Genomic DNA, 72,089 nt, shown 5'->3' with positions numbered 1-72,089 from the left:
TTCACCTTCCAGCAGGACAATAACCTAAAACACAAGGCCAAATCTACACTGGAGTTACTTACCAAGAAGACAGTGAATGTTCCTGAGTGGCTGTTACAGTTAAATCTACTTGAAAATCTATGGCAAGACCTGAAAATGGTTGTTGAGCAATGATCAACAACCAATGTGACAGACCTTGAAGAATTTATAAAAGAATAAATGGGCAAATGTTGCACACTCCAGGTGTGGAAAGCTCTTAGAGACTTACCCAGAAATACTCACAGCTGTAATCACTACCCAAGGTGCTTATACAAAGTATTGACTCAGGGTTTGTGAATACTTATGTAAATGATATATTTCTGTATCGCATTGTCACTAAATTAGCAAAACTGTCTAAAAACATGTTTTCACTTTGTCCTTATTTTAAGGGGCATTATGTGAATTGAATTCAGGCTGTAACATAACAAAATGTGGAATAAGTCAAGGGGTATGAATACTTTCTGAAGGCACTGTACCTGACCATAATTTTATTGAAAACTCAATGCCCCCCTTGCTAAAACTATTTTCAGAATACTCTAAAATCTCAGGACAAAAACTGTAAATTGAAAAAAACGAAATAAGTGCAATAGGAAAAAGACTCATGATCTACAGCAATGTACCAGAAAAAATATGAAATACTGATACTAATAAGTGACAACAAACAACACATATATTTGGTCATAACAGACTTTATATGGGAAAATAAACTAATAGAACAAAAAGGAAAGTTGTACATTTTCATATCTCTGGGGGTGGTTTTAACCTTCCAGACTTGGAATTGTATCCACTCACTTTTATTTGAGACATATAGTTAAATGCACTAAAACGGAACAATGTTCCGTTTTGTCACACAACACAAAGCCACAGATGTCTCAAGTTTTGCGGGAGCATGCTGACTGCAGGAATGTCCACCAGAGCTGTTGCCAGAGAATTTAATGTTAATTTCTCTACAATAAGCTGCCTCCAACATTGTTTTAGAGTATTTTCCAGTACGTCCAGCCGTCCTCACAACCGCAGACCACGTGTAAACATGCCAGCCCAGGACCTCCACATCCATCTTCTTCACCTGTGGGATCATCTGAGACCAGCCACCTGGACAGATGATGAAGCAGTGGGTTTGCACAACCGAAGAATTTCTGCACAAACTGTCAGAAACCGTCTCAGGCATGCTCATCTGCGTGATCGTCATCCTCACCAGGGTCTTGACCTAATTGCAGTTCCGCGTCATAACTGACTTCAGTGGGCAATGTTCACCTTCAATGGCCACTGGCAGGCTGGAGATTTCTGCTCTTCATGGATGAATGATTAATCCCGGTTTCAACTGTACCGAGCAGATGGCAAACGGCGTGTATGCAGTCATATGGGCAAGCGGTTTGCTGATGTCAACGTTGTGAACAGAGTGCCCCGTGGTGGCGGTGGGGTTATGGTATGGGCAGGCATAAGCTACGGTTAATGAACACAACTGCATTTTATCGATGGCAATTTGAATGCACAGAGATAGCATGACGAGATTCTGAGGCCCATTGTCATACCATTCATCCGCCGCCATCACCTCATGTTTCAGCATGATAATACACGGCCCCATGTCGCAAGGATCTGTACACATTCATGGAAGCTGAAAATGTCCCAGTTCTTCCATGTCCTGCATACTCACCAGACATGTTACCCATTGAAAATGTTTGGGATGCCCTGAATCGACGTGTACGACAGCATGTTCCAGTTCCCGCCAATATCCAGCAATATCACACAGGCATTAAAGAGGAGTGGGACAACATTCCACAGGCCACAATCACCAGCCTGATCAACTCAATGCAAAATGTGTTGCTCTGCATGAGGCAAATGGTGGTCACACCAGATACTGATTGGTTTTCTGATCCATGCTCCTACCTTTTTTTTAAGGTATCTGTGACCAACGGATGCATATCTGTATTCTCAGTCATGTGAAATCCATAGATTAGGGCCTAATTAATTTATTTCAATTGATTTCCTTATATGATCTGTAACTCTTTGAAATTGTTGCATGTTGGGTTTATATGAGAAGAAAAAGTTAGAAGAACAATAGACTAAGAAAGAGTTATTTTGTAACTTAACAAGTACTTTATACAAAACTTTATTGTATTTGGTGGTCATCCCCCAAATTGGACTATTTAAAGCCTTGAGAGTTACATCCTTCCTCTGGGAAATGTCTGCTGACATCTGACAACAGTGGCAGGTTTTTTGATGTGCTGCTCTAGAGTTACGTGGCTCAGCAGACTCACCTGGGAATAGGGAGATGAACACATGATTTTTTTTATAAATGTCTGGGAGACTTTTAGAGCACAAGTCAAACACATCCACAGAGGGCAGAGTGTCTGCAGGTTTTCGCTCCTTCCTTGTACTTGATTGAGGAATTAAGGTCACGGATTAGTAAGAAATTCCCCTCACCTGGTCATCTAGGTCTTAATTGAAAGGAGAAACCAAAAACCAGCAGACACTAGGCCCACCATGGAATGAGTTTGACACCCCTGGCCTATAGGTTAGCATGCTTCTCTCTATATTCAGCTATTAATAGGCTACATTCAGTTATTATGGTATGTATTAAAAAGCTGTGTAATATAATTTAGCAATGCAAGTCATTACTCTATTCTTCAGAATTGCATTATATTAATTTATTACATTTTTATGTAATTTTTTCTACATTTCAAAATAGGACGCTGCCTCTTTCAAATGTCAAAGACATACAGAGAAATCTTAATATCGATACATTTTTGTTCCAGCGCTTCACTAACACCTCATTCAACTAATTGTGTTTGAAATTGAACTAAAACACTTGCACACAGTTCAATCCCCTGGGACAGAAATCACCCACGTCTGTATTATTGAATGAGCTTCCCAAGTTACATGCTTAGCTACAATTCTGCATGATATAGAATATCGTGTGGATTGATTTCTATCTAACCTTGTGAATAAGCTCCTTTCTGTCTGGGTGTTAGGGATGTGCTTCAACATGAGGGAAAGGGCAGAGGGGGAAGAAATTAATTACACTGCTCAAAATTCAGTGCTGGTTCAAGTTGTTGAGAACACAACTACCTTTAATGTGCCATCATTTTGTAAACCTTTTTACATATCAATTAGCTTGATCAAGTTTTATTTGATCTTTACTTTTAGCTAGCTTGCCTATTTCCAGTGAACTTGAGAGTGGCATTTTTCTTTCCAATTTTTCCAGTCACCAATGAATCAATATACAGGCAGTGGAACGAAGTAGTTTGACAAAAAGTGTTCAAATGTCAGTATCAAGTCTTTAAAATATAGCTAGCAAATACAGCACCGTTCAAAAGTTTGGGGTCACTTAGAAATGTCCTTGTTTTCCATGAAAACATACATGAAATGAGTTGCAAAATGAATAGAAAATATAGTCAAGACGTTGACAAGGTTATAAATAATGATTTTTAATTGAAATAATAATTGTGTCCTTCAAGCTTTGCTTTCGTCAAAGAATCCTACATTTGCAGCAATTACAGCCTTGCAGACCTTTGGCATTCTAGTTGTCAATTTGTTGAGGTAATCTCAAGAGATTTCACCCCATGCTTCCTGAAGCACCTCCCACAAGTTGGATTGGCTTGATGAGTGCTTCTTACGTACCATACGGTCAAGCTGCACCCACAGCAGCTCAATAGGGTTGAGATCTGGTGACTGTGCTGGCCACTCCATTATACAGTCGTGGCCAAAAGTTTTGAGAATGACACAAATATTAATTTTCACAAAGTTTGCTGCCTCAGTGTCTTTAGATATTTTTGTCAGATGTTACTATGGAATACTGAAGTATAATTACAAGCATTTCATAAGTGTCAAAGGCTTTTATTGACAATTACATGAAGTTGATGCAAAGAGTCAATATTTGCAGTGTTAACCCTTCTTTTTCAAGACCTCTGCAATCCACCCTGGCATGCTGTCAATTAACTTCTGGGCCACATCCTGACTGATGGCAGCCCATTATTGCATAATCAATGCTTGGAGTTTGTCAGAATTTGTGGGTTTTTGTTTGTCCACCCACCTTTTGAGGATTGACCACAAGTTCTCAATGGGATTAAGGTCTGGGGAGTTTCCTGGCCATGGACCCAAAATATCGATGTTTTGTTCCCCGAGCCACTCAGTTATCACTTTTGCCTTATGGCAAGGTGCTCCATCATGCTGGAAAGGGCATTGTTCATCACCAAATTGTTCCTGGATGGTTGGGAGAAGTTGCTCTCGGAGGATGTGTTGGTACCATTCTTTATTCATGGGTGTGTTCTTAGGCAGAATTGTGAGTGAGCCCACTCCCTTGGCTGAGAAGCAAACCCACACATGAATGGTCTCAGGATGCTTTACTGTTGGCATGACACAGGACTGATGGTAGCTCTCACCTTGTCTTCTCCAGACAAGCTTTTTTCCGGATGCCCCAAACAATCGGAAAGGGGATTCATCAGAGAAAATGACTTTACCCCAGTCCTGTACCTTTTGCAGAATATCAGTCTGTCCCAGATGTTTTTCCTGGAGAGAAGTGGCTTCTTTGCTGCTATTCTTGACACCGGGCCATCCTCCAAAAGTCTTCGCTTCACTGTGCGTGTAGATGCACTCACACCTGCCTGCTGCCATTCCTGAGCAAGCTCTGTACTGGTGGTGCCCCGATCCCGCAGCTGAATCAACTTTAGGAGACAGTCCTGGCGCTTGCTGGACTTTCTTGGGCGCCCTGAAGCCTTCTTCACAACAATTGAACCGCTCTCCTTGAAGTTCTTGATGATCCGATAAAATGGTTGACTTAGGTGCAATCTTACTGGCAGCAATATCCTTGCCTGTGAAGCCCTTTTTGTGCAACGCAATGATGACGGCACGTGTTTCCTTGCAGGTAACCATGATTGACAGAGGAAGAACAATGATTCCAAGCACCACCCTCCTTTTGAAGCTTCCAGTCTGTTATTCAAACTCAATCAGCATGACAGAGTGATCTCCAGCCTTGTCCTCGTCAACCCTCACACCTGTGTTAACGAGAGAATCACTGACATGATGTCACCTGGTCCTTTTGTGGCAGGGCTGAAATGCAGTGGAAATATTTTTTGGGGAATCAGTTAATTTGCATGGCAAAGAGGGACTTTGCAATTAATTGCAATTCATCTGAACACTATTCATAACATTCTGGAGTATATGCAAATTGCCATTATACAAACTGAGGCAGCAGACTTTGTGAAAATTCATATTTGTGTCATTCTCAAAACTTTTGGCCACGACTGCAGACAGAATACCAGCTGACTGCTTCTTCCCTAAATAGTTCTTGCATAGTTTGGAGTTGTGCTTTGGGTCACTGTCCTGTTGTAGGTGGAAATTGGCTCCAATTAAGCGCTGTCCACAGGGTATGGCATGGAGTGATAGCCTTCCTTCTTCAAGACCCCTTTTACCCTGTACTTAACTCCCACTTTACCACCACCAAAGCACCCCCAGACCATCACATTGCCTCCACCATGCTTGACAGATGGCATCAAGCACTCCTCCAGAATCTTTTCATTTTTTTTGCATCTCACGAATGTTCTTCTTTGTGATCCGAACACAAATTTAGATTAGTCTGTCCATAACACTTTTTTCCAATCTTTCTCTGTCCAGTGTCTGTGTTCTTTTGCCCATCTTAATCTTTAATTTTTATTGGCCAGTCTGAGATATGGATTTTTCTTTGCAATTACGCCTAAAAGGCCAGCATCCTGGAGTCGCCTCTTCAATGTTAACGTTGAGACTGGTGTTTTGCGGGTAATAATTAATGAAGCTGCCAGTTGAGGACCTGTCAGGCATCTGTTTCTCAAACTAAACACTCTAATGTACTTGTCCTCTTGCTCAGTTGTGCACTGGGGCCTCCCACTCCTCTTTCTATTCTGGTTAGAGCCAGTTTGCACTGTTCTGTGAAGGGAGTAGTATACAGCGTTGTACGAGATCTTCAGTTTCTTGGCAATTTCTCGCTTGGAATAGCCTTCATTTCTCAGAACAAGAATAGACTGATGAGTTTCAAAAGAAAGATCTTTGTTTCTGGCCATTTTGAGCCTGTAATCGAACCCACAAATGCTGATCCTCCAGATGCTCAACTAGTCTAAATAAGGCCAGTTGTATTGCTTCTTTAATCAGGACAACAGTTTTCAGCTGTGCTAACATAATTGCAAAAGGGGTTTCTAATGATCAATTAGCCTTTTAAAATGCTAAACTTGGATTAGCTAACACAACGTGCCATTGGAACACAGGAGTGATGGTTGCTGATAATAGGCCTCTGTATGCCTATGTAGATATTCCATTGAAAATCAGCCATTTCCAGCAACAATAGTCATTCACAACATTAACAATGTCTACACTGTATTTCTGATCAATTTGATGTTATTTTAATGGACAAAAAAGTTATTTTCTTTCAAAAACAAGGACATTTCTAAGTGAACCCAAACTTTTCAACGGTAGTGTATGTAGTTTTTATTTTAGCTACACTGCAATGATGATGGTGGGAGTTAGGTAACAAGCTAACTTTCCACCAGCAACTTCAATGTAGCTAGAAAGCTAGCTAAGTAATGGCATTTACATCAACTTTATCAATCAGATGGTTAACTAGTAAATATATTTGCATCTAAATCTGCTTGATAAAGTTAGCCAGTTGATAGTAAATCTAGGATGAATGTCAGAGACCATTTAGCTAACGCAATAGCAGCAGTCAATACAATGGCTGGTCTGGAGTTAATCTGAAATGTACCATTATACACTGCTCAAAAAAATAAAGGGAACACTTAAACAACACAATGTAACTCCAAGTCAATCACACTTCTGTGAAATCAAACTGTGCAGAAAATAACCCCAAACGTTTTTTGCCCTTCTCGTCAAGACCAATTGTGTAGGGGATCAGAGTTTCCATGCAATTTGTTTAGCTTTTTTGGATTAGCACGCTAGCTAGCTAGTTATCTCGATAACCTTTGCTAACTAAGTCCCTAGCTATGTAGCTAGCTAGAGTCCTTTGTCAGCACACTAACATGAGTTGTTCCTTTTCAATTTTAAGACTACTGGCTAGCTAGCTAGCAAAGATTATGATAACTAGCTAACCCTTTCATCTATGGTAGCTATTAGTGTTAGCAAGTAAGCAATAGCTAATATTATTATCATTAATAGTTAGCAATGGATAACATAACTAGCTATCTAGGCATAAAACTAAATTAGAGAAATAATGAAAATAATGATAGGACAGTCTATGCTAAATTGTCATAAATGCTTCTTCGCTCCCACAGATTCCCATAAGGTATCAGACTCCAGAATCACGAGAAATGCTAACAAGAAAGAAACAGTTGAAGACACAGAAGCGTACCATGTTATATTCTAAATATTTAATCTGTTGTAAAAAAAAAAATCTGACTTGTAATGTTAAAAAGGGGAGAAAAACACAACCCCTGTTTATCACCATACCAATGAGAGGCTACATATTTGAATCACTGCAAATACAATTGTTTTCCCAATGTATCATTCCTTCTATTAATAATACATTCACAGTAGGTTTCCACTTTTTTTAAAGGTATATTTTCAGCAGGTATAAACATGTTCAGTCAATGAATGGTTGTGAGAGCATACTGTACTTCCACTGTTTACCACCAAATGTGTTACAGTTACCATTTCACAAGAGAGCGTTCACCATACATGGAGTATGCCTATCACAGAGTAGTGGTAAGTGTGTTGATATACACTGCTCAAAAAAATTAAGGGAACACTTAAACAACACAATGTAACTCCAAGTCAATCACACTTCTGTGAAATCAAACTGTCCACTTAGGAAGCAACACTGATTGACAATAAATTTCACATGCTGTTGTGCAAATGTAATAGACAACAGGTGGAAATTATAGGCAATTAGCAAAACACCCCCAATAAAGGAGTGGTTCTGCAGGTGGTGACCACAGACCACTTCTCAGTTCCTATGCTTCCTGGCTGATGTTTTGGTCACTTTTGAATGCTGGCGGTGCTTTCACTCTAGTGGTAGCATGAGACGGAGTCTACAACCCACACAAGTGGCTCAGGTAGTGCAGCTCATCCAGGATGGCACATCAATGCGAGCTGTGGCAAGAAGGTTTGCTGTGTCTGTCAGCGTAGTGTCCAGAGCATGGAGGCGCTATCAGGAGACAGGCCAGTACATCAGGAGACGTGGAGGAGGCCGTAGGAGGGCAACAACCCAGCAGCAGGACGGCTACCTCCGCCTTTGTGCAAGGAGGAGCAGGAGGAGCACTGCCAGAGCCCTGCAAAATGACCTCCAGCAGGCCACAAATGTGCATGTGTCTGCTCAAACGGTCAGAAACAGACTCCATGAGGGTGGTATGAGGGCTCGACGTCCACAGGTGGGGGTTGTGCTTACAGCCCAACACCGTGCAGGACGTTTGGCATTTGCCAGAGAACACCAAGATTGGCAAATTCACCACTGGCGCCCTGTGCTCTTCACAGATGAAAGCAGGTTCACACTGAGCACATGTGACAGACGTGACAGAGTCTGGAGACGCCGTGGAGAACGTTCTGCTGCCTGCAACATCCTCCAGCATGACCGGTTTGGCGGTGGGTCAGTCATGGTGTGGGGTGGCATTTCTTTGGGGGGCCGCACAGCCCTCCATGTGCTCGCCAGAGGTAGCCTGACTGCCATTAGGTACCGAGATGAGATCCTCAGACCCCTTGTGAGACCATATGCTGGTGCGGTTGGCCCTGGGTTCCTCCTAATGCAAGACAATGCTAGACCTCATGTGGCTGGAGTGTGTCAGCAGTTCCTGCAAGAGGAAGGCATTGATGCTATGGACTGGCCCGCCCGTTCCCCAGACCTGAATCCAATTGAGCACATCTGGGACATCATGTCTCGCTCCATCCACCAACGCCACGTTGCACCACAGACTGTCCAGGAGTTGGCGGATGCTTTAGTCCAGGTCTGGGAGGAGATCCCTCAGGAGACCATCCGCCACCTCATCAGGTGCATGCCCAGGCGTTGTAGGGAGGTCATACAGGCACGTGGAGGCCACACACACTACTGAGCCTCATTTTGACTTGTTTTAAGGACATTACATCAACGTTGGATCAGCCTGTAGTGTGGTTTTCCACTTTAATTTTGAGTGTGACTCCAAATTCAGACCTCCATGGGTTGATAAATTGGATTTCCATTGATTATTTTTGTGTGATTTTGTTGTCAGCACATTCAACTATGTAAAGAAAAAGTATTTAATAAGATTATTCCATTCATTCAGATCTAGGATGTGTTATTTTAGTGTTCCCTTTATTTTTTGGAGCAGTATATAATCCGGTAAGGGGTAATATGTTAGGAAAAATGCAACTGAATTTGGCCAGTGCATCAGGGTTTCAAAGGTGGGTCAAGACATCATGAAAACCTACTTTTTTTGTTGCATTGGACAGCACCAATGCATCACACCCAAAAGTGAGAAAATAACTATAGTCCCAGTCCGTATTTACGTAATAATAAGGAATTCCCCTCGACCACGCCTCAAATTGGGGAAAACCATGCAACATTCTTTCCTATTGACCCCCATTGTAAAAGAGGCAACTTCGTTGTAGATTTTTGTTATACAGAAATAACAAAACATGCTGAAAAGCTGCTGTGTTATTCAATGTGCATGTAACCAAGTCAAAAATCAAAGAATGGCGCCGGAGGGGATGGCTGATGTTTTAAGGCTCCTAACGAATTGCGCTATTTTATGCATTTTTTTCGCATGGTTTGTAACTTATTTTGTACATAATTTTGATGTTACCGTCTCTTATGACCGAAAAGAGCTTCTGAATATCAGCACAGAACTCACCTCGAACTGGATCAGAACTCACCTCGAACTGGATTTTTTAAAAAAGTATTTAAAGAGTTGGACGCAAAGGATATAATGTTGCGCCCAGACAAGGCCCAAATCCCCGTCATTTGCATGAAGAAAATAAGGAAATACAGGGGGCGGAGATCAGGTTGCCCCTGGTGAGAATTCGTTGGCAAGTGGGTAACCCGTCTCAACCATCTGTTCTATTAGCAAACATGCAATCATTGGAAAATAAACTGGAGGAGCTCCGTTCAAGACAATCCTACCAACGTGACATTAAAAACTGTAATATCTGATGTTTCACCAAGTTGTTGGTGAACGACGATACGGATAATATACAGTTGGCTGGGTTTTCCGTGCGTAGGCAGCTATGTCCGGTAAAACAAGGGGTAGGGGTGTCTATTTGTCAATAACAGCTGGTGCGCAATGTCTAATATGAAGGTAGTCTCGAGGTATTGCTCGCCTTAGGTAGAGTACCTCATGATAAACTGTAGACCACACTATCTACCAAGAGAGCTTTGATCTATATTTTTCGTAGCCATCTATTTACCACCACAAACTGACACTGGCATTAAGACCGCACTCAACGAGCTGTATAAGGCCATAAGCAAACAACAAAATGCTCATCCAGATGCGGCGCTCCTAGTGGCAAGGGACTTTAATGCAGACAAAATAACTCCACACACAGAGACGCCTACAAAGCCCACCCATGCCTTTCATTTGGAAAATCTGACCATAATTCTATCCTCCTGATTCTTGCTTACAAGCTAAACCTAAAGCAAGAAGTACTAGTGACTCGCTCAATACGGAAGTGGTCAGATGACACGGATGCAATGCTACAGGATTGTTTTTCTAACACAGACTGGAATATGTATTTTATTTTTATTGAACCTTTATATAACCAGGAAAAGCCCATTGAGACCCAGTCTCTTTTTCAAGGGAGACCTGGCCAAGAAGGCAGCACCAATCAACACATTTCATATTAAAACATACAACACGATCCAGCCTAAAAAAAACATTTACACTCCTCTGTAACAGAGTCTCCCATCAATATTTTAAATTCATTCAGTGGCACTAACATATCTAGATGAAGCATGGATTGTAGACTATTCCATGCCTCTGGTGCCCAAGAAGAGAATGCAGCCTTGCCTAATACTGTGAATGTCCTGGGGACTTTAAGTAGCAACCACCTAGCAGACCGGGTATAGTAATTGCTGGTGGTGAAGGAGACCAGACTACAGAGGTAATGAGGGAGTTTACCCAAAAGGGCTTTGTAGATGAACACAAACAAACATCTTTCTGCGCATATAAAGTGAGGTCCAACCTACCATTTTGTACAAGGTGCAATGGTGGGTGAGTGACCTGGCATTTGTAATAAAGCACAAGGATGCATGATAAACAGAGTCCAGTCTCTGTAAGACAGAGGAGGCTGCATGCACATACAACAAGTCACCATAATCAATTACAGAGAGAAAAGTTGCCTGAACAAGATTCTTTCTAGCCATAAGCAGGAAGCAAGTCTTATTACGAAAATAAAAACCCAATTTCAGTTTAAGCTTTGTCACAAGATTATCCACATGAACTTTAAAGGACAACTTGTCATCCAACCAAATACCTAGGTATTTTTAGGATGACACTTTTTCAATAGATAAGCCACCAGATGTGACAACGCTAACCTTCTCTGGCAGAGTTCTAGCTCTGGTAAAGGTCATGAATTGAGTTTTTTTGTACATTCAAGACCAGTTTGAGACCATAAAAGGAGGCCTGTAGTGACTGAAAAGCAGTCTGGAGCTCTTCAACAGCCTGAACCAGAGAAGAAGCACATGAATATATGACTGTATCATCTGCATATAGATGTATCTTTGCCGGTTGCATCCAATATTCCAAATCATTAATACAAATTGAGAACAACACTGGAGCTAAAATGGAACCCTGGGGCACACCTATATTAATCTCAAGAAAACTACACTTGTGATTGTCAGTATACACTGTGTTCTGTCAGAAAGATAATTCCTAAACCAATTTACTGCGCCTTCACGGAGACCAATGTTTCTGAGTCTAGCTCGCAACAATTCATGGTCAACTGAATCAAAGGCCTTTGATAAATACACAAACAGAGCAGCACAATGTTTCTTTTTATCAAGTGCATTAATGATGTCATTTGCCACTGCCATAGCTGCAGTTGTGGTGCTGTGCCCCAATCTAAAGCCAGACTGAACCCTGCTCAGTATGTTCTTTTCAATTAAGAAGTTTTTTAATTCTGAGTTGACTAGGGATTCATAGACTTTGGCCAGGATAGGGAGTTTGGAGATAGGACGATAGTTATTAGCATCTGAGGGATCTCCACCCTTTAGCAGTGGGAGGACATAAGCTGATTTCCAAATGCTGGGTATGGAATTGGTCAAGAGACTCAAGTTGAAAATGTGAGCCACAGGTTCAGTAATAATACCAGCTGCTATCTCTAAGAGGTAGGGGTCCAGGTTGTCTGGACCTGCAGACTTGAAATGATCAGTCTATAATTTTAATGGTAGGTTTATTTGAACAGTGAGAGACAGAATAACAACAAAAAAATCCAGCAAAATGCATGTCAAAAAGGTTATAAAATGATTTGCATTATAATGAGGGAAATAAGTATTACAAGAATAAGTATAATAAGACCCTGGGACTAAATACCTCCCTTTGCAACTGGATCCTGGACTTCCTGACGAGCTGCCCCCAGGGGGTAAGGGTAGGCAAAAACACATATGCCACGCTGAACATAGGGGCCCCTCAGGGGTGCGTGCTTAGTCCCCTCCTGTGCTCCTTGTTTACCCACGACTGCGGGCCAAGCGCAACTGCAACACCATCATTAAGTTCGCTGACGACACAATGTTTGGTAGGCCTGATCACCGACAACGATAAGACAGCCTATAGGGAGGAGGTCAGAGACCTGCCTGTGTGGTGCTAGGACAGCATCCTCTCCCTCAACGTGAGCAAGAGAAAGGAGATGATTGTGGACTTCACAAAACAGCAGAGGGAGCATGCCCGTATCCACATTGATGGGACCGCAGTGGAAAGCTTCAATTTTCTTTGCATACAACACTGACTATCTGAAATAGTCCACCCTCACAGACAGTGTGGTGAAGAAGGTGCAACAGTGCCTCTTCAACCTCAGGAGGTTGAAAAAATGTGTCTTGGCCCCTAAAACCCTACCAAACTTCTACCGATGCTCAATTGAGAGCATCCTAGCAGGCTCTATTACTGCCTGGTATGGCAACTGGACCGCCCAGAACCGCAGGGCTCTCTAGGTGGTGGTGTGGTCTGCCCAATGCATCACCGGGGGCAAACTACCTGCCCTCCAGGACACCTACAGCACCCGATGTCACATGAAGGCCAAAAAGATCATCAAGGACATCAACCACCCGAGCCACGGCCTGTTCAGCCCGTTATCATCCAGAAGACGAGGTCAGTACAGGTGCATCAAAGCTGGGACAGAGAGACTGAAAACAGCTTCTATCTCAAGGCCATCAGACTGTTAAGTAGCCATCACTAGCCGGCTTCCACCCGGTTACGCAAACCTGCACCTTAGAGGCTGCTGGCCTATATACATAAACTTGAATATTGGAACACTAGTAACTTTAATAATGTTTAGATAATGCTTTACTCATCTACTATGTACAGTTGAAGTTGGAAGTTTACGTACACTTTAGCCAAATACATTCCTGACATTTAATCCTAGTAAAGATTCTTAGGTCAGTTAGGATCACCACTTTATTTTAAGAATGTGAAATGTCAGAATAATAGAGAGAATTATTTAATATTTTATTTATTTCATCAAATTCCCAGTGGGTCAGATGTTTACATACACTCAATTAGTATTTGGTAGCGTTGCCTTTAAATTGTTTAACTTGGGTCTAACGTTTTGGGTAGCCTTCCACAAGCTTCCCACAATAAGTTGGGTGAATTTTGGCCCATTCCTCCTGACAGAGCTGATGTAACTGAGTCCGGTTGTAGGCTTCCTTGCTTGCACATGCTTTTCCAGTTCTGCCCACAAATTTTCTATAGGATTGAGGTCAGGGCTTTGTGATGGCCACTCCAATACCTTGACTTTGTTGTCCTTAAGCCATTTTGCCACAACTTTGGAAGTATGCTTGGGGTCATTGTTCATTTGGAAGACCCATTTGCGACCAAGCTTTAACTTCCTGACTGATGTCTTGAGATGTTGCTTCAATATATCCACATAATTTTCCTCCGTAATGATGCCATCTATTTTGTGAAGTGCACCAGTGCCTTCTGATGGTCATTATGGCCAAACAGTTCTATTTTTGTTTCATCAGACCAGAGGACATTTCTCCAAAAAGTACGATCTTTGTCCCCATGTGCAGTTGCAAACCGTAGTCTAGCTTTTTTATGGCGGTTTTGGAGCAGTGGCTTCTTCCTTGCTGAGCGGACTTTCAGGTTATGTCGATATAGGACTCGTTTTACTGTGGATATAGATACTTTTGTACCTGTTTCCTCCAGCATCTTCACAAGGTCCTTTGCTGTTGTTCTAGGATTGATTTGCACTTTTCGAACCAAAGGACCTTCATCTCTAGGAGACAGAACGCATCTCCTTCCTGAGCGGTATGACGACTGCGTAGTCCCATGGTGTTTATACTTGCGTACTATTGTTTGTACAGATGAACGTGGTACCTTCAGGCATTTGGAAATTGCTCCCAATGATGAACCAGACTTGTGGAGGTCTACAATGTTTTTTTCTGAGGTCTTGGCTGATTTCTTTTGATTTCCCCATGATGTCAAGCAAAGAGGCGCTGAGTTTGAAGGTAGGCCTTGAAATACATCCACAGGTACACCTCCAATTGACTCAAATGATGTCAATTAGCCTATCAGAAGCTTCTAAAGCCATGACATCATTTTCTGGAATTTTCCAAACTGTTTAAATACACAATCAACTTAGTGTATGTAAACTTCTGACCCACTGGAATTGTGATACAGTGAATTATAAGTGAAATAATCTGTCTGTAAACAATTGTTGGAAAAATGACTTGTGTCATGCACAAAGTAGATGTCCTAACAAACTTGCAAAACTATAGTTTGTTAACAAGAAATTTGTGGAGTGGTTGAAAAACAAGTTTTAATGACTCCAACCTAAGTGTATGTAAACCTCCGACCTCAACTGTATATACTGTATTATATTCTACTATATTTTAGTCAATGTAACGGCCATCGTCAGAATTAGACCAAGGTGCAGAGGAGGATGTGTTCATCATTAGAATTTTAATAGACTGAACGAACACAATACAAACATGAAACAAAAACAACCAGAAACAGTTCTGTCAGGAAAACACACTAACAGAATACAATCACCCACAAAACCCAAAGGAAAAACAGGCTACTTATGTGTGACTCCCAATCAGCAACAACGAACTACAGCTGTGCCTGATTGGGAGCCACACACGGCCAAACCAAAGAAACCAGCCAACATAGAAAAATGAACATAGAACGCCCACCCAATGTAACACCCTGGCCTAACCAAAATAAAGAACAAAAAACCCCTCTCTATGGCCAATGCGTTACAGTCAATGCCACTCCGATATTGCTCGATCGAATATTTATATATTTCTTAATTCCATTATTTTACTTTTAGATGTGTGTGTATTGTTGTGAATTATTAGATAGTACTCCACTGTTGGAGCTAAGAACACAAGCATTTTGCTACACCCGCAATAACATCTACTAAATATGTATATGTGACCAATACAATTAGATGTGATTTAATTTGATATATGTGACCGATGGTTCTCCTCAATTACTTCCTTTAGATCTGTTTCCCATTTATTCATTATAGGTTCTGAACCATCAGGTAGAGTTTCAATCAAACGTCGATATAACTTGGCAATCAACTTCCTTGTCGTAGCAGCTTCAGTATTCTTTCTATGCTAGATGCCTTAGGTTCATCCAGATTCTGTTGAAGTGATTGAATAAGATTTCTGTGTTGTAAGAACTTAACTCTTAAGGATCCGCCCCCTTTTTTCAGTTTTTGACTAAAACGACAAACCCAAATATAACTGCCTGTAGCTCAGGCCCTGAAGCAAGGATATGCATATTCTTGGTTATATTTGGCAAGGAATATGTTAGTCCTAAATATTTCAAAAACGAAAAGAATTGTATTTGGGACAAATCATTCACTAAACCCTAAACCTCAACTAAATTTGTAATGAATAATGTGGTAATTGAGCAAGTTGAGGAGACTAAACTGCTTGGAGTAACCCTGGATTGCAAACTGTCATGGTCAAAACATATTGATTCAGTAGTAGCTTGGAGAAGTCTAAACATAATAAAGCTCCGCTCTGCATTCTTAACAGCACTATCAACCCAGGCAGGTCCTACTGGCCCTAGTTTTGTCACATCTGGACTACTGGTCAGTCGTGAGGTCAGGTGCCACAAAGAGGGATTAAGAAAAATTGCAATTGGCACAGAACAGGGCAGCACGGCTGGCCCTTGGATGCACACAAAGAGCGAACATGAATAATATGCATGTCAATCTCTCCTGGCTCATAGTGGAGGAGACATTGACTTGTATTTGTGAGAGGTATTGATATGTTGAATACACCAAGCTGTCTGTTTGAATTACTGGCACACAGCTCGGACACCCATGCATACCCCACAAGACATGCCACCAGAGGTCTCTTCACAGTCCCCAAGTCCAGAACGGACTATGGGAGGCGCACAGTACTATATAGAGTCATGACTATATGGAACTCCACATCAAGTTTCTCATGCAAGCAGTACAATTTGACATAAAAAACAGATACAAATTACACCTTATGGAACAACACAAACATAGGCACAGACACATGCATACAAACACACAATAACATACGCATTATACACACACGTACACGTGGATTTGTGTTGTAGATATGTGGTAGTAGAGGAGGAGCCTGAGGGCACACACTTAATATGCTGGGAAATCTATTGTGAATGTATTGTAAATGTTTTAAAAAATGTAGAACTGCCTTAATTTTGCTGGACCCCAGGAAGAGTAGCTGCTAGCAGCAGCTAATGGGGATCCATAATAAATACAAATACAAAATGATCAATGCATTTTAATTGCTTTGAATGTTTAATTAATTTTTCAAATGTTAATAGTACATTTTTGGCAAACCCTTAGCTAAATTTGTACATAAAGATGTGCCTTGTTGCAACTCATAACATAAATTAACTTAGTTCCTACAGTACATTCCTTTCCTCTCTTCCTTTTTCAATTTAATGCATGGAAAGGATCATGTGTAACAACATTCAGTTAACCTTGGCGGAATTAGCTAAGTTATGCTGGACTATGGTAGATGAAGAATCAATCTATCTGTTTAGAATGCTAGAGTATTTATCTGGTCAAAATCTTAGTGTATTATGTCTGTTTGTAGCAGTGTGTTATATGTGAAAATTTGATTGTATTATAAATTGTATTTTAATGTTTAAGGACTCTTGGAAGATTAGTCCAAATGAGGACTAAAAGAGATCCTAATAAAATGAAATCAGGCCTTTATGGTAGAGTGGCCAGATGGAAGCCACTCCTCAGCACATGACGTACCCGCTTGGAGTTTGCCAAAAGGCACATAAACACTCTCAGACCATGAGAAACAAGATTCTCTGGTCTGATGAAAACAAGAATGAACTCTTTGGCCTGAATGCCAAGCATCACGTTTGGAGGAAGCCTGGCACCATCCCTACGGTGAAGCATGGTGGTAGCAGCATCATGCTGAGGCGATGTTTTTCAGCGGGAGGGGCTGGGAGACTAGTCAGGATCGAAGGAAAGATGAACAGAGCAATGTACAGAGAGATCCTTGATGAAAACCTGCTCCAGAGCACTCAGGACCTCAGACTGGGGCGAAGGTTCACCTTCCAACAGGACAACGACCCTAAGTACACAGCCAAGACAACGCAGAAGTGGCTTCGGGACAAGTCTCTGAATGTCCTTGAGTGGCCCAGCCAGAGCCTGGACTTGAACCTGATCGAACATCTCTGGAGAGACCTGAAAATAGCTGTGCAGCGACGCTCCCCATCCAACCTGACAAAGATTGAAATGATGTGCAGAAAAGAATGGGAAAAACTCCCCAAATACAGGTGTGCCAAACTTGTAGCGTCATATCCAAGAAGACTCTAAGCTGTAATCGCTGCCAAAGGTGCTTCAACAAAGTAGTAAGTAAAGGATCTGAATACATATGTAAATGTGATATTTCCATTTTTTTTCAAGAGCTAAAATGTCTAAAACCTGTTTTTGCTTTGTCATTATGGGGTATTTTGTGTAGATGAGGGAAAAAAAACCTATTTAATCAATTTTAGAATAAAGCTGTAACATAACAATATGTGAAAAAAGTCAAGGGGTCTGAATACTTCCGAAGGCACTGTATGTTGCCCTAGAAGGCTAGATAAACCCTTGCTCACCAGAATCTAGTTGACAGCGGTAAAGTTCTCTCTGTTATCTCTCCTTCTTTTGCGGAGAAAAGACATTTACGGATCGGGGAGAAAAGGCTAAAAAACAATAAAAAAAAAAAATGGAATGATTGTGCAAAATGTCCAGATGACATCAGTTTGACAAGGAAATAGAAACCTGTGAAAAACGACCCAACATGTTCCTGATAAGATTTCAGTTTGGCTTGGATGCATATTTTATGTGGTTGAAATACTATCAGCTTTTATTATGCTGATAAAGATAGCACCTCTACAGATGGTATCTAACTGCCCATTCACATTCTTTCAAGATGCTTAAGGAAAGAAATCGTATTTCAAAATGTAGCCTACATTTGGTGTATAATTTTACTGCAAGAAATGCTTGACGTGCCACAGGCCTATTTGAAGTCCCCATCTTGTGACTGTCGAATTTGTATAGCGCTTCACAATCATCAAACATAACACCAGCCATGTCACCCATGATACAAGTCAGTATTTGACGTCCATCCATGTCTAAGGATGTCGGGAGATGGCGTGGAAACCGGACACTAGGGGCAAGAGTGAGCGCTGTTACCTTCAAGTAGGTTTTGGTTTTGCAAGTGTTGTGGATGGGAACGGCGGATGGGTGTAAGCATCTGCCTCTGGTTGCAAGTTCAAATCCAGCAATAGAAAGTTGATTTTCATATTTTAGTTTTAAGCCTATCCCAAACCCTTACCTTAACCATGAGGAGTTAATGCCTAACCTTAAGAATTTGGAGTTAACGCCTGAATTTAACCCTAACCTTAAAAATTCGGAGTTAATGCCTAAACTTAACTTTAAACACTTCGACGTTTGGCGTTTGATAAACATGGATGAAGGTCTGTTTCTGACGTGAGACTGTTAGAGGTGGCAGTAGCATAACACCAGCACTGCTGTCATCCTCTTTTACCACTTCTACAAATCCTTCCCAAACATTACTTCTCTGGCCCTCCCTTCTCTTTATTTTCAACTCTCTATTCCACAGCTTTTCTCTTATTGAATTAAACTCCGACAATCTTCTTTTTGACACCGTGGATGGATGTTAACTTTTTCTGCCCATTCCCAAAAGCAATTGATGTGTAGCCTATTTGGCGTCCGAACAGATAGACCCTAAAGCTTAGTCTTACTCACTAATGCCAGATAGCCTAACATAATGAAAGAAAAAGCTCAATGTAGCCTATAAATATAAATTGCACAAGAACAATACATTTGTGGATTTTTTAAGGTACTGTTTCTCTTTATTTAACCTGCCCACCACACACCCGCCCTTCATCCACACAATATTTCATGACTCTACACCCGCCCGCCCCATGGATATAACCACAGGGACTGCGGCTTATGAGTCAACCCGTGCATCACTAACAGTGAGTAGTACACTGGGGGACTTGTTCCACAGGACATATGACTGGCTACTTCTGGAAAGAGAGTGGAATTAGGAGGAGAAAGGAGACGGCACATGGAAACTATTATGATGTTGGTTAGTCGGTTCTACAATCTGGCCCTGAAACACACACTGACGCAGACACACACACACACCTTTATTACGCTGGTTAGTCGGTCTACAATCTGTCTGGGGGAAAACACACCAAAACAAACCAGTAGCAACACGAAGGAATCTCTTTCATCCTTATGTTCACCTGACTGGGCACAGACGCTGCTGTGATCAAAAGAAAGCTAGCAAAAGGTGTGGGGAAAGGCTGTTATTGATGTGAGTCTGAGAACCACAATGTTGTGTTGTGTTGTGTTGTCAGGGCATCCACCAGTGTGCTGAATGCTGATATCAGTTATATGTTGGTTGTCTGCCTGAGTAGACCATATTCTGTTTGATTTATGATTCAGGGTTCAGGACAGTGTTTCATAGTGTGTGTAGTGCTTTCATTGTGTGTTGGGTTGGAATTAGGGTGGAAGTGTGGGACACACGTGCTGTTGTTCCCAAAAAGAACTCCTGGCTGAATTCTAGGACTTTACTACAATCTAGGAGTTCCCAGAAGTACTTTTCCCCCAATTCCACCCCTGGTATTACCCAGTGGCGTTATTAGGCCTGGGCTTCCGGGGCTATAGCCCTGGATATTTTGGTTCAACCCTAACCTTTTGATGGTAAAAGAAAACACATTTTAGTCTGATATGAGTTTCCACACATCACTTGCACTTTGCAGTATTTAATCAAATAAAAGAATTACTGACAAATTTTTATATAAAAAATAAACAATACAATATTATGCATTAGGCAGTACCATGCATTGCAAGAAGTCCCTGGAGTGACGCGGTGCCTGCTGTGATTGGTCAGAGTCTGCAGCATAGCACAGAGCAAATATGGAGGGAAAAAAGCATGCAGGTTAAGCAGGTTGCGGCAGCAGTGAATGAGGTGGAGAGGAGAGCAGAACAGCCGGAAAGTCAAAGTGACCACATTTAAAATACCCAAATGCGGAACAAAGGGACGATTTTGCGTGAACATTCGCAGGACAGTGTAGCCTGCATGAGTAATATTCTTTTGGCAGCACCCCCTCCCTCCCCCTCACAAAACCCCCTTCCCGCTGCACCAAACGAGCTAACTGAAGTGTGCCTATAGGCTACTACTCCTTTGCCTTGTGCAAAATTTGGTCATGTGAAAATGAGAGACCAAATATGTGGCTGTTTTATGAAAATCTGTAAATACTTAGCCACCCTGCATCCCACTGCTGGCTTGCCTCTGAAGCCATCTAGGGTTGGTCCTGGTCGGTTCTTGGATGTGAGACCAAATGCTGCTGGAAGTGGTGTTGGAGGGCCAGTAGGAGGCACCTTTTCCTCTGGTCTAAAAAACGATCCCAATGCCCCAGGGCAGTGGTTGGGGACATTGCCCTGCGTAAGGTGCCATCTTTCGAATGGGACGTTAAACGGGTGTCCTGACTAAAGGTCACTAAAGATCCCATGGCACTTATTGTAAGAGTAGGGGTGTTAACCCCAGTGTCCTTGCTAAATTCCCAATCTGGCCCTCATACCATAATGGCCAGCTAATCATCTCCAGCTTTCAATTGTCTCATTCATCCCCCTCCTCTCCCCTATAACTTATTCCCCAGATCGTTGCTGTAAATGAAAATGTGTTCTTAGTCAACTTAACTTAAGAGTTAAATAATCAAATAAAAAAAATCTATGACACATTTCTGGTTGGAATGTGAAACAGTTAGGACGGGAGACTTCTAAAATGGGATTGAGTGAAGTAGAAACAAATATGTTGAACGAGCATTGCGAGCCTCACAAGTTTGACGAAATCACCTTAAATCTTTTCAGTCGAATCACCTTATATATTTTCAGTCTAATACGGCTATCTACTTAATTTTGAAGATCTTCATCAGAAGCACGTTTTTTGTAGTAGTTAACTGTTCTCTCCAAATGTAGCTGGAATTTAGACCGAAAGGATTTGACAAATGTGATTGGTTGAAGATATTACATTGGCCTACGTCGCGCTGTGCAGTATATCAGATGTCAACAACAATCGGAGGAGTGTTTAACATTACCAGTACCACATCCTTTTGACATATATCTTGTCAAAAGCGCAATGTGACTGCAAACAGAGATCTGTATATGATGAGATGCTCATGTCTCCGCCCTAACATTGGGAGTCGTTGTCCCAAATGCGGAAAGGCAGGCGACAAGCTTTGGTCCAAAATAAGCCCATAGAAAGGCATTGGGCTTATTTTGGACTGATTTGGGCGAGAGTGAAACCTCTCGCTTCGCTTCCTATCTGCTGCAAAATAGACAGGTTGGAATGTCTGACTGAAATACGGGACAAATATACCTTTTTTGTAAATTAGTGGTGTTTGAATTTGCTGATAAAATGCGGGACATGATTGTTTGGTTGCGGTATAAGGGCCAAAATGCATGACTGTCCCGCACAGTCCGAGACACGCAGTCACCCTAGCAGCAGTAAGCCATAGGTTTGTGCAGGGTTAGTGGTGGCTAACTAGCTAGTCTCCCTCAGCATAAGGGTTGGCTAATGCTAATGAGCTAGCGCTAGCACTCAGCATCCTTAAGTTATTGGGTGTAAGAATTATTTAACAGTATATTTAGTGAATGGGCAAGCTAAGGATGTTGATATAAGTCATGATATTAAGAAAAGTGTTTATTTCCATCGAGTGTATTTTATGGGTTTTGTTTCTGTAGCTAGCTTGGCTGGCTAGCCACTTCGGTACTGGCTGGCTAGCTAGCTGAGACCGAAGAGATGAGAGAACGTTTTCCTGACTGAAACGCATATCTTCTGAAAGTGACACTGAAGGTGAACTTTACTACAACATTATATTAGCTATTTAGCAGGCATGTTTAGCAGTCTTATGGTGTGGGGGTAGAAGCTGTTCAGGGTCTTGTTGGTTCCAGACTTGATGCACTGGTACAATTGTTTTAGCCTTCCTCTGATGCCGCCTTGTATAGAGGTCCTGGATGGCAGGGAGCTCGGCCCCAGTGATTTACTGGGCCGTACTCACCACCCTCTGTTGCACCTTGCGGTCGGATGCTTTGCAGTTGCCATACCAAGCGGTGATGCAGCCAGTCAAGATGCTCTCAATGGTGCAGCTGTAGACCTTTTTGAGGATCTGATGGCCCATGCCAAATCTTTTCTGCCTCCTGAGGGGGGGAGAGGCGTTGTTGCGCCCTCTTCACAACTGTGTTGGTGTGTTTGGACCATGATAGTTTGTTGGTGTTGTGGACACCAATGAAATTGAAGCTTTCGTCCGCTCCACTACAGCCCCGTTGATGTGAATGTGGGCATGCTCGGCCCTCCATTTTATGTAGTCCATGATCAGCTCCTTTGTCTTGCTGACATAGAGGGAGAGGTTGCTGTCCTGGCATCACACTGCCAGGTCTCTGACCTCCTCCCTGTAGGCTGTCTCATCATCATTGGTGATCAGGCCTACCACCGTTGTGTCATCAGCAAACTGAATGATGGTGTTGGAGTCGTGTGCGGCCACACAGTGGTGGGTGAACAGGGAGTACAGGAGGTGGCTAAGCACGCACTCCTGAGGGGCCCCCGTGTTGAGGGTCAGCGTTGCGTATGTGTTGTTGCCTACCCTCACCACCTGGCGACGGCCCGGAAGTCTTTGACAGAATTTGGAAACCATATGTTGATCACCTTGGGGAATGTGTTGTATAGTGGGTGTTTTGTGTTTTTTGTGGGGTTCTTTGTAAAAACAATAAAAACAAACTGTCAAAAGTGTTTTTTTTAAACATGTAGGTATTACAGACTGGGTCAAAGAGAGGTTGAAAATGTCAGTGAAAACACTTGCCAGCTGGTCAGTGCATGCTCTGAGTCTGCGTCCTGGTAATCCGTCTGGCCCGCAGCCTTGTGAATGTTAGCCTGTTTAATGGTCTTACTCACATTGGCTGCAGAGAGTGGAACAGGTGGTGCTCTCATGCATGATTCAGTGTTGCTTGCCTCGAAGCGAGCATAGAACTAATTTAGCTAGTCTGGTAGACTCGTGTCACTGGGTAGCTCGCAGCTGGGTTTCCCTTTCTAATCTGTGATAGTTAGCATGCTCTGCCACATCCGACAAGCGTTAGAGCTGGTGTAGTAGGATTCGATCTTAGTCTTAGTTTGATGGCTCGTCGGAGGTCATGGTGGGATTTCTTATAAGCGTCCGGATTAGTGTCCTGCTCCTTGAAAGCGGCAGCTCTATCCTTAAGATCAGTGCAGATGTTGTTTGTAATCCATGGCTTCTGGTTGGAATATGTACGTATGATCACTGTGGGGATGACGACGTCGCCGATGCAATTATTGATGAGGCTGGTCACTGATGTGGTAAACTCCTCAATGTCATCGGATGAATCCCGGAACATATTCCAGTCTGTGCTAATGAAACAGTCCTGTAGCTTAGCATCCGCTTCATTGTACCACTTTCGTATTGAGCGCGTCACTATATTTTATCCATGTCCTTGTTCAGCCACAACTCAGAGAAACATAGGATATAACAGTTCTTCAGGTTCTGTTGATAGGATAGTCTCCGACGGAGCTCATCCAGTTTATTCTCTAGTGATTGTAAGTTTGCCCATAGGACGGAGGGTAGAGGTGATTAATTTATTTGCTGACATAGTTCAGGGAACCCGCTCGTTTGCTTCTCTTCCTCTTCCGAGTCCCGGGGATTAGGGCCTGGTCCGGAATGAGCAGTATGTCCACAGCTGCCGACTCGTTGAATTAGAAATCTTCTTACAAATCAAGGTTAGTGATAGCTGTTCTGATGTCCAGAAGCTGTTTTTGGTCATAGAAAATGATGGAGGAAATATTATGTCCCAAAAAAGTTTCAATCAGTATAAAAAACACACACAAAATAGCAGAATTGGTCAGGAGCCCATAAGACGGCAGTGCCATCTTCAACTACCATGCAGGACCAGGAGTTTTTCCGGACCATGTATTCTGACCAGGAAAAACTAGAGTTTTCAAGTTCATTTGGACAGGAAAAACTCCCAGGCCTACATAATTTATAAAGGAACAATTATCTGTTTTGACACTGGAAAATGAGGCTTTGTATAATTCATACTCTCGATTGGTGTGACCTGGAAAAACATGGAACTTAAACAGACAAAGTCAGATGGATGACATTCTTTGCCCCGTACAGCACCATGGGGCTTAACTCAAGTAAGTTCATTTCTGTTCTCACCAGGACTGCCCTAGAAGATCATTCTAGAAACATGAGAAAAAAAGGGGGGGAAAGTATGAAAATGTATGCACTCACTCTTGTAAGTCGGTCTGGATAAGAGCATCTGATAAATGACTAAAATGTAAAGTCTCTTGAAGTCTCACTGTATTCATCGCATCTTACCAAATTGGCTCATTTGTTTGCAGACAAATACAATCCCACAGGCTGTGTGGGTGACTATTAAGCCTTTGGCTTTACAGTTGAGTCTAATGACAAAGAGAAGCCCAATGTGGAGGCTGTAATTTGGGGTTTGGAGTTCTCTTCCCGCCACTGGAACAGCCTGAGCTCTGATAAATGACTTGGTCTAATTAGAAGTTGACTAAACCCTCCCCACTGCTACTAAATAGAGTTGTGCAACTTCATTCACTTGAGTACATCCCCATCACACCACAGGGTAATAACAGTGTGTGTGTGTGTGTGTGTGTGTGTGTGTGTGTGTGTGTGTGTGTGTGTGTGTGTGTGTGTGTGTGTGTGTGTGTGTGTGTGTGTGTGTGTGTGTGTGTGTGTGTGTGTGTGTGTGTGTGTGTGTGTGTGTGTGTGTGCAGGCGTATGTGCTCACATGGGTCTGTGTATAGGCTACCTCTTGATAAAAAGGGGTATAGGGATAAGAAAACCCGAGCTGCACAATTTCACATCTGTCTCCAGTCTATGAATAGCAGCCAGAGTCTGTTTCGGGGGTTGGGATTAATACAAACCCAGTTACAGGGTTCAGTCTGAGCTCACCGACCACAGTATGACGTGACTCAGTCGAGGGTCTCAAGCAAACTGATGTGGGTCGTCCAAGTATTAATGATATGCTTAGCCAATCACAGCGTCTTTCACTGATCCAGAACCTCACTTCTGTGGAAGGTCTTTGTGATAACTCAACCAATCAAAGGAGAGTTTAGTCTGTGGGTGTCCTACAGTATCTCTGTTAACTACTTGGATTGAGTTCACACCAGAAAACACCAAAATACCGAAAAGACATCCAAACAGTGATGTATTGGGGTTGAGTCGCAGAGCATCATGGTCCTATGTGTTGGAGATGATCCTGTTCATATAAATAGTTTAACTTAATTCTTGTCTCCTGTCACATCATTATTTAATTTTTACAACGACGTGGTAATGAAACCCACAAGTCATAACAAAAGAGACCGCTCAGAACACCTGTGGTATCTGGGTACAGAAACTAGGACTCCCTCTCTCAACACTTTTTGTTGATGTAGCTCTAGCAAGATCCTGTTTGTCCATTTAAGGAGCAGATTTGCACTGCAGCCATCTTGTGTAGACTTCAGTTAGACTGAATCAATGTAGAATGCACTCCTAACCAAAACATCTAGCTGCCTGGTACAACTCAGCAGCAGGACAACCAAAGATTTCTTATAGATACACTACCGTTCAAAAGTTTGGGGTCACTTCCAAATTTCCTTGTTTTTGAAAGTAAAACATTTTTTGTCCATTAAAATTACATCAAATTGATCAGAAATACAGTGTAGACATTGTTAATGTTGTAAATTACTATTATAGCTGGAAATGGCAGATTTTTTATGGAATATCTACATAGGTGTACAGAGGCCCATTATCAGCAACCATCACTCCTGTGTTCCAATGGTAAGTCTACACTGTATTTCTGATAAATTTGATGTTATTTTAATGGACAAAAAAAAAAGTTTTTCTTTCAAAAACAAGGACATTTCTAAGTGACCCCAAACCTCTTAACGGTAGTGTACATGTCCTGGTTTTCTTAAATCAGAAGTTTCTTCAGTTGCTAGCTTCCTATGCCAGTAGCTAGCTGCTCACTGAGGTAGTCTGGAATACCTAAATACTTTGAAACCACAAATGCCTTGAGATCTCCAAATGGAACAAGCCTCCATGCTCTTAAAGGGCATAAAAACGAATAAAAGAACAAAAAACAAACATTATTAAGCCTCCTGTTTGTTCATCTCTGCCAAATGTGACGAGTAGTTTGGTGCCAGACATGTTGGCGACCTCCGGCCGTGTGTTCTGGCTTGTCTAACGCTGTGTTGACCTCGGTGACTGTGCTGGGCTAATTAATTACAGTTTGGGATCTGGGAATCTATTCAACGGTCATTTTAATGAATGTATACATTGATTCTTAAATAAATAACTTTTTAATGCTTCATGAGCTCAGTAAAACCGCCTTTTCCAATCACATCCCACAATATATGGTTGTTTTACTCCATAGTTTGTAACAATGTCTTTGTTCTTTTACAATGTATACCTTCCAAATATGCTTCTAAAATGACCATATTTATCTCATGGATTGTTAGTCCTTGCATCAATATATCTCATTACATTTCTCCAGCCCCATCCCTCAGCTTTAGAGCGCAACCAAGCGCTGGGGTGGGGCTTCCATTGTCCTGAAAAACAAATTACGGATTGTGGCTTTAATTTGGTTTTCCAGATCGCTCATTTCCTGTCCAAAGCTTGGGGATGAAGGGGAAAACAGGATGCATCTGAACCACTGAAAACCTGAAGGAATACTTAACAGTGTTTGGGAAGAGGAGGTGTGTGGCAAAAAAATGCCTCCTGACTGCCAGGAGTCAGACTGTGGATCTGAAAAGTGGCATAGATCAAAAAGTCAACCATTATTTTGCCTGGCTTGCTATAAATAAGGCATGTTCACTGCCCAAGGAGTTCCTGAACCATGGAGGAAGCCCTTCATGTATACATGTGCACACTCACACACACACACACACACACACACACACACACACACACACACACACACACACACACACACACACACACACACACACACACACACACACACACACACACACCTTATCCTAACTCACACACACACATCTACCCACACACACACACACACACACACCACATCCATCCATAGCAGCCAATACGGTGGAGGATGTCTTGGTCACTCCTTCTCTGCATGTGGCCGTCTAAGGAAAGCTTAAATCCTCTCCAGCCCTGTTCCCCCCCTTAGTCAGCCTCCCGTCCTCCCCAGGCTGCCACACACACAGCAGCTGTTCCTAGCCTCACTATGACAGCCTAGCCTCACCTCTGTCTCTACAAACACACACATACCAGGCAACAGTACAGGAGGAGCACCACTCTGTCCGATAGGGATCAGTCATTCCAGAGAAACAGGTCTGAGAACAGTGAGAGGAAAGAATGGGGCTGTGGACGATGCTGATCGTGGCTTCGCAGCTGATCTTAAACCTGTGCTCAGACGTGGGAGCCCAGGGCTCAGGTGAGTGTAGCTGAGATTTTTTTCTTTATTATTACTGAATGTGATGCCAATGTGATCTTGATGTGGTCAGTAAAGTCTATCGAAACAATGCAATTGCACAACAAAGTATTTTGAAGTTATTGCTTTTTTATTTACATTTGTCATTTAGCAGACGCTCTTATCCAGAACGACTTACAGTTAGTGCTTCCATCTTAAGATAGCTAGATGAGACAATCGCATATCACAGTCGTACAAAATACATTTTTCCTCAATAAAGTAGCTATCAGCAAAGTAGAGCAAGACAAGTGTGAGTGTTAGCGCAAAGAAAGGCAAGGGTGATATTTAATTTTTTCTTTGGGAAGGGGGGGGTGCTGTGAGATTAAAAAGGTAATTGAAGAGGCAATTACAGGATACTATAACAATTTGATGGTAGTCAGAGACAGACAGTTTAATTTGACATACAGAGAGACTGTGATGTCATCTTCAAATGCCTCTATCAGTGTAATAAAGCTCTCAGCACTCTACCCCAGAGGATTCTAATAGAGGACCATGAAGCTTTGAGGTAATGATTGATCTAACAGACACTGTGATTGAGAATAGAACATTCATTCCTTAGCCAATCCAATATACACAAAGGGCTACACATGGCATTTGATACTCTGTTGTGATCAATATTCCTCTATAGCATTTGTGGTGAGAAGATTGAAAATACATCCGTCAGAAGAGTGTTGTGTACTGATGACTGAGGTGTGACTCTGTGTGTGTGTGTGTGTGTGTGTGTATATCTCTGTGTGTGTGTGGGGGTCTGCAGTCTGGCTCTGATTTAAACAAAGTCCCAACTTAATCACACACATGGGAGTAATCACTAATGGTCTGTATGCAATACTGGAGTCTGAGCACACACACACACACACACACACGCACAAAGGGTTTTGAGATGCCATATGCACTGAGATACAACTGTTGATGACTTTGAGAGATATTCTTTTAAAATACTTTTACAGCTGCACACGGTTGTCTCAGTTGATATGTAGTAACACTTTTACTCAGTAGTCATTTACACAAATAGCAATTATTGGCAATGACTGCATGGGGTTTCACTTAATAATATCCTCTTAGATGTCAAGTCCCCTGTTTTGGGGACCTGTGTAGTTCTGGTACCCGTTCCGACCAACATTTTTGCGTATATATTGATATGTGGCCAACATAGACCTAAATGGCTTGCATTGAGTGATAGCCCTGATTCTCACTGACACAGGAGTATGTCTATTCTGCCTGTGTGAAGTAGGATAGGAAATCTGACACCAATTGAAGCTGGGATGTCCCTCCTACCATTTCATTCGCTCTTCTGACTGTCCATCAACTCCTGGCTGAACCCTACGTCACAGTCACTAACATATGCCTAGAATCCTTACATCGTAATGCAACAGGAGAGAGTTTTTTTGTTGCTGTTGCACAGTCAGTGATTGATTTATAGCCAGTAATGTAAACTAACTAACTCATAGATTTGAAACAAAACCCACTTTCTGTTTGTCATAGATGGACAATATTAATATGAGACGAAAGGCGAGTTCCTAACAAGTTCAGGAAGCTACAGCTATGTGAGACGTTCACAGCGATGGGGGCAGATGTTTTGATCAATAGAGACATTTAGAAAATATGTACATTTTCTCTAAGACTAAATATACAAATATGTACACTACATGACCAAAAGTATGTGGATAAATGCTTGTCGAACATCTCATTCCAAAATCATGGGCATTAATATGGAGTTTGTCCCCCCTTTGCTGCTATAACAGCCTCCACTATTCTGGGAAGGCTTTCCATTAGACGTTGGAACATTGCTGCGGGACTTGCTTCCATTCAGCCACAAGAGCATTAGTGAGGTCGAGCACTGATGTTGGGCAATTAGGCCTGACTCGCAATTCCAATTAATCCCAAAGGTGTTCGATGGGGTTGAGGTCAGGGCTCTGTGCAGGCCAGTCAAGTTCTTCCACACAGGTCTCAACAAACCATTTCTGTATGGACCTCGTTTTGTGCTAGGCCTTCCCCAAACTGTTGCCACAAAGTTGGAAGCACAGAATCATCTAGAATGTCATTGTATGCTGTAGCGTTAAGATTTCCCTTCACTGGAACTAAGAGGCCTAGCCCGAACCATAAAAAACAGTCCCAGACATTATTCCTCGTCCACCAAACTTTACAGTTAGCACTATGCATTCGGGCAGGTAGCGTTCTACTGGCATCCGCCAAACCCAGATTAGTCCGTCAGAATACAAGATGGTGAAGCGTGATTCAACACTCCAGAGAACGTGTTTCCACTGCTCCAGAGTCCATGGCATGGCATTGCGCATGGTGATCTTAGGCTTGTGTGCGGCTGCTCGGCCATGGAAACCCATTTCATGAAGCTCCTAACGAACAGTTATTGTGCTCATGTTGCTTCCATAGCCAGTTTTAAACTCGGTAGTGAGTGTTGCAACTGAGGACAGATGATTTTTATGCACTACTTGCTTCAGCATTTGGTGGTCACGTTCTGTGAGCTTGTGTGGCCTACCACTTAGAGGCTGAGCCGTTGTTGCTCCTAGACGTGTGACAAACTATGTGGTAGTGATACTTTATGTGTGGGCTGTCGGTGGTTGATTTTATGGTTAAGATGTGGTTTAAGGTGGATTTAGGTGGATTTGAAGGACATGGTTTTGTGTAGCTCGATGGTGGCTGTGGGGATGAAAGCTGATCCTTTCTCATGGAGATCCTGACCCACACATGGCTCTGAGTCTAAAACACAGATGGGAGCAAGTGTGTGTGCATAGTGCGTCTAAACAGATGGATGAGAATAGAATAAGAGTGGGTTTGTTCAAATTATTTTGTTGGTGCACCCCCAGTCCCAGTTTGCAGGCCAAGTCACGTTGAGGCCAAGTCACGATGTTTGCCTTACCTCCCTCCACAGGCGAGGGGGACAATAGCAAATCTGAAGCCTTTCACAAACCAGGTCTGTCTGTGGTTATAAAGGTGAAATTGAGCGCAGGAAACGGCATGAAAAGGAAGCCTGTTTTCGTGGCTCGAGTTACGTTTAACCACACGCCTTTAAAAGCCCCGTGCTGCTCCCCGATGAACTGGAACAGACTGAGACCAGGCAGTTAGAACCGGAGTAAAGACTGGGGTCAAGAGAAAAGAACAAAGATGTCTGAAGCTGAATACACACACACAATATCTTGTCTGAGGATCACACTCTGCAATCTTGGCTGAGAATTGTGGGGGGGGGGGATATGAGGGCAATTTTCTGGAAACATTTGGGAGGAATTTGTTGCCCTCACGACAGTGTGCCTTAAAGACAGCTGCTAGGGAACTTGTGTATTCATGTAGGGTCTCAGACTGGTGGGGAGGGATTCAAGGCACATGCTCCTGAGGCCTGCTGTGTCCCGGAGTGACTTTATTCAACTAGAATTGTAACCGTGGACTTACCTCTTCAATGGCTTCTACATTCCACTCCCTGAGCATTGAGTACAGTACAGTTTATCCATATTTATCTAACTTAGCCTGGTCTTGATCTTCCAGCCATTCCTAGTCTATATAAAGTATCCCTTCTCTACATCAAAACTACTAGCTCAAGAATTATCAGAATGTATGGTATTTTGATCAAAGTACAAAAGTTTTACCCAAAACTCATTTCAGCCTCATCAACCAACCTACTCTCTCTTGACTACCAGTATCTTCTCAGCCAAGGGCGGACTGGCCATTTGGCATTTCAGGCAAATGTCAAATCGGCAGGTTCATTTTTAACTTAGATTGTTGTGCAAAATGATGATCATCTGGCAAAAAATGGGGTCCAGATGGGAAAAAAAATAGGCCGGTGTGGAGGCCTCAAGTAAAAAAGTTGGCCGGTGTGTTGAAAATGCCAGGGTTGATTTCTGGTCCCAGTCTGCCCTTGTTCTCAGCACATCAAATCCTCATCAATCATCAGCATAATTTTCTGCCACATCTGACTCATCAACTAGCCTACAGATGTAGGATCTTAATTTGAGCCAGTTTGCTACAGCAGGAAAATGAAGCCCCTGGGCCCAGGCCTGTAGGGGGCCCAAGAGGCAAAATAAATAAAGGAAATATATCCAGTATACAGTATATTATATATACAGTATATATTGTAAATGTATTACACAGTTGAAGTCGGAAGTTTACATATACCTTAGCCAAATACATTTAAACTCAGTTCTTCACAATTCCTGACATGTATTCTTAGTAAAAATTCCCTGTCTTAGGTCAGTTAGGATCACCACTTTATTTTAAGAATGTGAACTGTCAGATTAATAGTAGAGAGAATGATTTATTTCAGCTTTTATTTATTTCATCACATTCCCAGTGGGTCAGAAGTTCACATACATTCAATTAGTATTTGGTAGCATTGCCTTTAAATTGTTTAACTTGGGACAAACGTTTTGGGTAGCCTTCCACAAGCTTCCCACAATAAGTTGGGTGAATTTTGTCCCATTCCCCCTGACAGGGCTGGTGTAACTGAGTCAGGTTTGTAGGCCTCCTTGCTCGCACACGCTTTTTCAGTTCTGCCCACAAATGCTCTATAGGATTGAGGTCAGGGCTTTGTGATGGCCACTCCAATACCTTGACTTTGTTGTCCTTAAGCCATTTTGCCACAACTTTGGAAGTATGTTGGGGTCAATGTCCATTTGGAAGACCCATTTGCGTCCAAGCTTTAACTTCCTGACTGATGTCTTGAGATGTTGCTTCAATATATCCACATAATTTTTCTCCCTCATGATGCCATCAATTTTGTGAAATGCACCAGTGCCTTCTGCAGCAATGCACCCCCACAACATGATGCTGCCACCCCCGTGCTTCAAGGTTGGGATGGTGTTCTTCGGCTTGCAAGCCTCCCCCTTTTTCCTCCAAACATAACGATGGTCATTATGGCCAAACAGTTCTATTTTTGTTTCATCAGACCAGAGGACATTTCTCCAAAAAGTACGATCTTTGTCCCCATGTGCAGTTGCAAACCGTAGTCTAGCTTTTTTATGGCGGATTTGGAGCAGTGGCTTCTTCCCTGCTGAGCGGACTTTCAGGTTATGTCGATATAGGACTCGTTTTACTGTGGATATAGATACTTTTGTACCTGTTTCCTCCAGCATCTTCACAAGGTCCTTTGCTGTTGTTCTGGGATTGATTTACACTTTTCGCACCAAAGTACGTTCATCTCTAGGAGACAGAACGCGTCTCCTTCCTGAGCGGTATGATGGCTGCCTGGTCCCTTGGTGTTTATACTTGTGTACTATTGTTTGTACAGATGAACGTGGTACCTTCAGGGGTTTGGAAATTGCTCCCAATGATGAACCAGACTTGTGGAGGTTTACCAATTTTCTTCTGAGATCTTGCCTGATTTCTTTTGATTTTCCCATGATGTCAAGCAAAGAGGCACTGAGTTTGAAGGTAGGCCTTGAAATACATCCACAGGTACACCTCCAATTGACTCAAATTATGTCAATTAGCCTATCAGAAGCTTCTAAAGCCATGACATAATTTTCTGGAATTTTCCAAGGTGTTTAAAAACACAGTCAATTTAATGTATGTAAACTTCTGACCCACTGGAATTGTGATGAATTATAAGTTAAATAATCTGTCTGTAAACAATTGTTGGAAGAATTACTTGTGTCATGCACAAAGTAGATGTCCTAACTGACTTGCCAAACTATAGCCTGTTAACAAGACATTTTTGGAGTGGTTGAAAAACAAGTTTTAATGACTCCAACCTAAGTGTATGTAAACTTCCGTCTTCAACTGTATATTTTATTTTTTACTGCAACCGACAATCACAGGAGGACTCTGCTAATCATCAGATGAGTGGAGGAGAGGAGGAATGGGGCCCACGTAGGTAACTGAGGGGCCCTATCTTGGTTGGGTAACTGATGGGATTTGGTTCGAGGGCCACCCCCGCCTCGCGGGAAAAACACTTTGATGGCAGAGAGAAAGTACATTTCCTGCAATTGTACACAGTTTGCCATGGAGCGCAGAGAAAATGTTGCAATTGTAAAGCATTCTACACATTTTGTCATGATGCTAAATTAATGATATCTGAGTGGGATTCAGGCCTCCTGGAGGTCAGGGCCCCTGGGCACTTGCCCTGCATGCCTGTTCGGTATTTGGCCATGTTTAATACACGGCTGACTAATTTACCAATCTAAAAATTAGCTGACATGGCTAATTGAGTGACTGTCAGGGACTGACATAACCACAGGAAGTTGAGACCCCTACTGAGTTCCTAAAGAAATATATTATAATGATTTGTTAATCCGGCCCTGTATGTGGATTATAATGAATGAACATTTTTTGTAGGGGTTGATAAATTATTCATTAGGGCAAATAAAGTATGACATTTTCAAGTGGAAATTACATACTTTAGTTGCCCTTTTAACCATTGAATACACTACAAATGTGCATTTCCTGATGTGCATCAAATTACGATCCTACATCTGTACTCTCTCTTGACCAAAACCTCTAGCTCAGAAATCATTAGCATTCGGGAAAAAGTGAAGAAATGGATTCTGCTGCTGAGCAGGCAATTTAACATTTCCCGCCAGCTACCCAAACTCACTGTGATGTTCCAGCCTAGTTTAGTCTATAAAGTATTGACGTGGACTTTCCCCACGGTTTATCCAAAACACCTTGCTCAATAACCATCCACTCCGTCTATTTAAGTTTGTTTATTCTCGCTCTACTGAGCCACAGACAGTTTGAATAATTGGAATAATGAATATTCATCATTTCCTACCGTTTGTGTTACTTTACTTTATTTTTCCCTCTGCAGTCTATGATCTCCTAAACACCCCGGACTGTCTGCCAGACCTGCTGCAGGGTGGCCTGGTGGAGCAGGGGGTGAATGAGGCGTTCATCCTCACCACCTTTAAACTGCAGCCCAAGACTGGCGCCACTGTGTTCGGCCTGTACAACCCCCGGGACAACAGCAAGTACTTTGAGTTCACCGTGCTGGGGAAACTCAACAGAGGTAATGGTTAGGAAGGAGAGGCTAGGGACTTAATGCCCAACTGAGGGGGTTTATCTACTTGTACACTGAAGATATAGAAGATATGGTTTCTTTTACGCATTATTAATTTAAAGATATCGAATTTGGCCATCCGTGCAGCCTCAAAGAATTAGGTGCGGAATGGCTCAGAGGATAAGGGATGCATAATAAAATGTGATATTGAAAAGTTCTCTCTCTCCATTTCATTTGTGTTTAAAAATCATTACTTTTGCCTTTCTTTTTCTACATTATTCATGTATTCAATTCATTGATGCATTTGCTGTGATTCACTCTCCATCTCATGTAATTTTACACTCTATGGCCTTCTTCTTTTTTATCCCTTTCCCTCTCTCCCTCACCCCCTCTCCCATCACTCCCTCACTCCCTCTCTCCCAGCTGTGCTGCGTTACCTGAGGAGTGATCGGAGGATGAGCTCTGTGACCTTCAACAACATCCAACTGGCGGACGGTCAGCGCCACCGCCTCCTCTTCCACCTGAAGGGGATGCAGCAGGGACCCAGGGCGGTGGAGCTACACCTGGACTGCAGACTGGTGGAGACGGTCAGGGACCTCCCCTCCGTGTTTCAGGGCCTGCCTGCAGGCTACGGCGTGGTGGAGCTGAAGAGCATGCAGGGCAAAGCAGAGGTGATGTTGTGGTATTTGTCTCAAATGGCAACCTATTGTACTCATCTCAAATAACATTATATAGTGTACTACGTTTGACCATTGTCAGATTGGATGTTATTCAAATGAAGCACATCATATGCGATGCAATCATTATTGTGCCCCACCAATGAAATCGGGAAGGGGGACTATAGATCTGTCTCTGTCTGTTCACACGCAATGTCTCAGACCCCACTGACCCATTTTGATGAACATTTTGCCATAGAGATCCAGCATTTACTTAATTAGACTGATTGGCACGATTTTGAGGAAACTTGGGTGAATGATGTTACTTGCCATAGAGATCTGGAATTGACTAAATTACACTGATTGGCCCAAGGGGGGCGATTCATCATTCGTGGGAACAACATGTTTACTGTTGTCTTGTTTACTCTTAGAACCATAGATGTTTCTGTTATCCATCCCAAACCATTACCTTTGTTGCTTTTGTACTCAGGGACATCATTTATTTACTCATAGATCCTCCTTCCCAATTCAAATGACCCTAACCCTAGCCTGGGTGCCAGATGTTGCCAAATCCTTGTCTATCAAAAATGCAGCATTTGTCAAACGATTTAGAGTTGCCTAAAGCAGGAACAAATCTGGCAACCAGAAAACAAACCTGGCAACCACCTTGTCCTCATCAAGCCCATCCATCAGCACTGACTCCAACTAATGGATCCCTGTTGTTGGACTTCTTCACAAACAGGAGGAGCTGGAGGAATTGAAACTGGTGGTGGGAGACACGTTCGAGAACGTAGCCTCTCTACAAAACTGCCACCAACAAGGAGACTCAGTGCAGACTCTGGGTAAGAGTTTATGACAAAAAAACAAACCAGCTAATTTCCCTGTGTGTTCCCTAAACTGTTAATTTAGTCTCTACTGTCTAGTTTAGACAGACACATTTTTTTTGAGGAAAGGCCTTTTCTTGTACGTCACCCAACCACTTTTCATGAAAGCAACTAAATGGTGATAGAATGCTCATATGTACACTATCGGTCCAACATTTTCTAAACATCTACTCATTCAACGGTATTTCTTTATTTTTACTATTTTCTACATTGAAGAATAAAAGTGAAGACATCAAAACTATGAAATAACACATATGGAATCATGTAGTAACCAAAAAAGTGTTAAACAAATCAAAATATATTTTCTATTAGAGATTCTTCAAAGTAGCCACCCTTTGCCTTGATGACAGCTTTGCACAATCTTGGCATTCTCTCAACCAGCTTCATGAGGAATGCTTTTCCAACAGTCTTGAAGGAGTTCCCACAAATGCTGAGCACTTGCTGGCTGCTTTTCCTTCACTCTGCGGTCCAACTCATCCCAAACCATCTCAATTGGGTTGAGGTCAGGTTATTGTGGAGGCCAGAACATCTTATGCAGCACTCCATGACTCTTCTTGGTCAAATACCCCTTACACAGCCTGGAGCTGTGTTTTGAGTCATTGTCCTGTTGAAAAACAAATTATAGTCCCACTAAGCACAAACCAGAATGGATGGCGTATTGCTGCAGAATGTTGTGGCGGCCATGCTAGTTAAGTGTGCATGGAATTCTAAATAAATCACTGACAGTGTAACCAGCAATGCACCCCTACACCTTCACACCTCCTCCTCCATGCTTCACGGTGGGAACCACACATACGGAAATCATCCATTCACCTACTCTGCGTCTCACAAAGACACAGTGGTTGGAACAAAAAATCTCAAATTTGGATTCATTTGACCGAAGGACAGATTTCCAATGGTCTAATATCCATTGCTCGTGTTTCTTGGCCCAAGTAAGTCTCTTCTTCTTACTGGTGTAGTGTAGTGTAGTGGTGTCTTTGCAGCAATTCAACCATGAAGGCCTTATTCACACAGTCTCCTCTGAACAGTTGATGTTGAGATGTGTCTGTTACTTGAACTCTGTTAAGCATTTATTTGGGATGCAATCTGAGGTGCAGTTAACTGTAATGAACTTATCCTCTGCAGCAGAGGTAACTCTGGGTCTTCCTTTCCTGTGGCGGTCCTCATGAGAGCCAGTTTCATAATAGCGCTTGATGGTTTTTGCGACTGTACTTGAAGAAACTTTAAAAGTTCTTGACATTTTCCTGATTGACTGACCTTAATGTCTTAAAAATAATGTTGGACTGTCATTTCTCTTTGCTTATTTGAGCTGTTCTTACCATAATATGGACTTGGTCTTTTACCAAATAGGGCTATCTTCTGTATACCAACTGATTGGCTCAAACGCATTAAGAAGGAAAGAAATTCCACAAAATAACTTTTAACAAGGCTGACCTGTTCATTTAAATGAATTCCAGGTGACTACCTCGTGAAGCTGGTTGAGAGAATGCCCCGAGTGTGCAAAGCAGTCATCAAAGCAAAGGGTAGCTACTTTGAAGAATCTCAAATATAAAATATATTTTGATTTGTTTAACACATTTTTGGTTACTTCATGATTCCATGTGTGTTATTTCATAGTTTTATGTCTTCACTATTATTCTACAATGTAGAAAATAGTCAAAATAACAAAAAAGCCATGAATGAGTAGGTGTGTCCAAACTTTTGACTGGTACTACATACATATACACTGCTCAAAAAAATAAAGGGAACACTAAAATAACACATCCTAGATCAGAATGAATGAAATAATCTTATTAAATACTTTTATCTTTACATAGTTGAATGTGCTGACAACAAAATCACACAAAAATAATCAATGGAAATCCAATTTATCAACCTATGGAGGTCTGGATTTGGAGTCACACTCAAAATGAAAGTGGAAAACCACACTACAGGCTGATCCAACTTTGATGTAATGTCCTTAAAACAAGTCAAAATGAGGCTCAGTAGTGTGTGTGGCCTCCACGTGCCTGTATGACCTCCCTACAACGCCTGGGCATGCTCCTGATGAGGTGGCGGATGGTCTCCTGAGGGATCTCCTCCCAGACCTGGACTAAAGCATCCGCCAACTCCTGGACAGTCTGTGGTGCAACGTGACGTTGGTGGATGGAGCGAGACATGATGTCCCAGATGTGCTCAATTGGATTCAGGTCTGGGGAACGGGCGGGCCAGTCCATAGCATCAATGCCTTCCTCTTGCAGGAACTGCTGACACACTCCAGCCACATGAGGTCTAGCATTGTCTTGCATTAGGAGGAACCCAGGGCCAACCGCACCAGCATATGGTCTCACAAGGGGTCTGAGGATCTCTTCTCGGTACCTAATGGCAGTCAGGCTACCTCTGGCGAGCACATGGAGGGCTGTGTGGCCCCCAAAGAAATGCCACCCCACACCATGACTGACCCACCACCAAACCGGTCATGCTGGAGGATGTTGCAGGCAGCAGAACGTTCTCCAGGGCGTCGCCAGACTGTCACGTCTGTCACATGTGCTCAGTGTGAACCTGCTTTCATCTGTGAAGAGCACAGGGCGCCAGTGGCGAATTTGCCAATCTTGGTGTTCTCTGGCAAATGCCAAACGTCCTGCACGGTGTTGGGCTGTAAGCACAACCCCCACCTGTGGATGTCAGGCCCTCATACCACCCTCATGGAGTCTGTTTCTGACCGTTTGAGCAGACACATGCACATTTGTGGCCTGCTGGAGGTCATTTTGCAGGGCTCTGGCACTGCTCCTCCTGCTCCTCCTTGCATAAAGGCGGAGGTAGCGGTCCTGCTGCTGGGTTGTTGCCCTCCTACGGCCTCCTCCACGTCTCCTGATGTACTGGCCTGTCCCCTGGTAGCGCCTCCATGCTCTGGACAATATGCTGACAGACACAGCAAACCTTCTTGCCACAGCTCGCATTGATGTGCCATCCTGGATGAGCTGCACTACCTGAGCCACTTGTGTGGGTTGTAGACTCCGTCTCATGCTACCACTAGAGTGAAAGCACCGCCAGCATTCACAAGTGACCAAAACATCAGCCAGGAAGCATAGGAACTGAGAAGTGGTCTGTGGTCCCCACCTGCAGAACCACTCCTTTATTGGGGGTGTCTTGCTAATTGCCTATAATTTCCACCTGTTGTCTATTCCATTTGCACAACAGCATGTGAAATTTATTGTCAATCAGTGTTGCTTCCTAAGTGGACAGTTTGATTTCACAGAAGTGTGATTGACTTGGAGTTACATTGTGTTGTTTAAGTGTTCCCTTTATTTTTTTGAGCAGTATATATACTGTCTAATTCACCCTGTTACTGTAGATTGAGGGTAGCTCAAACAAGAACCCCAACTCAAGTGTTTTGGTATGACCCATGTTCTTCCCCCATGCAGGGGTCAACACAAAGCAGCTCTCCAATCAAATGCTTGAGCTCACCCAGGTGATAAATGAGCTGAAAGATGTCCTTATTCAGCAGGTAACTATAATGGTCAAGCTCCTCTTGGAACTCTTAAACTGCACCTCCTGACCCACTGAGTCCATATAAAAACATGCTACCTGGGGCGACAGGTAGCCTAGTGGTTAGAGTGTTGGACTAGTAACCGAAAGGTTGCAAAATTGAATCCCCGAGCTGACAAGGTACAAATCTGTCGTTCTGCCCCTGAACAAGGCAGTTAACCCACTGTTCCTAGGCCGTCATTGAAAATAAGAATGTCTTCTTAACTGGCTTGCCTAGTTAAATAAAGATATAATGAAAATATTTCTGCTGCTTTCTAAAGGTCAAAGAGACATCTTTTCTCAGAAACACCATCTCTGAGTGCCAGGCTTGTGGTGAGAACATCCAATTCCACCATTATATTACAAATGATTTATTAAAGTTCTGTATTCATGTCATATGTTGTTTATAGATTGGGCCAAGATTTTTTCCTGACCATGAGACCTAACAAGGAAAATCCCTAGGCCCTAGTTTTACTTGAAGCATGTTCGCTTATGACACATTCATAGCTAATACATGAGAAGCCACTGGTATTGTGAAAATTAGTGTCATAAAAATATATTTCCTCTGGGTGTCTTTGAAGGACTGGGTGGAAGCGAAGTCATGAAGCCAAAGTGTGCCCCTGGTGTTTGTTTCCGTGACGACATGTGTATTGAGACGGAGGAGAGTGTTGAGTGTGGACCCTGTCCTGATGGATACACAGGGGATGGCTTCAGCTGTGAAGATGTGGATGAGGTAGGGTGTGTGTGTCTGTGTGTTTACTGTATGTATTTGTATGGTTGTAATCATTCTAAAATACCAACCAAGCGTCTTCTACTGTCTCTCTCGCTCTCTCTAGTGTCAGTTTAACCCTTGCTTCGCCAAGGTAAAGTGTGTGAACACAGCTCCAGGGTTTCGCTGTGACGCATGTCCTCTGGGCTACACTGGTCTGGCTGTGGAGGGGGTGGGAGTGGTCTACGCACAGACAAACAAACAGGTCAGTCAACAACACCAAATGGAGTCAAGGGCTCCATATCAATTGGTTTAATGAAAAGGAAAAGCTACACACTCTAGAAGCTTAATAAAACTCCTTTACTCACCAACGTTTCGACAGCGAGCTGTCTTCCTCCATTTCAACTTAGTAAACTCTAGAAGATGAATTGAAATGAAATCGACCCCCACCCGGTGACTTTGGAGGATAACTCATCTTGTAACATCTTTTCACGCTATATATCATAATTTGTATTTTTAGGCTCATGTCCGGTTTTGTACTGTATATCTCTTAGGTCTGTGACGACATTGACGAGTGCAAAGGACCCAACAACGGAGGGTGCACTGCTGACTCTCTCTGTCACAACTCTGCGGTAAGGGCTGAGTGTCTGTCTGATAGCCTGGTGGTCGCCACGTCTTTTTGCTTCAGCCAACTCCCGACCTTCGTTATCATACAACAGAAACTACTTGAAGCACAAGCAGATCTGGGGACCAGGCTAGTATCTGGAATCCAAATAGAATATTGCTCCATTTTAATAAACAATAGGACAATGGAACAATGTGTGTTAAAAGGATTCCAAGCTAAATATCTGACACAAGTACAAGTACTACATGTTTTATATGTTGTTCATTGCCTGTTACCCTGTATTATCCCTGTATTAACCCTGTATTATCCCTGTATTATCCCTGTATTATCCCTGTAGGGTTCATACGTCTGTGGGGGCTGTAAAACAGGCTACATAGGGGGCCAGGTGAATGGCTGTAAGCCAGAGAGGAGCTGTGGTAACAGTCGGACCAACCCCTGTGATGTCAACGCCCAGTGTATCCAAGAAAGAGACGGCTCCATCACCTGTCAGGTGGGGTTCTATGGATCACAAACTAGCCTCCATTGACAGAACTCTCTCTCACTCACACACGCATGCACGCACACACACACACATAGTGAGCAAAAACGCATGTCAAAAATGTTATAAATTGATTTGCATTTTAATGAGAGAAATAAGTATTTGACCCCCTCTCAATCAGAAAGATTTCTGGCTCCCAGGTGTCTTTTATACAGGTAACGAGCTGAGATTAGGAGCACACTCTTAAAGGGAGTGCTCCTAATCTCAGCTTGTTACCTGTATAAAAGACACCTGTCCACAGAAGCAATCAATCAGATTTCAAACTCTCCACCATGGCCAAGACCAAAGAGCTCTCCGAGGATGTCAGGGACAAGATTGTAGACCTACACAAGGGTGGAATGGGCAACAAGACCATCGCCAAGCAGCTTGGTGAGAAGGTGACAACAGTTGGTGCGATTATTCGCAAATGGAAGAAACACAAAAGAACTGTCAATCTCCCTCGGCCTGGGGCTCCATGCAAGATCTCACCTCGTGGAGTTGCAATGATCATGAGAACGGTGAGGAATCAGCCCAGAACTACACGGGAGGATCTTGTCAATGATCTCAAGGCAGCTGGGACCCTAGTCACCAAGAAAACAATTGGTAACACATTACGCCGTGAAGGACTGAAATCCTGCAGCGCCCGCAAAGGTCCCTCTGCTCAAGAAAGCACATATACATGCCCGTCTGAAGTTTGCCAATGAACATCTGAATGATTCAGAGAACAACTGGGTGAAAGTGTTGTGGTCAGATGAGACCAAAATGGAGCTCTTTGGCATCAACTCAACTCGCCGTGTTTGGAGGAGGAGGAATGCTGCTTATGACCCCAAGAACACCATTCCCACCGTCAAACATGGAGGTGGAAACATTATGCTTTGGGGGTGTTTTTCTGCTAAGGGGACAGGACAACTTCACTGCATCAAAGGGACGATGGACGGGGCCGTGTAACGTCAAATCTTGGGTGAGAACCTCCTTCCCTCAGCCAGAGCATTGAAAATGGGTCGTGAATGGGTATTCCAGCATGGCCTAGCCAGTCTCCAGACCTTAATCTGTGGAGGGAGCTAAAGGTTCGAGTTGCCAAATGTCAGCCTCGAAACCTTAATGACTTGGAGAAGATCTGCAAAGAGGAGTGGGACAAAATCCCTCCTGAGATGTGTGCAAACCTGGTGGCCAACTACAAGAAACGTCTGACCTCTGTGACTGCCAACAAGGGTTTTGTCACCAAGTACTAAGTCATGTTTTGCAGAGGGGTCAAATACTTATTTCCCTCATTAAAATGCAAATCAATTTATAACATTTTTGACGTGTTTTTCTGGATTTTTTTGTTGTTATTCTGTCTCTCACTGTTCAAATAAACCTCCCATTAAAATTATAGACTGATCATTTCTTTGTCAGTGGGTAAACGTACAAAATCAGCAGGGGATCAAATACTTTTTTCCCTCACTGTATGCAGATTAATACACACACACACTCATCACTCTATAAAACTAGGCCACACTTTTACTTACTGCCTTACACACACACACACACACACACACACACACACACACACACACACACACACACACACACACACACACACACACACACACACACACACACACACACACACACACACACACACACACACACACACACACACACACACACACACACACACACACACACACACACATACACACTGCCTCAAGTGTTTTCTCTTATTTTCCCTGTCAGTGTGGGATTGGCTGGGCTGGTAATGGCTACCTATGTGGGAAGGACACAGACATTGATGGATACCCTGATGAGAAACTCAAGTGCAAGGATATGGTCTGTAAAAAGGTAACCATGACAACTGAACAAATACAACTATCCTGGAATAAACAGCACATGTGATCTCTTTCCGTGCCTTCCCGTCTCTCTCGCTTTTAACTCTCTCTCTCTCTCTCTCTCTCTCACTCTCTCAGCATCTCTCCCTCTCTCACTCTCCCCCTTTCTCACTCCCTCTTTCCCCCTCTCTCCCTTTTCCCCTCCCCCATCTAATTTTGATGCTGTGTCTGTTAAAGGGATAACAGCGTGTTGAAATACATCTGTCTGTTGTCAGGATAACTGCATGCGTGTTCCCAACTCTGGCCAAGAAGATGCTGACGAGGACGGACAAGGGGACGCTTGTGACAATGACGCTGATGGAGACGGTATTCTGAATGAACAGGTAGACACACACACACACACACACACACACACACACACACACACACACACACACACACACACACACACACACACACACACACACACACACAGTACAGCTCCCTCCCTCAAACTCTCTGCTCCCCCTGTGCCCCTCTCCCATGCAGGATAACTGCTGGCTGAAGCCTAACGTGGACCAGAGGAACAGTGACAAGGACAACCATGGTGACGCCTGTGACAACTGTCGTACGGTGGAGAACCCCGATCAGAGGGACACTGACAGTGACAGGAAAGGAGACGCCTGCGATGATGACATGGATGGAGACGGTACGTACAGCGACACATCACTACCACCTAACTAGCGTCACGGCAGTCTGATACAACAGCCGTTTGACTAGAAAAACACCAAACACAAACCCTAATCCCATTACTAAAATCACCTCTGAAACAAACACAAACACACAGTATGCCTTTGTCCTCCTCACGCTTTGATACAGTACATGACTGTCTGAGTTCCTTTTTACAGACTCTCTACAGACCACTTGACCTTTATGCAATGATCACAGTACTGTTGCATCCCTGAGATAAATGAGAAATGACACACCTAGGGCCTTCTGTACAAACACTTCACTCAGATGACAAATGCAACAGCGCCTGCCTGTGGCACTAGTGAACTATTAGAAACAGCATATCAACGTAAACAGCATCAACCACATGGAGTTTGCTTTTAAATAATAATGTATTGATTCAACATCAGTGAGTAAGCCTTCAAATCACATAAATCATGCTTTATGATTTTTCTCAAGGGCCATACTCACACTTTCTTTTACACTTTCACAGATGTTCTTGAAATATCTAGAACAGCTATCCCCGGTGTGCAAACATCACAAAGCAGTAATCCTGAAAGAGACTACTTTACTTAAGCACTGTCATGTATTTCTCTAACACTTCTGCAGAGTGGTGGGATACTATTGGTCAGATAACTTTACAATCTCAAACTCTGTAATTTAATTGGTCTCCAGGCTTGAAGAACTTCCTGGATAACTGCCAGCGGGTGGTGAACCGGGACCAGTTGGACCGGGATGGAGACGGAGTGGGAGATGCCTGTGACAGCTGCCCCGATATTCCTAATCCTAACCAGGTCAGACTGCCTCCACAGGCCTCCATTGGAGGTTCTGAGAACCTGTTCAGTTTACAGATATATACTGGAATATGGAGCAACTGAGATGTCGTCCCCTGTGAGAGGTCAAAAAGTGTTTTAACAAATCTGTGCTCTGATTTCAGTCCGACATCGATGATGACCTGGTTGGGGATTCTTGTGACACAAACCAAGACAGGTAAAAGAAAACATATTTTAAAGTATCTGACGTTAGAAAAAGTATTCTCTTAAAATATCCACTTCATAATTTAGTCGATACATGATTCCAGTAGTCAATTCATCCCTTTATTTTTATGAATATTCAACTACAGTATATATACTGAACAAAAATACTGTGTTGTGTGACAAAACTGCACATTTTAGAGTGGCCTTTTATTGTCCCCAGCACAAGGTGCACCTGTGTAATGATCATGTTGTTTAATCAGCTTCTTGATATGCCACACCTGTCAGGTGGATTGATTATTTTGGCAAAGGAGAAATGCTCACTAACAGGGATGTCCAAAAATTGTTTACAAAATTTGTGAGAAAGACCTGATCCTATCTTTTCTGTCCCTTCTCCTTTTGTGTTACCTGTCTGGTCTGTAGTGATGGTGACGGTCACCAGGACACCAAGGACAACTGTCCCAACGTGATCAACAGCTCCCAGCTGGACACAGACAAAGACGGCCTGGGGGATGAGTGTGACGATGATGATGACAACGACAGCATCCCTGACTTCCTGCCACCAGGACCCGACAACTGCAGACTGGTGCCCAACCCCGACCAGCTGGATGAGAACAGTCAGTAGTAATCTTTCTTTCACACTTTTAAATTTACATTACTGCTGCGACCAAATTGCCCAGCAACAGGAAATAACACTTTTCTAAATCTGAATTATTGAGTTATCACCTAAAAGCTATAGCCTAGTGTTTCAGTCTGTTTGGGCTTTGACCAACTCTTTTCTGTGTACGTTTGTGTCCTGCCAAACGTGCTGTAAATGGTGTGATAACAATAGAAGACTTGACTACACATACAGTATGAGTATGCACATTTTTTAACTGAAGGTAAAACGTGAGGAAGTGAAGCACCTATGGACTGACAAGGTTTTCCGTCACATTCAGCTTTGACACCTGCAAAAGAACTGGAGCTTCACTGATCTAATACTGTACTTCAAACAACGTATACTCAGTCACCATTGATCTTCAACCAATCAACCAACAAATCTTAAACTCTCTGCTTTACTAGTGTATTGCCTATGCTTAGAACCTTATCGGCCATCATTTCTAAGCTTTTGTGTATTCTCTTCTCCCAGATGACGGTGTTGGGGATGTGTGTGAGTCCGACTTTGACCAGGACAAGGTGATTGACAGAATAGACAACTGTCCAGAGAACGCTGAGGTCACTCTGACAGACTTTAGAGCCTATCAGACGGTGGTGCTGGACCCCGAGGGTGACGCCCAGATTGACCCCAACTGGGTTGTCCTCAATCAGGTGTGATGGCCATTTACAGGACTACCGGAAATAATAAGCTAAATATGTTCAAATGCTTTGACTTTGACAACATGACTGACATTTTCTCTCTCAAACAGGGAATGGAGATTGTGCAGACCATGAACAGTGACCCCGGACTGGCTGTGGGTAAGAAAGACTTCCAAATCATTATCAAGTATCGTATTGTATCAACTCGTATCCTATTTCATCGTAACCTCTTTGTTCTGTTCCCTAGGTTACACCGCGTTCAGTGGGGTGGACTTTGAGGGGACGTTCCATGTAAACACAGTGACTGACGATGACTACGCAGGCTTCATCTTTGGCTACCAGGACTCCTCCTCCTTCTACGTGGTCATGTGGAAACAGACAGAGCAGACCTACTGGCAGGCCACACCCTTCAGAGCTGTGGCCGAGCCTGGCATCCAGCTCAAGGTGTGTGTGTGTGCGTGTGTTTGTGCCTTGAATCATACAATGAAATCTGTCTCTTTTTTTTTTGTATTTACTACTTCTTACCTTCTCTCCCTCGCTATCTCCCAGGCTGTGAAGTCTAAGTCGGGTCCAGGTGAGCACCTGAGGAACTCCCTTTGGCACACAGGTGACACCAACGACCAGGTGCGTCTGTTGTGGAAGGACCCCAGGAACGTGGGCTGGAAGGACAAGGTTTCCTACCGCTGGTACCTGCAGCACCGGCCCCAGGTTGGATACATCAGGTGAGACGGCTGATATGACGCACACAGGATGGCTTCTGAGAGTGAGTGAGTGAGGGAGTGAGTGAGATGTGATCTCTCCATCTAATACTCTAGTTTTCTAACAAGAATGACTGTCTGTTGGGTTTTTGGACAGGGCCCGTTTCTATGAGGGTACAGAACTGGTGGCTGACTCTGGTGTGACCATTGACACCACCATGAGAGGAGGACGACTGGGCGTATTTTGTTTCTCTCAGGAAAACATCATCTGGTCCAACCTAAAGTACCGCTGCAATGGTAAGTAAAGAGGCTAATTGAAACTGGTCACTTCAGATGCTCTTTTTTCTTTACTGAGATTATTTGTACATTTATAACTATATTCAAGCTATTTGTTGTTAACTCAAATTTGTCTAATTTTTGAACCACATTGGCATCCTTGATTTAACTGACCCTCAGTAGAAATTGACCCTGATCGTTAACCTCTGACCTATACAGACACCATCCCTGAGGACTTCCAGGCATTCAGCACGCAGCACGGCGTCAACGACAGTCTCTAATCCTACAGAGAGAGTCTGAAAGAAAGACCGTTTCTCAACGTGTTTGGAATGTTTGTTGTGTGTGTACACAGTGGCAATACTGTATGTACTGTATGTTGTCTGTTTATGTCTATGCCACCCCCCCTCAAAAAAAATGTAATCAACTTGTCTTCCTGAGTATTATAATCAGTGTCCTCGGGGCTCTGAATGAGGACTACTAGAGTAAAATAAAATTATATTTATCATTTCATTTCATGCATATTACAATTCAAACTCTAGATTCCCTTTATTCTTTGAGCACATTTTGCATTATCATCCACATACACAATCATCAGCCATTGATATAAGCTTCCTTCTCTGTCAGAGCAGCATTTATTCCCAGTGTGATATACCAGCCCCACACTCTGCACAATGTATTCACACGACATGGACATGAGAGGGAGCACAAGAAAGGAGTCAGACCATGGTGACTTGGCCATGCCTGAGCATATTCCATTTTCATGTACCCTGGTCCCATATCTGTGTGTGCTATCTTGCCATTTTGGAAAGACAACACACACAGATCTGGGACCAGGCTAACTGTCTTGTAACTCTGACCTCAATCGTCACCCGAGGCCTAGTCTTAACCAAGAGTTTGGTTATCATTGCTTATCACGGCTCCTTGACGCAACTCTCTGGAGGCCAATGGAAAGTGATGCTTTACATACTTAAATGATTCTCAAATCAAATCTACTCCTCTGTCTGGTTTCACTCTTAGACAGAGGTGTTGATATGTTTGAAATTCATGTTGATTCTTTTCTAATTGTAAGGTTATAGACTAGAGAATTTCACATAAAAAAAATGTTAAGAGACATTGCATCATTTTGTTGTCTTGCCTTATTGTAAGAACAGATTCCATTTGTTTCTCAAGAATTTCATCAGCCAATCTCTCAGTTCATGTGGTCAAAATAATTTGACCACGTTGTATATTTATAGAAGTGAGGAAACAAGACTGTTGACCTGTTAACCTATTATTATTGGGGGTGGCCATGTGACACGGGCAAACATGAAGTCTCCTTATATATATATATTTTTTAAACTAGAGGGCTTAACCCTCAAGCTACCGACTGGGGTCATTTTGACCCCAGAGGCATAGTGCGAGGTGGTTTGTTAAATTCATACTTTTTTTCATGACTTGACCAATCAACTTGTTCTTAACAAATCTAAATCATTGTTTAGTGTTTCTGTATCAATAGGGGCTTTAAAAAAATATATATTTTGTCCTTTGAGATCATTTTTTTCTCCCTAGACCAATAAAAAACAAAATTAACTTATTTTTGTGCATATAAAAATGTGCCAATCAAATAAAATTGTATTTGTCACATGCTTATTTACAAGCCCTTAACCAACAATGTAGATTTAAGAAAATACCCCAAAAAAGTAAGAAATAAAAGTAACAAATAATTAAAGAGCAGCAGTAAAATAACAATAGCGAGGCTATATACAGGGGGTACCGGTACAGAGTCAATGTGTGGGGGCACCGGTTAGTCGATGGTATAAATACTTAATAGAACTGCAATACAGAACTCAGATACACTCCGAATCTACACACAGCTGTATTGGGGTGTATTCTCCAAAAAGTAGTTATCCAACACTCTTAGAAAAAAGGTGCTATCTAGAACCAAAAAGGGCTCTTCGGCTGTCTTCACAGGAGAACCCTCCAGGTAGATCCCTTTTGGATGCCATGTAGAGAGCCCTTTCCACAGAGGGTTCTACATGGTACCCAAAAGAGTTTTACCAGGAACCAGAAAAGGGTTCTACCTGGAACCAAAAAGGGTTCTCCTATGGCGACAGCTGTAGAACCCTTTTGCAGCGCTTTGAGTGTAGGGCAAATCTAAAAAACGATCTATTTGAATCCAGGTTTTTCTGGAGACATAATATTAAAATGATACATATCATCAGAGGATGGAGGGGGAGCTATTGGAGTGATCTTGACCTGATAGACACCTGCAGAGATGGGGCACCTTATGTACTTGCCTATGGTTAAAACTAGGCATGACCATGTACAACATCTAAATGACCCTAGATATATGCTTAGTTTCTGTAAAAACAGCTCATAAAAGTATGTAAATTGTATGAATACTTTGTAGAACTGTAATACAACTGTAATACAGAAACAGCTACCCTCTAAATGTACACATTGTGCTGTATTGGTGTGTATTCTCCAATCAAATAGTTATTTTACTGAAAATTGTATATGTATACCAGAATTCCTATAATATCCTCCAATACATTATATGTGCAATTTGTTATGATACTGTATTTTGGGTGCTATACCAATTGGTTTGAAGTGATTTAGAGGATCTGGGCATGATTTTTGGAGCAGCCTGCCATAGGCCCTATAGTCCAATTGTTTCACTAGCAGCAATTCTAATGCGGACTCTGGGGTAAGTAAATAAAGAAAATGAATCCATATGTTGGTCAATGTCTCTCAGGATCACTTGGCATTCATCTTTACCCCATAAATATGACAAAATGTGTAACGTGCTTTCGGAAAATATTCAGACCCCGTCACTTTTCCACGTTACAGCCTGTCGTGGAAGAATCAGAATTAGTTGGGTAACATAGATAATTAAGATGTTTTATTAAGTATAATATGCTTATGTGAGATACTTGTCATTAGAAAGTGTCCTTTGACTCTGGAATGTTTCAGTTACACATTTCCCTTAGCTGGGGCTCAGACACTTGGGGCCCAGAGAGGGGAAGAGGTCAGACTTGTCTTTTACTTGTCTCTGTTGCTCTGCAGAATATCAGCAAGAGAGGAGGACAGAATGAAATATTGTCTTCATATGTGAATGTCTCTTTACCTATGCTTAAACCATGTGAAGGGATGGCGTGATTACTGGGGAACCAATGACTTGTCTCCACAATGTCTGTGAGCAAGTCACACCCTCCTTTTCCTTATTGTGGGGAGGTTTATGGCAGTGTCTGGGACCATGGTCTCTTAGATCTCACACTTATCCTGTGATAATATATGGCCTAGAGGCTCACTCCCCAGTGAGCCTGTCCAGGAGTGGGGTCAAGAGGGGGTTTGCTTAAGATGGGAGTATCTAGAGTTGACAATTGATATATGCCATTGGATGAAATAGTTCTGTTCAATACCGTACCAGGGAGGGACAGTTCTAAGGAGACCAGATACTGGGCTATACCATTAATCCTGTTGACATAGCAGTTACTGTCTGATGTGTTTTATGGATATCTGTCATACAAAACGTAACCTTTGTGAACTGTTACTAAGTATCTGTGGTTTGTCAATGTACGTTGAAGGGGCTGTATCGTTGCTATAAAAGATCCCTGTAGCCATTCTGCAATCACCTCATTAAATGATTCATTCGAGAGAATGCATTATTGGGGGTAAGGAACTTTTGCAAAAGTATCTTAAGTATTAAAGATGTAGTTTTAACTCGGACTGGTGTGTTTGTAAATCCTCATTTGGTAATGCGGAAATTAGCCACCACAAGCCTTATTCTAAAATGGATTAAAAAAAAATATATATATTATCAATCTACACACACAATACCCCATAATGGAGCAAAAACAGTTTTTTTTACATTTTTGCAACAAAGAAATAAGTCGATTTTTTGCTAAAATTGTTTTTCCCCATAGTTTCTGGTAATTTATGTATGTAAAATATGTTGGTAGCTTGAGGGTTAATCAGTAAAAAACATAATATTACAATTTTCGTGGTAAGTCATGCCAATGAGTCAGTCAAGGTTTTTGTTTAATAAATTACAGTACCTGAGAAGAAAGAAGAAACCTGCACACTGCTCTTGCTAGTATCACTGCTCGTTATTAAGCTTTAGGTATCGGTCTCAAGGCCTTCGTCAGAGCTTTTGAGAGTGTTCACAATTTGCACCCCTATGTAGACATTTCCCCTCCCACATCCGCTCAATGCATCGAATGGGGTTGGAGTCGAGGGAAAATAAGCAAGTGTTACCAAATATAACAATGTGCATTTCTATCAAGTAAGTTTTCATCAATCATTGGGTATAGTGCAAAAAAAACGTCATTGTAATCTGAAGTGGTGGCATTAATTCATATTCACATTTACAACATAACATGCATGGGCATTTCGTCATTAAGACCTTTTTTGGGATTAATGTCTGGAGGGTGAAAATCCAAAAACATTCTCTTTTACTCAGAGTATTATTTATATCACCTCCCCTGTCTGATACTTTCTCTATGCCACAAAATCCCCCCCAAAAAAGGTAGAAATGTCATGTTTTAGGTCATTAAAATGTACTGCGACTGGATAATCCCTGTCGTTTCACCTGATTGAACCTTTATGTTCTCTAATTCTCTGTTTGAGAGAACGAGAGGTTTTAACGACATAACACAGCCCACATGAACATTTATTCATGTGGAACCATTTTCCTTTTCACCCTCCAGACATTATTCACAAAATGTCTTAATGACGAAATGCCCATGCATGTTATTTTGTAAATGTGAACATGAACATGAATTAATGCCACGACTCTAACCCCATTCGATGCATTGAACAGATGTGGGTGGAGCAACGTCTACATAGGGGTGCAAATTGTAAACGCTCACAAAAGCTCTGATGAAGGCCTTGAGGCCGATACCTAAAGCTTAATAATGAGCAGTGTACAGGTTTCTTTTCTCATTTTATTCAACTGTTACCATGCACCTGCAACAAAGATAGCTCAGATGTGCGAGTGCCTTCAGATTTTTTAAATAAATTACCTAAAGAATAAATCATCACTACCAAAAGAAGTCAATTCACCACATTTATAAAATAGGGCCCACAGTTTTCCTTGGTCAGGTCACATGGTCAGCAAAACCCCCTTGCCTTAACCAAAGATGGTGGTATAGGCCTATACTCCCTCACTATCAGGAATCAAGGTAAGACCCAAGTGCAGACTGTGAAGTAACAATGTTGATCGTAACCACAGGGGCAGGCAAACAACAGGTCAAGGCAGGCAGGGGTTGATAATCCAGAGCAGAGGGCAAAGTAAAGGACGGAAGGAAGGCAGGCTCAGGTCAGGCGGGCGGGCACAGGATCGGGACAGGCAACGGTCAAAAACCAGGAGGACGAGAAAAAGAGACACTAGGGAACAACAGGAGCTGAGACAAAATGCTGGTAGGCTTGAACAAACAGAAAACACAGGTATAAATACACAGGGGAACAATGGGGAAGATGGGCGACACCTGGAGGTGGGTGGAGACAAGCACAAGGACAGGCGAAACAGATCAGGGTGTGACACACAGTAATTAGGTTAAACTCATTGGGCCCAATTCAGACTTAGGAAATTGACACCTTTCCTACACACTTCTCAGTAGTTCGTATTCAGACTTACCTTATGCAGGTGCGTAACAGGTTTTGCAGGCATGGTTCCTTTGCGCTCGCTGAGTAAATGTAATTGAACCGCCGACAACCCTCCCACTGCGCCACTCGGGGGCTCCCGAGTGGCACAGCGGTCTAAGGCACTAAATCTCAGTGCAAGAGGGGTCACTACAGTCCCAGGTTCAATTCCAGGCTGTATCACATCCGGCCGTGATTGGGAGTCCCATAAGGCTGCGCACAATTTGCCCAGCGTCGTCCGGGTTTGGCCGGGGTAGGCCGTCATTGTAAATAAGAATTTGTTATTAACTAACTTGCCTAGTTAAATAAAGGTAACATTTCAAATAAAATAAAACTTGCTTGCCTACAGATTTCCTCGTGGAGTTTTCATTCAAAAGGGTTTCCATTACATGGAGCAATTTCCAATCGCCTGAAGGTTCATCTGTACAAAAAATAGTACGCAAGTACAAACAACATGGGACCACGCAGCCATCATACCACTCAGGAAGGAGACGCGTTCTGTCTCCTAGAGATGAACGTACTTTGGTGCAAAAAGTGCAAACAATCCCAGAACAACAGCAAAGGACCTTGTGAAGATGCTGGAGGAAACGGGTACAAAAGTATCTATATCCACAGTAAAACAAGTCCTATATCAACATAACCTGAAAGGCTGCTCAGCAGGGAAGAAGCCACTGCTCCAAAACCTCCATTAAAAAAGCCAGACTACGTTTTGCAACTGCACATGGGGACAACTTTTTGGAGAAATGTCCTCTGGTCTGATGAAACAAAAATGGAACTGTTTGGCCATAATGACCATCGTTTTGTTTGGAGGAAAAAGGGGGAGGCTTGCAAGCCGAAGAACACCATCCTAACCGTGAAGCACGGGGGTGGCAGCATCATGTTGTGGGGGTGCATTGCTGCAGGAGGGACTGGTGCACTTCACAAAATAGATGGCATCATGAGAAAGGAAAATGATGTGGAAATATTGAAGCAACATCTCAAGACATCAGTCAGGAAGTTAAAGCTTGGTCACAAATGGGTCTTCCAAATGGACAATGACCCCAAGCATAATTCCAAAGTTGTGGCAAAATGGCTTAAGGACAACAAAGTCAAGGTATTGGAGTGGCTATCACAAAGCCCTGACCTCAATCCTATAGAAAATGTGTGGGCAGAACTAAAAAAGTGTGTGCGAGCAAGGATGCCTACAAACCTGACTCAGTTACACCAGCTCTGTCGGGAGGAATGGGCCAAAATTCACCCAACTTATGGTGGGAGGCTTGTGGAAGGCTACACGAAATGCTTGACACAAGTTAAACATTTTAAAGGCGACGTTACCAAATACTAATTGAGTATGTAAACTTCTACCCACTGGGAATGTGATGAAAGAAATAAAAGCTGAAATAAATCATTCTCTCTACCATTATTCTGACATTTCACATTCTTAAAATAAAGTGGTGATCCTAACTGACCTAAGACTAAATTTCAGGAATTGTGAAAAACTGAGTTTAAATGTATTTGGCTAAGGTGTATGTAAACTTCCGACTTCAACTAGGTATTGGTCTGAAACCGAAAAAGGAAATTCACATGAGCACCACAATGCCTACTCCACCCATGCTCTTCCAAGGTTTCCCAGCACTATTGTACTATTTCCAGTCTATTGTACTTCAAACAATGTGTATGCAGGTTGCTTAGGATTCAAACATTCTCAAACAGCCTAATTCATACTCTTAGAGGTGCTCCCACAATAATGTGATTTGTGTCGCATACATGTTAAAGTATTGGATTCTTCACACAACACACTAATCCCTGCCTGTATTTCCTTAAACCTTAATATTTAGCAATACATGTCTTTGAGAAAATTTTTAAAATCATAACATATTGTTTGGTCAGTAGGTGCCCAACATAACAAGTAGGAGCCCAACATTCTGACCTTAAAAAACTACTCAGGAACTATTCAGTAAAGTGTTGAAAATAATAGATTAACTTTATTTTCTCATTCCATCACTGCTGCTCTTACAATCTTGCTCTTGCTGTAGCCTATAACCCTTTTAGATAAGACTCAAAACCACATAATAATATATTTCTTACATTTTAGTAGACACTCTTATCCAGAGCAACTAGGGTTAAGTGCCTTGCTCAAGGGAACATGAACAGATTTTTCACCTAGTCAGCTTGGGGAATTGAACCAGCAACCTTTCGGTAAATGGCCCAACGCACTTAACCACTAGGCTACTTGCCACTCTTTCAATTCTTCTGAAGTCTCTTTTAACAAACTGAAGGAGAAACACAAAGCAAGTTTGAAAACAGTTCAGATATGCCCCTAGAATCTGGTCTTTGATTCTTGCAAACCATTGGCTCTCAGCGGTCACCTGTGGCTCCATTTCAAAGTTCAAAGTTTAAATCAGCATCTTGTTGTGAAACCCCCCTGTCAGACATTTTGTCCAAAGTTGCGTAACAAAATCATGTAAACCCGGCCCAATGAACTCATCTTACCTAACTGTGTTCGTCATTAGCTTTTGTCATTGTTTTTGTACACAAGGTTTGCATAAAATGGCATCCTATTTCCTATATCGTCCACTACTAAGTAATGCACTATGTTGGTATTAGGGTGTCATTTCAGACACACAAGAAAATACATCTTTAAAGTAGAGCAACAAAGAGAACCCAAAGGATTGAACTATGAACTGCACTTTAGACTCAGCTATTCTCAGGAACATGTACATAAAGCATGCTTAAAGGGCTGATAGCCAGAAGCTCATAAAAGAGTTAGAAGAAAATGGATTTATCAGTGTTCATGATAATCTAGGCTGTTAAACCAATGTGCTGACCGCTGTGTAATTTGACCACAACAGATTTTACAAATTGAATTATTTAAATAAATAAGTGTAGCCTACCATGCATTGAAAAAAACGTGTTGTAGTGGTCTTTATGGGAGATGCTATCACCTTTTCACTTTTTGGCTACATGATTTAGCAACTGGTTTCTCTCTGGTATCTTTCATTCCTTGTCAGACTGATTTCCCAACACTAAAGGACATATAAGAGACCACCAGAGATCGTAAATATCTAAAAACCAGCTGCAGAATAGTTTGTCTCATAACTCATCATCCTTGTTTCACTCCGAATGTCATACAAGTATTTGAGTTGCTTCAACAGTCCACTGGTAGCCTTCCACTGCATTGTAGGCCAGGCCTACAGACTAGTACATGTTCACACATTATTATAGTTCAGGGTTTGCACTAAATGTAGTTCTCTCATTCAAAATGAATAGGGACCTAACTGCACACTATCTGCATTCTCCGTGTAATCTATTTATTGATAAGGTACCCAATATATGTCCTACATATCATGCAGAGAGCAGACGTTTTGGGGACAGTGCATTTCAAAACAAGTTCAGGGTATGTGAAATCACCGACACGGGTAAGAGGGGGGTAAAGTAACCGGTTGGAACCGGGCCAACATCACTGGAACATTTGTGCGAACCTGTTTATTATCTGTGAACTTTGCCCTCACTAACCTGCTCAGCCACATGTGTTCTCAACCTCGTCCCTCCCTTTGAAAGGCCAACTGTGATTGGTTCAAACAACTGCACACCCCCGCCTCTCCCGCTCTCTCGGCTCTTAGTTATATTTTAACTTTAGAAACATTGAGGATCTCACCTGTCCTGGTCCCCTCTCAAAAACCTGTACAGCCTTCTAAGTCGCCATGTCTGACCGGGGCTCATTCGACACTAATGTCGTTACCCTCACGAGATTCGTGCTGGAGGAGGGAAGGAAGGCGAAGGGAACGGGAGAACTGACAACCCTCCTCAACTCCATCTGCACAGCCGTCAAAGCCATCTCCACCGCCGTCAGGAAAGCTGGGATTGCCAACCTGTAAGTGTTGCTGCATGCAGAAAGTGATACTGTCAGCGGTTGTGTTCGTTCGTAGTCTAAATGACACATTTATCAACTGAGCGGAGGAGGACGATAAGTAAGCATTTCACTGTTGGTCCACACCAGTTTACGAAGCATGTGACGAATAAAATTGAATTTGAAGTATTTCATAACTGATCAACAGTGATTTTTGCTGAATTTGTGAGTTACTACAACCAACCATGCACCGGGGCAGGGAGACTCAAATATAATATTTACATTGTGCCTGACTGTCCATCTAATCTGTTGGCCCTAATACCGTTGTCAACCTCGACTCAGGTCAATGTCCACACGAAATGCATAATTGTATGTTGTTATTTTCATGCAAGCCAAGGCTATTGGAATAAGGTAGGCTACTCACAAATCATGCATGTTTTTCCTCGTGAGACATGCCTATTGTCTTCATTAGGAGGAAGTAGGCCTAGTACCTGTTTATCAGGCATATCTCTGTGCCCAGTGCGTTCTCAGACTACATTCCACACTGACACAAAGCAGTGGACACTTCAATGCCATCCGGAGGGGATTACATTATGACAGAAAAGAGTTTACCTAAATTACACCTACAAATTACCTCGACTAACCTGCCTCGGTACCAGTACCCCTTGTATATGGCCTCGTTATTGTTATTTACTTGTTACTTTTTATTTTTTACTTTATTTAGTAAATATTTTCTTAACTCTATTTCTTGAACTGCGTTGTTGGTTAAGGTCTTGTAAGTAAGCATTTTACGGTAAGACCTGTTGTATTTGGGGGCATGTGACAAATACAAATGTGATTTGATTATATAAATACATTACGCCCTGTCCTTGTCCCTCCCTCCCCTCAACTGTATGACAGAGATGGGCCTAGTGATGTTACTGCTCTCACACGTCTGCCCCCTGTTCCTCTCTCCTCTCCCTCGCCTGTCCTTCTCTCCCTCGCCTGTCTTTCTCTCCCTCGCCTGTCTTTCTCTCCCTCGCCTGTCTTTCTCTCCCTCGCCTGTCTTTCTCTCCCTCGCCTGTCCTTCTCTCCAGCTATGGCATTGCTGGGAGCACCAACGTGACAGGTGACCAGGTAAAGAAGCTGGATGTTCTGTCCAACGACCTGGTCATCAACATGATTAAGTCCTCCTTCACCTCCTGTGTCCTGGTGTCAGAGGAGGACGAGAGGGCCCTCATCGTGGAGCCAGAGAAACAGGTGCGTGTGGAGGGACGGGGCAGTGCATGTGTGTGTGGCCCAGATTGAAGTTGGGATCTTCTTGTGACATCAATGTGACAATGTCCTTTTTATTTCTCTCGCAGGGGAAATATATTGTGTGCTTTGACCCACTTGATGGCTCGTCAAACATTGACTGTCTTGTATCAATTGGAACAATTTTTGCCATCTACAGAAAGGTTAGTGTTTGTTTTGTTTCTGGTGTTTTTTTTCTATGATTCCTCTATGGCCCAAACATACATTATGTTTTAGCCTCAGACATTCTGTAACATTCCCAGACGTTCTGTTTCATTCTCAGACACTTTGTTTATCTCAGTCACACCACAGTGCCAATTTCTACTGTAGTTAGGCTGTTTCACTGTTCTGTTATTTTCGGTAATAACTATCCTCATGTTTGTCTCCAAGACGACAGACGATGAGCCCAATGAGAAGGACGCACTGCAGTCTGGACGTCACATTGTTGCCGCCGGTTACGCCCTCTACGGCAGTGCCACCATGATGGTACTCTCTACAGGACAAGGGGTCAACTGCTTCATGCTGGACCCTGTAAGTTCCAAATCAAAATTAAAGGAGAAGTTTACCCAAAATCCAGAAACTCCCAAATGATTCCATACATTGAAACTAGTTCAGTGGAGTTTGCCCTCTCCCCCCTGGAATGCTGAAGTGAGACAACTTCACTGAATGAATTTCAATGTATGGAATCACTTGGAAGTTTCTGGATTTTGGGTAAACTTTCATGATTAAAAGTGCATTTAAAATAGCAACACACTACAGTAAAACAGCAATTAAAGAACATCAAAACACAAATAATATCTAAATCCAATGGTCCATGAACTTGCTCAGTCAGTCCTTGCTCTGTCTGTTTAGTCCATCGGGGAGTTCATCCTAACAGACAAGGATGTGAAGATCAAGAAGAGAGGAAAGATCTACAGTCTAAACGAAGGTTATGCTCAGCACTTCTACCCAGACGTCACAGAGTACCTGAAGAAAAAGAAATACCCAGAGGTAATTCATTAACTATAAACCTGAAAGGACACAGGGCATACGTTTTACACTGTCATTTTAAACCATTAACTCTTTGGGTACTATTAAGTGACCAATAAAATTACTGAAATATGCCTGATGTGGTTGTCTTATCTACTTTTTAAAATCCCCTATTGTAAGTCGCACTAAAAAAGAGCGTTGGCTAAATGAAGAAAATATAAAATGACAGAATATCTGGGACTAAAACTGAAGTGACTACTTCAGTTATTGAATTATTTCTAACTTTATATTGCTTTTTGTTTCCAGGATGGCAGTGCCCCCTATGGTGGGCGTTATGTTGGTTCAATGGTGGCTGATGTGCACAGGACTCTGGTGTACGGAGGCATCTTCTTATACCCCGCCAATGTCAAGAGCCCCAAGGGCAAGGTGAATCAGGAAGAGCGCTTCAGTTCATATAAATGAATATCTACTCTAAAAAATATATATAATATACTAAACTTTTTTCTTTTTTTTAAACATACAAGTGACCAAAAGAGGGCTGGTTGTGTCCAAGAGAGATAGGAAATGTAACGATCAATGAGAGAAGTTTATTCAAGTGTAGGATGAACGAGGCCTTTTCTCAGTATATTAACGTGACTAACCATTGTCTCTCTTCCACCCCACCCTGTGTAGCTGAGGCTGCTGTACGAGTGCAACCCCATGTCGTTTATCATCGAGCAGGCTGGAGGCATGGCCACCACGGGGGAGATGAACGTGCTGGACATCCAGCCAGAGAACATCCACCAGCGGGTTCCTGTAGTCCTGGGCTCCCCTGAAGACGTCCAGGAGTACATTGCCATCTACAAGAAGACACGCATGTGAGACAGCGCTGGAACCTTCTCTGGATCCATCATGACCTGCTTGTCCACGAGGGTCAACCTTTGACCCTGACCACAAGCTAGTAATCTTTGCATCATATGGATGGACCTGTGGATATACAGTACAAGTCAAAAGTTTGGACACCTACTCATTCGTGTTTATCTAGATTTTTTTTCTTCTATTTTCTAAATTGTAGAATAATAGTGAAGACATCAAATCTATGAAATAACATATGGAATCATGTAGTAACCAAAAAAGAGTGAAACAAATCAAAATATATTTTAGATTCTTCCAAGTAGCCACCCTTTGCCTTGATGACAGCTTTGCACACTCTTGGCATTCTCTCAACCAGCTTCATGAGGAATGCTTTACTCATGAAGGAGTTCCCACATATGCTGAGCACTCGTTGGCCGCTTTTCCTTCATTCTGCGGTCCAACTCATCCCAAACCATCTCAATTGGGTTGAGTTCGGGTTATTGTGGAGGCCAGATCATCTGATGCAGCACTCCATCACTCTCCTTGGTCAAATAGCCCTTACACAGCCTGGAGGTGTGTTTTGGGTCATGGTCCTGTTGAAAAGCAAATGATAGTCCCACTAAGCGCAAACCAGATGGGATGGTGTATCACTGCAGAATGCGGTGGTAGCCAAGCTGGTTAAGTGTACCTTGAATTCTAAATAAATCACTGACAGTGTCACCAGCAAAGCACCATCACACCTCCTCCAAGCTTCATGTTGGGAACAACACATGCGGAGATAATTCGTTCAACTGCTCTGCGTCTCACAAAGACACGGCGGTTGGAACCAAAAATCTAAAATTTGGACTCATCAGACCAAAGGACAGATTTCCACCGGTCTAATGTCCATTGCTTGTTTTTTTTGGTCCAAGCAAATCTCAAATCTCTTCTTATTGGTGTCCTTTAGTAGTGGTTTCTTTGCAGCAGTTAGACCATGAAGGCCTGATTCACACTGTCCTCTGAACCGTTGAGATGTGTCTGTTACTTGAACTCTGTGAAGCATTTATTTGGGCTGCAATCTGAGGTGCAGTTAACTCTAATAAACTTATCCCTCTGCAGCAGAGGTAACTCTGGGTCTTCCTTTCCTGTGGCGGTCCTCATGAGAGCCAGTTTCATCCTAGTGCTTGATGATTTTTTGCGACTGCACTTGAAGAAACTTTAAAAGTTCTTCAAATTTTCCTGATTGACCTTCATGTCTTAAAGTAATGATGGACTGTTGTTTCTCTTTGCTTATTTGAGCTGTTCTTGCCATAATATGGACTTGGTCTTTTATCAAATAGGGATACCTTCTGTATACCACCCCTACCTTGTCAAAACACAACTGATTGGCTCAAACGCATTAAGAAGGAAATAAATTCCACAAATTAACTTTTAACAAAGCAGACCTGTTAATTGAAATGCATTCCAGGTGACTATCTCATGATGCTGGTTGAGAGAATGCCAAGAGTGTGCAAAGCTGTCATCAAGGCAAAGGGTGGCTACTTTGAAGAACCTGTAATATAAAATATATTTTGATTTATTTAGTACTTTCTTGTTTAATATTTCATAGTTTTGATGTCTTCAGTATTCTACAATGTAAAAAATAAAGTAAAACCCTAGAATGAGTAGGGTGTGTCAACCTTTGACTGGTACTGTATATATTTAATGGAATATATCATACCCAGTTGTTTAGAAGTTGAGGTGATTTGTTGATCACATAATCAGTGCAGTGCTTTCCTCCAGCTGATCCTTGTGAACAAGGAGAGTAGTATTTTTATCTCCACAGACCTGACCAACCAGGTCTGGGACCAAAGACACTGGAGGGGGGAAAGAGTATAGGGGGAGTCAGTCAGAGATCCTAGGGTGCATTCTCAGTAGTCTGAAGTGGCTTTTGCTTCTCCTTTCCTCTCCTACTCTCATCTGACAAGGTCGGAGATGCTTGAGAGAGGGGAGGAAGCCTGTTTAAATTATTACGACGCATCCCACGTGTCTTACAGTGAACCAAGATTTGTTTGGACCACTAAACTGAGGGACCAACCCCCTCATAGACCAAATAAAACCTCAGCCTCCCCCTCCTAATGGAGGGTTGTTGTGTCATTTGCACTGGTTGACCTGAAAGATGTTTTGAATAAAACCCAATATACAAATCCCTCCACTTGTTGTCCATGTTGTGTTGCTGACTCACCAGCAGGGGGAGGTGTTACTCCTTCAGTGGCTTAGCTCAATACAGTGTGTCAAACCATGAGAAACGTTTATTAGTGTTATTTAGATGGAAGACAGTGAGCTAAATGCGCTATAGCTTTCACTTACCGGTTCACTTCCATTCTCACGGTCTCTGCTGGCTGTTTGAGATGCTTAGAAGCCACCTTGATGGTAGGGAGAGCATCCACTTTTAGAAGCAACTTCTTGCTGAAGCCCTCTTTCCATTGTTGATAGCCGCGGAAGTTTTCAGGGTTGAAATGTGCCCCGCAGATTGACGAGTAGATGCCCAATTTGCCCAAAGTGGGATACAAATGTATCCCACTTTTAACAAAGTTTTCCATTCATCGTGTGACTCTGACTGCGGGGCGTTGTGGAACTGTTTCCAAAGTTTTAAAACCGCATTATAACAGTTGACTTAAGAGTTAGTAATTTGGGTATGTTTTCTAAGTTACTATTATACTGTATGTGTTTCTGGCATTGAGAAATATAGGTTCTACACTGCTATTAAGCCTCCTGCTTTGGGCTGGATGTGTCAATGTGTAGATCATACATGCATAATCTATGATCAGAATTACTGTCTTACCTCAATTAGCCACAAAGTCCCTAGTTTGATAGCAACTGTTTTTCTGGAAGCAGTGCTGCACCATTTCCCCTACATTTTCCCACACATGGGCCAGCCTCCTAGCAATTTGAGTTCTAGCCAATGAGCATTAGCCCCTCGCCATTTGAGTGACAGCTAGCAAGATTAGTTTTTAACATTTTATTTCACCTTTATTTAACCAGGTAGGCTAGTTGAGAACAAGTTCTCATTTGCAACTGCGACCTGGCCAAGATAAAGCATAGCAATTCGACACATACAACAACACAGAGTTACACATGGAATAAACAAAACATACAGTCAATAATACAGTACAAAAAAAGAAAACAAAAAGTCTATATACAGTGAGTGCAAATGAGGTAAAATAAGGGAATTAAGGCCATAAATAGCCCATGGTGGTGAAGTAATTACAATATAGCAATTAAACACTGGACTGGTAGATGTGCAGAAGATGAATGTGCAAGTAGAGATACTGTGGTGCAAAGGAGCAAGATAAATAAATAAATACAGTATGGGGATGAGGTAGATAGATGGGCTGTTTACAGATGGTCTATGGTGCAGTGATCTGTGAGCAGCTCTGACAGCTGGTGCTTAAAGCTAGTGAGGGATATATGAGTCTCCAGCTTCAGTGATTTTTGCAGTTCGTTCCAGTCATTGGCAGCAGAGAACTGGTAGGAAAGACGACCAAAGGAGGAATTGGCTTTGGGGGTGACTAGTGAGATATACCTGCTGGAGTGAGATATACCTGCTACAGTGAGATATACCTGCTGGAGTGTGTGCTACGAGTGGGTGCTGCTATGGTGACCAGTGAGCTGAGATAAGGCAGGGCTTTACCTAGCAGAGACTTGTTGATAACCTGTAGCCAGTGGGTTTGGCGATGAGTATGAAGCGAGGGCCAACCAACGAGAGCGTACAGGTCGCAGTGGTGGGTAGTGTATGGAGCTTTGGTGAGAAAACGGGTGGCACTGTGATAGACTGCATCCAATTTGTTGAGTAGAGTGTTGGAGGCTATTTTATAGATGACAGTCGAGGATCGGTAGGATGGTCAGTTTTACGAGGGTATGTTTGGCAGCATGAGTGAAGGATGCTTTGTTGCGATATAGGAAGCCGATTCTAGATTTAATTTTGGATTGGAGATGCTTAATGTGAGTCTGGAAGGAGAGTTTACAGTCTAGCCAGACACCTAGGTATTTGTAGTTGTCCACGTATTCTAAGTCAGAGCCGTTCAGTGTAGTGATGCTGGACGGGCGGGCAGGTGCAGGCAGTGATCGATTGATAGTTTTACTTGCATTTAAGAGCAGTTGGAGGCCACGGAAGGAGAGTTGTATGGCATTGACGCTCGTCTGGAGGTTAGTTAACACAGTGTCCAAAGAGGGTCCAGAAGTATACAGAATGGTGTCGTCTGCGTAGAGGTGGATGAGAGAATCACCAGCAGCAAGAGCGACATCATTGATGTATACAGAGAAGAGAGTCAGCCCGACAATTGAACCCTGTGGCACCCCCATAGGGACTGCCAGAGGTCCGGACAACAGGCGATCTGATTTGACACTGAACTCTATCAGAGAAGTTGTTGGTAAACCAGGCGAGGCAATCATTTGAGAAACCAAGTCTGCCAATAAGAATGTGGTGATTGACAGAGTAGAAAGCCTTGGCCAGGTCGATGAATACGGCTGCACAGTAATAACTCTTATCGATGGCGGTTATGATATCGTTTAGGACCTTGATCATGGCTGAGGTGCACCCATGACCAGCTCTGAAACCAGATTGCATAGCGGAGAAGGTACGGTGGGTTTCGAAATGGTCGGTAATCTGTTTGTTAACTTGGCTTTTGAAGACCTTAGAAAGACAGGGTAGGATAGATATAGGTCTGCAGCAGTTTGGGTCTAGAGTGTCACCCCCTTTGAAGAGGGGGATGACCGCGGCAGCTTTCCAATCTTTGGGAATCTCAGACGATACGAAAGAGAGGTTGAACAGGCTAGTAATAGGGGTTGCAACAATTTCGGCAGATAATTTTAGAAAGAGAGGGTTCAGATTGTCTAGCCCGGCTGATTTGTAGGGGTCCAGATTTTGCAGCTCTTTCAGAACATCAGCTATCTGGATTTGGGTGAAGGAGAAATGGTGGGGACTTGGGCGGGTTGCTGTGGAGGGTGCTGGGCAGTTGACCGGGGTAGGGGTAGCCAGGTGGAAAGCATGGCCAGCCGTAGAGAAATGCTTATTGAAATTCTCAATCATAGTGGATTTATCGGTGGTAACAGTGTTTCCTAGCCTCAGAGCTCAGAGCAGTGGGCAGCTGGGAGGAGGTGCTCTTATTCTCCATGGACTTTACAGTGTTCCAGAACTTTTTTGAGTTTGTACTACAGGATGCAAATTTCTGTTTGACAAAGCTAGCCTTAGCTTTCCTAACTAACTGTGTATATTTGTTCCTAACTTCCCTGAAAAGTTGCATATCACGGGGGCTATTCGATGCTAATGCAGAACGCCACAGGATGTTTTTGTGCTGGTCAAGGGCAGACAGGTCTGGAGTTCAACATTTTTTGAATGGAGCATGCTTGTTTATGATGGTGAGGAAGGCACTTTTAATGAATAACCAGGCATCCTCTACTGACGGGATGAGGTCAATGTCATTCCAGGATACCCCGGCCAGGTCGATTAGAAAGGCCTGCTCGCAGAAGTGTTTTAGGGAGCGTTTGACAGTGATGAGGGATGGTCGTTTGATCACAGACCTATTACGGATGCAGGCTATGAGGCAGTGATGGCTGAGATTTTGATTGAAAACAGCAGAGGTGTATTTGGAGGGCGAGTTAGTTGGGATGATATCTATGAGGGTGCCCGTGTTTACGGATTTGGGGTTGTACCTGGTAGGTTCATTGATAATTCGTGTGAGATTGAGGGCATCAAGCATAGATTGTAGGATGGCTGGGGTGTTAAGCATGTCCCAGTTTAGGTCACCTAGTAGCCCGAGCTCAGAAGATAGATGGGGGCAATCAATTCACATATGGTATCGAGGGCACAGCTGGGGGCAGAGAGGGGTCTATAGCAAGCGGCAAAGGTAAGAGACTTGTTTCTGGAAAGGTGAATTTTTAGAAGTAGAAGCTCGAATTGTTTGGGTACAGACATGGATATTAAGACAGAACTCTGCAGGCTATCTTTGCAGTAGATTGCAACACTGCCCCCTTTGGCAGTTCTATCTTGGCCGAAAATGTTATAGTTAGGGATGGAGATTTCAGGGTTTTTGGTGGTTTTCCTAAGCCAGGATTCAGACACAGCTAAGACATCCGGGTTGGCAGAGTGTGCTAAAGCAGTGAGTAAAACAAACTTAGGGAGTAGACAAATGAGAGCACCTGGGGAGTGGGAGTGGAGCTAGGCACTGCAGGACCTGGATTAACCTCTACATCTCCAGAGGAACAGAGGACAAGTAGGATAAGGGTACGGCTAAAGGCTATACGAACTGGCCGTCTAGCACGTTCAGAACAGAGAGTAAAAGGATCAGGTTTCTGGGCACGATAGCATAGATCAAGGCATAGTGTACAGACAAAGGTAAGGTAGGATGTGAGTATATTGGAGGTAAACCTAGGCATTGAGTAATGATGAGAGAGATATAGTCTCAGAGACGTTTAAACCAGGTGATGTCATCGCATATGTAGGAGGTGGAACAACATGGATGGTTAAGGCATATTGAGCAGGGCTAGAGGCTCTACGGTGAAGTAAGACAGTAATCACTAACCAGGACAGTAATGGACGAGGCGTATTGATATTAGAGAGAGGCATGTGTAGCCAAGTGATCATATGGGTCCAGTGAGTGGTTGGGCTGGCTGGGGACACGGCGATTCAGACAGTTAGCAGGCCGGGGCAAGCTAGCAGTTAGCAGACCGGGGTTAGCAGACCGTCTTCCCTGTGGCTCAGTTGGTAGAGCATGGTGTTTGCAATGCCAGGGTTGTGGGTTCGATTCCCACAGGGGGCCAGTACAAAAAAAAAAACGACATGAAATGTATGCATTCACTACTGTAAGTCGCTCTGGATAAGAGCGTCTGCTAAATTACGTAAATGTAAATGTTAGCAAGCAAGCAGTTAGTAGGCCGGGGCTAACAAGCTAGCAGTTAGCAGACTGGGGCTAGCAAGCTAGCAGTTAGCAGACCGGGGTTAGCAAGCAAGCAGTTAGCAGACTGGGGCTAGCAAGTTAGCAGAAGGGCCTTTGGGGGACGTCGCGATGGAGGAAAGTCTGTTTTTGCCTCCTCGTGTGGTGACGTCGATAGACCAGTCGTGGATTAGTAGGGTTCCAAGTAGCTCTAGATAGCTAGCAGGTCGCGGTTAGCAAAATGGGCCTTCAGCGGACGTCACGCCTGAGGGGCCTGTTGGAATCCTCAGGCAGATTATGTCGCTATTCCAGTCGTAGAGGATAGGCGGGGTTCCGTGCCCCATAGAAGGGGTCCGGATATTGTAGCCCAGGAGTGGGCTTCGGTGGTAGCCCAGGAGCCCTAGCCGGGCTAGCTTCAGGCTAATTGGTGCTTGCTCCGGGATGGAAACGCTAACCAGGAGTAGTCACCCGGGATTGCGGTTAGCTAGTTGCGAAGATCCAGATGAAAAGGTTCAGAGTTTGCGGTACAAATCCGGGGATATGGAGAGAAAAATAGGTCCGTTATGCTCTGGTTTGAGTCACGTTGTACGAACTGGCGAGAGCTTTCCGAGCTAAAGGTTAGCTGATGACCTCTAGCAGTGGTTTGCTGACTGATAGCTGGTAGCTAGTTAGCTGGCTAGCTTCAGTTGAGGGATTCCAGATCCGAAGTAAATAGAAATACTTTAGAAAAAAAAACTGATCCACGCCACATTGGGTGAGGCGGGTTGCAGGAGAGTATTTAGAAGTTGAGGTTTAGGAAAATATTTTAAAAAGATATGCGAAGAAAAATATATATACAAAGGACACGACAGGACAAAGACAAAGATGTCTGACTGCTACACCATCTTGGTACTCAAAGCTGCACAATTTTCTGGGACAAATTTTGACTATTGAGCAGTACTTTCAGAACTACTAGCTAAACAGTATACAAAAGTACTGCTGAATCTTTTTAATCCTTTAAGATCAATCAATACTTGGTAACACATCCTTTTAAGGGGTCCTTATTACAGTGTAATAACAAGTATTGTAGTTAACTGTAACAACTCATAGTTACAGTGTAAAAACAACATGTAACTGGTAGTATTGCGGACTGTAATTACAGAAATGTAACAATGATTGCTTGTTACCATGCTTGTTACAAATGGCCAGGTTTTCACTAAATTCACCAAATTAGTGTTTGGCTTCTTCTCAGCTGCATCCAATTCATTAACAACTGTGACAAAGTTTGAGATCCCTTGTGGATACGCTAAGTGTCTGAGAGATTATTGCCTATGCTATAATAGGCTCAAATTATTTACCCATGAATGTGCACTGTTTAAAATATATCTCCAGTCAATGTTGTTGCTAGCACTTGCCCCCAAAATGAAGCGTACCATCTGGGTTAACTTGGTTGAGCTTACGAAAACAGATCTAATATGAGTGTCATCTCAGATGAGGAATAAAACACATTTAAAAATAGATAAACACACTCGTACACCAGAGTGTGTGTAATATCTGCATTAGTACAATGTAATTACTAGTTGATACACAGGATTTAGCTAGTTAAAATGAATTGTATCTTAATAAGCACCTATTTGTAAGAATGGCGCTGGAGGGGATGGCGCCGCAGGGATAGCCAACGTTTTATGTGCTCCTAACCAACTGCTATTTTGTAGGTTCTTCGCGTTGTTTGTAAATATTTTTTTAATGTATATTGTACATAATGTTGCTGCTTCTGTCTCTTATGAATGATAATAACTACTGGACATCAGAACAGCGATTACCCACCTCGAACTGGAAGAATAATTTTTCTTTAACGAGTCTGACGCGAAAGATATACTGCTTTCTCGGGAACGGGCCTCAATCCCTGTCATTTGCATGAAAAGATGGAATAAAAGGGGGTGGAGGTCGGGCTGCCTTCTGAGAATTCATAGGCGAGTGAGTAAACTCCCACTGCCATCTGTTCTATTGGCCAACGAGCATTGGAGAAACAAAACGGATGACCTACGATCAAGATTATACTACCAACGGGACATTAATAACTAATATCTTATGTTTCACTGAGTCGTGGCTGAACGACGACATGGATAATATAGAGCTGGCCGGATTTTCCATGCACCGGCAGGACAGAGAAGCTAGGGGCGGGGGTGTGTGTCTATTTGTAAATAACAGCTGGTGCACGATGTCTAATATTAAAGAAGTCTCGAGTTATTGCTCGCCTGAGGTAGAGTACCTTATGATAAGCTGTAAACCACACTATCTACTAAGAGAGTTCTCATCTATATTATTCGTAGCCGTCTCTTTACCACCACAAACCGATGCTGGCACTCAACCAGCTGTATAAGGCCGCAAGCAAACAAGAAAATGCTCATCCAGAAGCGACACTCCTAGTGGCCGGGGACTTTAATGCAGGCAAACTTAAATCCGTTTTACCTCATTTCTATCAGCATGTCACATGTGCAACCAGAGGAAAAAAAACTCTAGATCACCTTTACTCCACACATAGAGATGCATACAAAGCTTTCCCCCGCCCTCCATTTGGCAAATCTGACCATAGTTCTATCCTCCTGATTCCTGCTTACAATCAAAATCTAAAGCAGGAAGTACCAGTGACTCGCTCAATACAGAAGTGGTCAGATGACGCGGATGCTATGCTACAGAACTGTTTTGCTAGCACAGACATCAAATGGCATTGAGGAGTATATATAACTCATCAATAAGTGACCATACATACATATCCCAACCAGAAGCCATGGATTACAGGCAACTAAAAGTGGAAGTCGCTTGCCATGACAAGGCTTGACACATGATTCTAGATTACACAATATAACACACACGTCACACTATACGCTACAAGCTCCATTTGACCCAAGCCAAACTGCATCATCCTGGGGCCTCGGTACAGCCCTGAGTCTGGGAAAGTAAAAGAAGAAAACCTTAATAATCAGTGAAGTGGAACCATGACACGATAAAAGAGCAGAAAGACAGCTTTCAGGACAGCGTGTGCGCTCTTGTGTTCTCTGTAGTATGATTATTAGATATCTGATTGACATGTTTGAACATAGAATTAGGAATTTGAATAGTAATTTAGTAGGATCTCTATGTGTCTGAAGTTGAAATAGCAGAAACAATATCCTGTGACAAGCAAAGAGGAGTCGCAATGCTTTTGAAAAGCCAGACCAGCAGAAAGGTTCCACTCTATCCTGGACATCTTGGGACGTCCCTAGCCCATAGTCAAAATGTAAAAGGGTTAAGGTAATGGTTATGGTTAAGGCTAGGGTTAGGGTAGGGGCGTCCCAAGGATACCGGATAGCACTGACCCAGCAGAAAGTAGGCCTGTCTGGACAATGCCTCCAGTAGTCATCAGCATGTATAACAAATGTGTGATGATGACAGTATTCAAATAGGGGCCCTGTTATCAATGTGTTGTTGTTGATCTTGCCATACAAATTAGATTTATGAGTTACTTTCTTACCCTACCTTGCGATAAGATCTGTCATATTATCTTATCTCAAGGATTTTACAGCATTGCAATGCATGTCTGTTTCAAATCAAAATCAAACTTTATTTATAGAGCACATTTCTTACAGGAGATGCATTTGAAAGGGCTTAACAAATAAAATAATAAAAGATGATAAAAATAAAAACATGAATAAAACATACATGAGACAAATTCAAATAGTAAAACAATAAGAAAATAACAGTGGATGTGAGAGACTAAAATAGATAGCATGTGTCACGTCTACTCCCGCTCTCCCTCCCTGGCGCTCGTTTTAGCCAGTTTACTCATTATTACGCACACCTGCCACCATCGCCTCATGAGACTCACCTGGACTCCATCACCTTCCTCATTACCTCCCCTATATCTGTCACTCCCTTCGGTTCTTTCCCCAGGCGTTTTGGTTTTTGTTTATATGTTTCATGTCTGTACGCTACTTGTGTTGTTCCATGTTTGTTCATTTATTAAATTCACTCCCTGTACTTGCTTCCGGATTATTAGAGTACATGTTAAAGCACCCTAAGTAAAAGTACGGCTAAAAAGGTTTCAAGATCTTTCTTAAAAATGTCAAAGTTATCAGGGTCTGTAGATGGGGAGGGGGAACAGATTATTGGGTATTGGGTAAGAACAATACAATCTAAATAGCATAGCAAAGCCTGCTTTTCCCAGTGAGTAATTTCTCTTTAGACAAGACATTGTCAATTCTACTGATACCAGTTCTGCCATTACAAACACACCCAAAAACTGTTTGATAAGGTGATGTCATTGTAATCAATATATCAATATATCACTACTATTTGATGACATTGTCATATTGTCATATCACTTGCAATGAGCCTAAATATGTGTCTCTCATCCCCCCCTTTGTTTGTTCTTGTTTCAACCAGGGGCATATCTAGGAGACAGTCTATTGTGTGCTCATCTGTCTTCTGTCTCTGTCCATTGCTTTCTCTGTGTTGTCTGTTTCTGTCTCTCTTGTCTGCCCTCTTCTGTTGATGTCTCTGTTGTCTACTCTCTCACATCCTGTCCTGGTTGTAAAAGTGTCAAAATAAACAAATGTTTTAATATGAACAGGCTTTTTCACCTCACCTGCAAATTCATTGTAAACCATGTTTTACTCTTTTACTGTCTGAATTTCACCTGTTATAATTTGTGCAATAAATACAACTAATTAGAGTCTATAGAGCAGCTTGAATTGATACAGTCTACTGTGTACTCAACCCACCACTGTTCTCTCTCCATCTGCCCTCTTCAGTCACTTTCTCTGTGTCTTGTCTGTTGCTGTCTGTCTTGTCTGTTGCTGTCTCAGATTCTTGTTTTTTACTGTCACATTTGTCTATACTCTTCTCTTATGGCCTGTTCTGTTA

The 72,089-nt window shown here is 42.7% G+C and overlaps 2 protein-coding genes across 2 annotated transcripts; both read left to right on the top strand.

Moving 5' to 3' along the window:
- The first annotated feature begins 27,864 nt into the window (after nucleotides 1-27,864).
- LOC115159200 (thrombospondin-4-B) lies at nucleotides 27,865-48,902 on the top strand. Its single transcript, XM_029708677.1, has 22 exons — nucleotides 27,865-28,152; nucleotides 34,940-35,137; nucleotides 35,552-35,799; nucleotides 36,527-36,626; nucleotides 40,073-40,155; nucleotides 40,457-40,508; nucleotides 40,757-40,908; nucleotides 41,012-41,149; nucleotides 41,439-41,516; nucleotides 41,847-41,999; nucleotides 43,743-43,847; nucleotides 44,110-44,217; nucleotides 44,363-44,522; nucleotides 45,218-45,336; nucleotides 45,480-45,532; nucleotides 45,940-46,133; nucleotides 46,646-46,824; nucleotides 46,923-46,971; nucleotides 47,060-47,256; nucleotides 47,362-47,534; nucleotides 47,668-47,807; nucleotides 48,006-48,902. The coding sequence occupies exons 1-22, from the start codon at nucleotides 28,074-28,076 to the stop codon at nucleotides 48,065-48,067; spliced, it is 2,820 nt and encodes a 939-aa protein (XP_029564537.1). The 5' UTR covers nucleotides 27,865-28,073; the 3' UTR covers nucleotides 48,068-48,902.
- Nucleotides 48,903-57,014: 8,112 nt separating this feature from the next.
- On the top strand, nucleotides 57,015-60,540 carry LOC115159199 (fructose-1,6-bisphosphatase 1). Its single transcript, XM_029708676.1, has 7 exons — nucleotides 57,015-57,261; nucleotides 58,314-58,476; nucleotides 58,581-58,673; nucleotides 58,900-59,040; nucleotides 59,362-59,499; nucleotides 59,785-59,904; nucleotides 60,151-60,540. The coding sequence occupies exons 1-7, from the start codon at nucleotides 57,092-57,094 to the stop codon at nucleotides 60,337-60,339; spliced, it is 1,014 nt and encodes a 337-aa protein (XP_029564536.1). The 5' UTR covers nucleotides 57,015-57,091; the 3' UTR covers nucleotides 60,340-60,540.
- The last annotated feature ends 11,549 nt before the right edge of the window (nucleotides 60,541-72,089 follow it).

The sequence above is a fragment of the Salmo trutta genome, chromosome 23, assembly GCF_901001165.1.
Source record: "Salmo trutta chromosome 23, fSalTru1.1, whole genome shotgun sequence".
Taxonomy (NCBI): Eukaryota; Metazoa; Chordata; class Actinopteri; order Salmoniformes; family Salmonidae; genus Salmo; species Salmo trutta.
The sequence above is the reverse complement of the archived record's forward strand: the minus strand, read 5'-3'. Positions and strand labels throughout refer to the sequence as shown.

Bases quoted from the DNA above. Each gene is read 5' to 3' on its own strand.
- LOC115159200 (XM_029708677.1), top strand. From the start codon at position 28,074: ATGGGGCTGTGGACGATGCTGATCGTGGCTTCGCAGCTGATCTTAAAC. The intron at 40,909-41,011 runs GTAGGGTGTGTG...CGCTCTCTCTAG, and splicing joins GCTGTGAAGATGTGGATGAG to TGTCAGTTTAACCCTTGCTT. The intron at 41,150-41,438 runs GTCAGTCAACAA...TATATCTCTTAG, and splicing joins ACGCACAGACAAACAAACAG to GTCTGTGACGACATTGACGA.
- LOC115159199 (XM_029708676.1), top strand. From the start codon at position 57,092: ATGTCTGACCGGGGCTCATTCGACACTAATGTCGTTACCCTCACGAGA. The intron at 58,477-58,580 runs GTGCGTGTGGAG...TTTCTCTCGCAG, and splicing joins TCGTGGAGCCAGAGAAACAG to GGGAAATATATTGTGTGCTT. The intron at 58,674-58,899 runs GTTAGTGTTTGT...TTTGTCTCCAAG, and splicing joins TTTTTGCCATCTACAGAAAG to ACGACAGACGATGAGCCCAA.